Consider the following 59,118-nt stretch of genomic DNA (forward strand, 5'->3'; position numbering starts at 1 on the left):
TGGTTTTCTAAGTTTCATGTTTCCTAACAAATTTAGTTAAATTTAAAATAAAATATTAATCCACAATTGCTTTTATATATATATATATTTACAATGTGATATTTTTTTAATAATTTTTAAAGAAGAATTAAATTGAAATAAGATTAAAAATATAAAGTTATTATAAGATAAATTGAAGCGTAAAATGTATTTTATTATAAAATGTAAAGTTGAGAGGTTAATTTCGTTATTTAACTAAAAATAAATATATTAGCCAATAAGTAGATAGGTATGGGTAAAAATATATATCTAATCTATATTTAGTAGGGAGCGATAGTAAGCACTATGCTTGTAATCTAATTGATTGTTTAATAGAGTCCAAATAGTAATTAAATAAAGTAGAATTGAGATAATGAAGCTTATTTAGGAAGAAAATAGATGAATATGGTGTAGATGATGATGATTATGATTATGATGATAATTAATTATAAAAATAAGGAAAAGAAATCCTAAAGGGAGGAGAAGGAATAGGAAGCTTCGAAAACCTCTCTAAAAAGAGTGTAGAAATCATGGCTTTGGGTGGACATTTTTTAAAACCCAATTCCAGGCTTATGAGGAAGAGGCAAGAAACTTGCTTGCCATATATGGAAACGCAAATCGTCGTCGATATTTGATATTTCAAACTCTCTCTCTCTCTCTCTCTCTCTCTCTCTCTTCTTCTTCTTCTTCTTCTCCGTCTTTCCCGTACGAGCAACCACAGGAGCTGCAGCCGCCGCCGCCGCCTCTCCGCCGAACGTCGCACAATCCGGTAATGGTGGGCGTGATCATGGTGGAGAAAGGAGGAGGAGGAGGAGAGATGAAGCTCTTTTGATCCCACCCATCAACTTCTCCATGGTCGAAGAAGGCGTTTACAGATCTGGGTTCCCAGAATCTTCCAATTTCGGATTCATCGAGACCCTCAATCTGCGATCAGTCATGTTTGTCACCCTTTCAACCCTCAACTTTCTTTATCTCTGTATATGTATATATGATGAATATAGACTAAAATGTGTGTTTTGTTGATTCAATTATTGGCAGATGCTTGTGCCCGGAACCATATCCTCAGGAAAACTGGGAATTTCTTCAATCCAATAAAATTCAGCTCTTCCAATTTGGAATTGATGGCACCAAGGTATTTGTTTTGTCTCTGCAAATTGTGTTTTATGTGGTGTAAAGTGGGCATCGCAATTTGATTTTTATTTCCTTATCCGGAGAAGGATTTTTTGTTCCAAGAATTGAATTATCTATATTTCGGGTATTGCATTGTACTCCCGAATTTGGGGTTTTGTAAATTCAACATCGAATTGGGGGGATGTTCTGGGAAATTTTGTTGATGCTTCAAGATGAATTTAAGAGATAGTCTAACTAAAAGTTTAGTTTAATTAGTACGAGTCTTTGTTTTATTATTGTCTCGAATGATTTTGCAGGAAACAATTTTAGTAAACATTTGTAATATTCAATGGATTCAGAAAAAAAGATGAGAATTATTGAAATATGCCAGATTGATTTTGGAATTTGATCCTTTTCAAGACGTCAGATAAAATTGTTGCTATGTATCATGCTGTTTGTGTAACAATTTTGTGGTGGGTTTCTTCCGGTAGTTATTGTGATATATGTTATTTATATGATAGGAAATTGCTATAATATTCCACTTTTCACACAACAAAATATCAAGCCTTGATCAGTTAATCACCGACAGAGTTCCACTTTTCACAAAATGAATATATGATATTTGCCATTGCAATGTAAACCAAGCTTAACAGGAAAGAGCGAACTCCTTGATGGTGCATTATTCTTTCAGATGTGGCCAGAAGCCACCTCCTGTGATCGATTCGTATCTGAATCTTTGCTTTCTGAATGCTAAAAGTTGATATACTTGTTGATGGTAATTAGCTTAATAATTTGGAAATTCCACTGCAAGTAATTATTTTTCTGCCTCCAAATACTATGAATCCCAATAATAGTCATGTCATTTATTTTAATTATCCACCATTTATTGCTTTGCTGATCTTCTGTTCATAACCATCTACTCTGCAGGAATCCTCTGTGACTATTCCGAGGGATGTTATCACAAAGGCTTTAAAAATCCTACTTGGTATAGAATTATGACTGCTTTACTGATCACACTCTTTTGCTTTACTTCTTCACCTCGTTTCTTTTTAATTTCCTTGCTTTCGCCCTTTGACTTACATTAGTACTTTTCTCTTCTTCCCTTTTTGGAATTTCTAGATGTCAGAAACCATCCAGTTCTAATCCATTGTAGGCGCGGAAAGGTATGCCAATTTCTAGTCTTAACTCTACAAGATGTTAGAAATTGTTTTTCATATTGTTGCACTTCATTCTGTATCTATTTGGGGCTTGTCCTATGTATGTTCACCCATGGTGTCTGATCTTGTTCGATCAAGCGTTTTGTGAAGGACTATCCTACACCATTCTCATTGTCCATTGAATTATATAAGCTTGGGATAAGAATATTTGAGTTTTAGAAAAAATTAGACAAAATAACGTGTTTGTTTGATTCCTCGTCTTCATCAGTTGTAGAAATTTGTATCCATGTCCAGGTGTTATATTAACTAGTTGTCATCGATTGGCATCACCTTCCCAGACAAAACAATGTTCTATTCCAATGATTGATCCTTGCTTGAATCATGAACCCAATTATATATAGTTTGCCGGGGGAGCAAACCTCATTATGGATGTTGCATTAAGACTATGATTTCTGTTCTTTCATCAACTGATTTGGATGGCTTAGGTTCTGATATGATTTTAAGGCGGCTTGAACCTTAACATTGGCCGTCTCTACTGCAGCATCGGACAGGCTGTCTGGTTGGTTGCCTAAGAAAACTGCAAAACTGGCGGTTATGTTCAGTGGTGGAGGAGTACCAGCATTTTGCGGGCTCAAAATGGAGGGCAACAGATTTGAAGTTCCTGGAGGCCTACGATGTCTTGTGCCTGAGGCAATGTCTTCACAGCATCATCTACCAGTACCATGGATATGCTTCGAAGAAGCGGCGCTTGCTCTATGGCGGGCAGGAAACTGTACAGAAGCCCCGGATAACTTCGATTTGAGGGGATTAGTAGTAGTAGTAGGATAGAACAACAGAGGAGGAGGATCTTCCTTCCTTTGCAAAGGGGGGAGGGAGTGGGGTTTTTTTTTTTTTTTTTCTCTGTTTGAATTGAGATAGAATCCCAGTACTGGCCTTTTACAGAGCTTCAATTGCTTTGGCTATGGATGCCCTTTTACACACAGCATCATTTTTTGCTGTTCTTAACACAGGCCTTTTGTTCTCATCTCAAGGTCATGGATAAACCTTCTTGTGGGTTCTAACTTCTCTGTAACAATCCGATCCTTCGTGGGTTCTCTTCCTGCCTTTGTACAATATATGTCACCAACTTTCTCTGTCAAATGGCTGTCCCTATCCTATCCTGAGTTTTACTAAATTACAGAGTCTGCATCCACTACTTTTTATTAAATGTATATATATTAAGCAATTCATGCTCGTATATAAAACATCATGGTAATGTGATAAGATGCTTTTAGTTTTGTAATTTCCAAAGTTTGCTGGCATAATGAGAAGTCAAATCTGCCATTTTGACCTAGCCAAGAAAATGCCATTAACTCTGGAAATTATTTTCCATATTTCATTTTTGCATAAATCATGGTTTGGACTTAGGATAATGATAATTCGATAAAAATTGTCAGTGCTATTAAACTTAGAACAATGATAAATCATAGTCTTGGTTGAATTAAACTTAATTAATAACATATTAAAATTTATTCATTATATAAGGTTGATTACATAAATTATTTACAGTTATGTGCTTTTATCTTTTAGAGTACACTTCCCTTGAGTTTTATAATTGCAAATCATTCTGCCCACTGTTATCAACTTTTAGTTTTTATTTTTAAATTTTTAAAATGCCCCTTCCTCCTCCATTATGATTCCAAAAAAAAAAAAAAAAAAGTAAGTAAAAAAATTATAATTGGTGGGCCACAATTGTCGAGATTGGGTTGATCTAAGTTTTCCTTAGACATTCGAACAAACTCAAATTTTTAGGTTCTTTTAGAGAACTCAATTTTTATTTTCTCCAAAACTAGTTTTATCCTTCCAAAGAGAACTCAAACTGATTACCCCAAAGAAGGAGAAATAAGAAGAAGAAGAAGAAGAAGAAGAAGAAGAAGATAATAGTTACAATACTTGGAGTCTCAGGATCAAACAATTGAATAAAGAAACCCTAAATTATGCACAAATACTTTCAACATAGTAACTAATGAATACAAAAAATCCTAAGTTTTTATAAACAAATAAACATAAAATTAAATCAAAATCCAATCTCCAAATAACCTAAATAATGAATCAAATCAAAACCCAATTTTCAAAGAATCCAATTGAATCAAAATGAAGAACTCAAAAACTTAGTTAAACCCCAATCTCCAACAAACTTAAAAATTAAAAATTGATTTTGAACCCATATAGAAAGAGAAAAAGAATATGAAGAACTATATCTTACCTAAATTTGTCGTTTTGTCTCCTTTTCCACCGTCTCTCTTTGTCTTTGACATCATTTGTCATTGTCTTTCTCTCTTTCTTTTTAGTCGGCGTCGAGATAAGGTTGCTACCTTGTCACAAAAGCTTTGTCTAGTGGTGATGGTCAAAAATACCTTGTCACAAAGTCTTTGTCTACTAGTGATGGTTAAAAATAAGAAGAGAAAGGAGAAAAGAGAAAAGAAAAACAAAATAGTATATAAAGATAGGTAAAATGGTTAATTTCTTTCTAAAAAATAAAAAATATTTTTTTTAAATACACAAGAATATTCGATGCATTTTTATTAAAACCTCAAAAATAGTATGTGAATCCCTTGAGATAGTGCAAATGATTCGTTGCACGTATTCGGGAGCTTGAGATACTGCAAAGTCATGGATTTGATTTTGTCTCCGTACAGAATTGTGTAATTACATGTGTCTATTTGAAGGGCCAAATTTTCAGTTTCGACTTACGGTGAACTTGTCTATACACCTAAATCAAGTCTAGGTGAACTATGAGTTTTAGAGAGGGTGCTATGTACTAAGAACTCCTCGAATTTTTTACGTTACAAAAAAGAAATGATAATGTTAGAAAGTTACCCTATCTTTTATAATGTTCTTATACTCATTTTGATAGCTTTTTTTTTTTATTTCGTTCATTTTCCTCAAATAAGTTTTTACTTTTTCTCCTATAACTAAATTATTTTAATCATATTTTACACATCTTATATTTAATAAGAGTTACTTCATCTTTCATAACTATCCATTTATCTTTTTCTTTTTTGATAATAACCATCCATCTATGTTAATATCTTCATCTTTGTTAGACTTTGTACTAAATTTTTAATTCTATCACATCAAACACTAAATGCATTTTTCCAATTTAACCATGCTACCATAAATATTATAAAAATCAAACCTAAACTTACGATATCTATATTCTAAATTATTCCTCTATATCTTATATTAATTAAAATTATAATCCAAAAATAAAATTAATCACAACATCCAAATATCTAAAAATAAAATATATATATATATATATATCTTTTCCTCAAAGTAAAAAATATCTTGCATCTATAAGACTTATGTTCAAGTTATACTACAAAAGTCAGAAGTTCAAATCCCTTTTGTGTGCTATTTTCCCAATGCACAAACCTATAAGCAACCCCCTCTCTATTCTACTATCTATACATTTAGGGCCTCTTTATAGCTGAGAGTAGTCAACTACTTAATTAGGGAGGAAAAGAACTCTTCCCTATATTAATGGGGTAATTGGGTTTCTCCTATTCCTACATACCCTAATTAAAAGTTAAAAAGGTTATGAAAAAACACACACAATAAATGATTAAAATTTATGTTGCTTTGAGTACCAAGAGAGAAGGGTTTTTTTTTTTTTTTTTTGAAAAAAAAAAGAATACTTTTCAAATTCAATGTTAAACATCTATTAATTATGAAATAAAAACTCAAATCAAAATATAAATAATAGAGTAATGTTATTTATCTAAACTGGAGATGGATCTTGAATTTAGTTGGCATATTTTTATTATAAATTTGGGCATCTATACCTCTTCATTTTTTAATGATGAAAATATTATGGATATTTCTCGCACCACTTCTTATGGGTTAGACACAACTCAGTCGGCTGACCCAATCACCAAAAGCCCAATAGGCCCAAGCTCAAGGTCATTAGAACAAGGTCACATATCGCCGAGACCCGAGCTCAAATTGCAGAATCAAATGAGCTCCCAACAATGCTTCTAGCTCGCTGGCCAAATCAAGCGAGCTCTCAATGATGCTTCCAGTTTGCGGAGATAACTGTTTAGTTCGCATAACAACAAGACAGCGGAACAACTAGAGACAGGGACCCATCTATTTTATCTGAGGCAAACCAGATCCTTGGTAATACAGAACCCACTCCCGATTTTATGAAATTGATAAGGACACTTTGTCTCCCATGTCATTATTCTTCCATTTCACAAAGTTTATGTAAATTGTAAACTCCTCACACTATAAATAGAGGTCAAAAACACCATTGCAAAAGGACGACAATGATAAATGAGATACTGTTACTCTGTCGGAATAACCAAAAAATAGTCATGGAGTAGGTATTGTTTTAGCTGAACCACGTAAAAATTGTTTGTGTGTGTGACTTATTATCTGTTTTATTTCGTTTCTTCTCTTGGCCTTTGGGCTCATTATCTCATTGCGGGCCTATGAATCACGGTCAATTGATTCCAAACGTCGACAAAAAATATCAATTAAACTAGAGTTTCATCTCCAATTCAAATAAATAACATTATTCTAAACAATAAAAACACGACAACAACAAATAATTAGGTAAAAAGATTAAAACTCTCTATGCGTGTGTATGTGTTGACTTTTTGGCTACCCAAAACTTTTATAGTTTTCATCCAATATCTTAGATGGCTTATGGTTAATAAACGTTATGACAGAGTATTGTTGAAAATTGTTATGCTCTGAGATAGAGCTGGCAATTTTGGACATGATCCAATTACACGACGCGACATGACACGTAGTTAAGCGGGTTAGGGTTGGGGTTAATCGAGTTCTGGGTCAACTCGTTTATGACGCGATTATTTTCGTGTCTTAAGCAGGTCAACTTGTCTAACCCGTTTAGACACGAAATGACACGTTTAATTAAACGTGTTAACGGGTTAACCTGAACACGTTAACACGATTATATACGAAATGTCACATTTAATTAAAAGGGTTAGTGAGTTGATCTGAACATATTAACACGATTATACACGAAATAACACGTTTAACAGGTGACACAACACGACCCATTTAAATTAAACAGGTTAATAGGTGACACGACACGACACGTTTAATTAAACGAGTTAAATGGATCGTGTCGTGTTACACGTTTAATAAACGTGTCGTGTTTGGGTTTAAAGAATTTGACACGATTATTAAACGGGTCATGTTTGGGTTAGCCTGATACGTGTTATACGTGTCTCTCAACACGACACGATTACGACCCGCCAGCATGAATTGCCACCACTACTTTGAGATGCCTGATCCCAGCCCCAGCTACAGGAGCCCGTTGAGAATCCAAGCCTATTTAATAAATGAATAGGACCAGGCCCAGCCCAATATTACAATGGGTGACCTCGGGGCAGACAGGAATGATGGGCCTACGGATTGTTGAGCTAAAGCTTACCAAAATTAGATCAAGTTCAATCCCAAGTACTAAGTTGACAACACGTTTGATGAAAAGGTTATCAATTTTTAATTTTCCTTTTAAGATTTTGTTTTTAATTCTCTATGTTCAACTTTTACTTTTAATTAAAAATATGAAACTAATTATATTATTTGATAACATTATCAATCTTTTCTTTTAAGCCCGTGAGCTACAAATTTGAGTTGAGCTTGTGAAAATTAATAATTATATTATTTGTTTTTAGTGGGACTAAACTCATTCGTTTGAATATAAAAAATAAATAATTAGTGACCATTGTTAAACATCAATGTAACATTAAAAATATATATATTTTTTTAATAAAAAGAGTTATTAATTTTTATTTTTTATTTTCAACTTTCAAGCTACAGTTTTATTTTTATTAAAGGCTTAGGAGATTTTAGATTATTAAGAAATGTGATATTTAATTTCTTAACTAAAATTTTGATATATTTTTTCCTTTTAACCATTTCTTCGTTACCTAAGTCTCATTTGTATGCTTATAATGCGTGAGAAATTTATGTTTTAATGAAGACTACTGTCAAGAATCTAAGATGATAAAAAAAAAAAAAAATTAGTTGAAAGAGTAAATATGCTAAAAGTTTAGTTAGGTGGTTAAAAGTCTCATTTCATATTACTTTAGGAATTCCTTTATGTATTAAGTCGATTTAAGTGATACGAATTGAAAATTAAAAAAAAAAAAAATTAAACTCTCAAACGAATAATTTTACCCACCATTGCCTTTTCAATTGCTATCACCAAATTTTGTCCCACTTACCTCCACAAACTCCTCAATAGAGTTTACTATTTTAGCTCTTGCCATCACCACAATTGAAATTCTAAGTCTCACCAAGAAGTCTAACAACTTTTTTTTTTTTTCACTCTCAGACACCTCATTTATCTTTCTCTAATATTCAAACACTAAAATCACCATAATTTTCACAACTCATCATAGGTCGACCACGAATCGTTAACAAAATAAATAAAATAAAGAATTGTGACGTATAAAAGTTTAGCCTGATATATATAAATTAATCTAAAACTCTGAGAGGAATAAGAGAGGGAAAAATAAAAAAATTCCATTATATAACTTAAAAGGAAAAATAAACTGCAATATTAATTTCAAACTCCAGTACCTGTTTGGAATAAATAAATTGAATTGGAAAGTTCAAGAAAACATGACCTTGACAAGAAAGAAAACTTCTTTGGAATCCTAGAAGAATAGCTGTTGATCTTGTAAAATTAAGAAAACGTCTCACTGGTACACGATCATGTCAGCAATTGCCATTTTTGTTGAGGACTTGACACAAAAACCAGGTTGGAAGAGCACCTGAATCTAGGGGCTTGTCTCTGTATGCAGCATGCTCTATGAAGTGGAATCACCATACATGTTCCATCTTATTAGGCCCACAGACAGTCCCCCCATTTGATTACAAGGTGTTACCCTTCACTGAATAATACAAGTTATCTAAACAATACCAATTAAAGAAAGGATATTTTATGTGAGATCCCACAGCAGAGCACATTATATTACATGAAGAAAAAAACAAATAAACACTTTGAATACTTGTACTCACTGTACATCAAAAAGTTAATTCAGGAACTCAACTAAATTCAGAAATTGTTTTAGTTGGTCAACTTCAATGAAGATGCAACGACACAGAAGACAAAAATCTAGATTTCAATCTAAAATCCCGGTGTCCTCAAATTTGGTTTATCCCATGGGATGGATGGATTCACTCTTAACTTGGAAGCGTCTTTCCTCTTTCTCCTCCACTCTCCAACAAAGAACATCATCCAAGACATTACTATAAAACCAAATCATCCCCATAACAGAACAATTACAAACCTTAATCACACCTAACCATCTATATCTATGACCACATCATGTCAAGAGTTTATTACTAATGTTTTTAAAAAAAAAAAAAAAATTATCCCATCCATTCCACCTCAAAGGTGGATCTATTAATTTTCTTCACATACCTGCACCATTTTAATCACTGTTCATATCTTATCTTTAGTAAGCATCACCTTAATCTTCTCACATATAATCTCATTTCTAATTCCATCTGATGCGGACCTAAACTGCATGCCACAAAACATGTACGCAACACAAATACCTCAACAACCCAACGCGCCTCTTTCATGGAAGAGCCCACTTACACGCACATACACAATGACACATAGGCCAAACCACATGTCGGCTATGAGGATAAACTTAAAGTTGGTCAATGGATGCAGAACTAACTTACATGCGGATAGGATCCTGAATATTTTGATAATTGGTCCAAACATCGATCATCCCAGATAAGGCAAGTGCTGCCTCAATCCCTAACATCTTGATCTGAGTATATCAGCTCCAAAAATTCTATAGATACCAAAATATTGTAAATTTATAAAAATCAGAAGTTAAGAAAAAAGATTGATTTCTTCATTCCCTTGCACAATATCTTTTTGAACTGTACCTCCCTCTTGAAAAGCCTTTCTAGGGCAATCCCTAGGCAATTCCCTCCTGAGGATGCAAATTACGATCAGTCAACAATAATGTTCAACCTCCAATTGCTCAACTGTTGCTCCAAGTTAGACTAAACTATTATTGGCAATTTTACATCAAAGTTGCATGTAACTTATTGGACTGTGAGATTTGAAAGAAACTTGCATGAATGATTGAAACCACGCACATGAACTTGAACGTCCCAATGATTATCGGCACCATTCAGCCTGTTGTGAAATTTCATCCTACCAGCAAGATCTGAACTAATCAAACAGAAGAAAGAAAAGGCCACAATGTAGCCTATGTTCCTCGCTACTTTGATGTTGTGAAGCCTCTAGATTGATCCATGGGTTGCCATCATCTACAACTAGGTTTAGGTTCAGAAGAGCTTGCGCTGCTCCATCTAGCTCACCCATTTGACTGTTAAGAACTTCTACATCTTAGCTTTTTTGTTGCATGTCTCTCATTAGTTGCTCGAATCTAACATGCAAGTCAAAGTTCCTAGGCATATTGGGGTTATTATTGAGCATATTCATTGAGACGTTTGTCCCTTGAGATTGAACAAGCAGGTCTTGTTTTGACCATCAATGCAAGTTTTCTTTCATTTTTATAGAAAACACCAATTGATAACGCATGAAATTACTAGTGTAAATTTGATTTGACTTGAATTAACATTCAAGTGGTTAGAGATTGAAGATTACTGATAGCCAGTCATGACCCGCAACCATGGGGGAGCACAACCAGGGGAGTGCTCCAGATAGGCTCTATGATGCTTAAGTCAAATAGGAAGATATAGTTTAAAATATTAGTACAAAGGGAACGAAGGAATCAATCCTGTTTTCACACCTTTTAGTCGTTGATTTGATACATTTAGTGTCATGGCGTCTACAAAATTTTTGGGCTGAGATGCTCAAGCTATGATGTAAGGGATTGAGATAACATGTGTCTTATATGGCATTGTTGATATATTGGACTAATTATTATAACCTCAAGATATTCGGGATCCTATCCACATGTAACTTGATCCTCTATCCATTGACCAGTATACAGGTCTGGCCTGTGGGGATTTTCTAGATAAGAGATGTTGGGAGTGTTTTAAGTGTCCTCTTTGCTCACTTGATGACATGTTACTGACATGCAATCTAGGTTTGCATCAACCAATTTTCAGGAAAACCCAGATTTAGTAATCAGCCAGAGCCTTGTAACAACTTCACAGTTCAAAACATGTGAATTTAACTTTGTTCAGCACAGACCTCCTTTATGAGTGTTGGGGGGGGCGGACCTAGGCAGACCAACTTTCCAACATGTCAGACACCCTTATCACGATATTCTACAATTATCTGCATAACCAACCAAAGAACTTAATCGCACCAAAATTTGATGGAATTTTACCCCAATATTTAGAGCTAACCCAAGTATAATTTAATAGATCAAACTTAGCTAAGCAAAAACCCGGACCGTGAAAGAACTCTACATAAACCAAATATCATCCTGCACATCTTTCTCACTTTATTTAGTTGAGCCTGTACAAAGTCAGGTGTAGAGTCCGAAATTTCAAATCGAGTTAACTTATGTACAAAGGAAAGATTAACTGAACAAGCAGCAGAGAGCAGCGTGCAACAACAAACAAGAAATATGATATAAGAATTCGTGCAGCTGTTGGTTCAAATCTAGCCACACAGAGAAGGAAAGACAGAATAGTAGAAGCCTTCACAAATATAATTTCGATTATCAGAAAACCAGATGTAGAACCACCACCAAGTAGAAAGTAGATATCTCACATCATCATTACCAGGCAAGCTATAATGCTAAAAAAATTCACCAGTTCATCACACAGAAAAACTCCCACGTACGAAGAAATGTTTGAGAATGCTACAGATCTAGAGTAAATCATAACCAGCGCTTTGAAAACATTTCTTACTAATCCACGTCACATAAATTATCACCCATAAATTAAGCATGTCGTCCGAAATATGAGTCGGATATTATATATATTTATATTTATACATAAGCACCACGGTTATCAAAAGGAGAATATAGAACTGCCACCATTATCACAAAGCTAAGATGAAGAAGATAGTAACAGAAAATTCAACTCTCAGAACGTGCTTATCATAACCATAAACCACAGCCCAAGACAAGACAAGACAAGACAAGAAACACGGAGATCTAGAAAGAGGGGCCAGGGTTTATTGATGGATAGTACTCTGGTAATTACCCAAGCGGGATTAGGGGCCACAGTTTCACTTCTTGAAGCTGCCGCGGATGCCGGGGCGCGGCTTGGAGTTGGAGTTGGAGTTGGAGTTGGAGGTGGAGTTGGAGGTGGAGTTGGAGGTATCGCCGACAAGGGAGGCGTGGAGATTGACGAGCTTGGACTCGTCGAAGGGGATCTTGGGGTGCTTGGCATCGTGGTGAATCTGCATCGACTTCATGTCCGGCGCGGTCACCTTGCAGAGCGGGCACTCCAGCTTGGCGTGGCCGCCCTTCTCCTTCCCCGACCGATCGGCCAGCCCCGCCTTGCCGCCGCCTCTGTTGGTCGTCGCCGCGTCGACCTTGGCCGCGATTTCCTTGGCCGTGTGCTTCTTCGGCTTCGCCTTCCCCGTCATCTTTCCTTGTTGGTCTCCTTGAGATCGTAGATTTCGCGATCGCGTGAGATGAAACCGACAACAGTGGACGGAAGAATGAAATCTGGAAAACCCTAACCCTAGCTGTCGATTTGACGCGGTGAGAGCGCTTCGGGGATTGATTTCAGGGCAAGGGGACAGGAGCCTGAAATTTTTATGATCAAATAGAATCGCTAAAAAATTCTGTGGAGCCTTTTAGTTTGGAGTATTATCTCCTGGACCACCATTTTTTATGTATTCACACGTTAACCCCCACTCCCAAACTCTTTTCACAGGGGACCACAATTTATTCATACGATGTAATTTTTGTAATTAAATCCTACGTGGATAAATTCAACTAACTTCTACTTACAGTTAGTTGATTTTTTTTTTCCAAAAAAATAATTAAAATAGTTCAAAAGTATAAGATTTCAATTCTGAGGTTAGAGGATATCTATGTGGCAGTTTGATGGAAAAAATATTAAGGTAATTATTATTAATATGATATTATAATTTAATAACAATTAATCACCTATTTATTGAATGAATATATTACAGTGAAAATAAATTATATATTAATTTTTTATTTATAAAAAAATGTATTGATTAATTTGTATTTAAACCGTGGATATATAATAATAAGATATAATTAGTTCGTGATTTGTAATATTACGTTAGGAATACGATATAATAAATTTTTTATTATTATATTATTGTTAGTACGATGATGCAATATAATTATTTATTTTTATCATAATTTAGAACAAAAAGCGCTTCCTTTTTGGGTTTTAGCATTTCTCTTTCATGTTGAAAATGAAAAGCTGGGTATTAAAACAGTCTCTAGGCATAAAAAAACAGGTCCATAGGATTGGAGTGGAGGATCTTTATAAGAATTGCAGCAGGGTGAGTCGGAAGTACCTCAAATTTCTAATTAAGTTTAAAATATTTTTAAAAAATATTATTATAAAATTAAAATAATATTATTTATTTATTTAGATCCTTACAAACTTAATAACTTATTTATGAGTTAAAATATAGGCAATAACTTAAAATATTAATATTTAAATAAATATTATTTATATATATATATATACACATAGATAAATTTCATGTTTGGATTTTGTTATGAGTATTTTTTGGACCACTTCTTATGGTATGGACTCGACTAAGCAGGCCGACCCAATCTCCTGAAACCCAATGGATTCAAGGTCGAGCTCATCAGAACAAGATCATATGTCGTTGAGACCCGAGCTCAAACCGTAGAACTAAACGAGCTCCCAACGATAGTTCCAACTCACTGGCCAAACCAAACGAGATCTCAGCGAAACTTCTAACTCGCTGGCCTAACTATTTAGTTCACATAATAACAAAAATTGCGAACATTAGGAGGCCGAGACCTATCTACTTTATCTGAGACAAACCAGATCCCTAGTAACGCGGAGCCCACTCTCAATTTTATGGAGATGATAGGGACGCATTGTCCCCCTAATATCATCTTTTCACTTTTGTACTTTATTAAAATTGTAAATATTTCACACTATAAATGAGGGGTCAGAGAATCATTGTAAAAAATGGATAACAATAATATACTGTTACTCTGTCAGAATAACTAGAGAACAATCATAGAGTAGGCATCGTTCTGGTTGAATCATGTAAAAACTTCCTGCGTATGATTTATCATTGGTTCTATTTCATTTTTTCTCTTGACTTTTGAGCTCATTCTCTCATTGCGAACCTACAAATCACGGTCGATCAATTCCAAACGTCGACATATTTGAGTTTGGATTTAAGGCAGGTAATATTATCCTAACCCCTCTCCCCAACCCAATCTTTTTCAGGTTTTTCTCAGTTCGAACCTAAACTTGAATTGATAGAAAGATAAGTACAAATTGTCATCTTTATATATTTGTAATAACGACATTACCCAATCTTTTTCAGGTTTTTCTCAATTCGAACCTAAACTTGAATTGATAGAAAGATAAGTACAAATTGTCATCTTTATATATTTGTAATAACAACAATAATGTCGGAACAATGACAGATAAATACCAAAAAGACCTAAATTGCATATGAGTTTGAATCTGGTAAATAATCCTTTCCATATGCAAAGAAAAATGCCAGAAAACACAGCCAAATTGCTTCATACTATATTTGGAACTAGGATTTGTACGAGGAAAAGAAAACGCTATACAATGTTTGTAGCTAATATCTTTTTCTTGAAGTTATTGTTCTTGTGTGGTTCTCCATTGCTCGTGTCTCAGTCTCGACAAAAGAGATAAATTGTAAATAAAAACTTTACTTCACGATGTAAGATAAGAAATCGAACCTATGATTTATTGGTGCGAATCCCTATTTATCATGGTCCAACCACTTGAGCTGTGCCCTGGGAGCACTAATACCTTCTTCTTGGGATGCCCTCCCTTACGGAGCCCATGTGGCTCGATCTCATAATTTTCGGATATTTTCCTCTTTCTTCTATATGAAAAAGGATAACCTATAATTAGTGAAAAGGGAAACTTGTCGTGATCGGGCAGCAAACCGTCGAAGACGAGGACAAAGAGGTCCCGCGATTTATGATTGGCAGGCCAGAAGAACAAAGATTGTCATCCCCAGCAAGCTGCTGTCCTTCAAGTAATGGCTGAATGGGAGTAACTGGTTTTGTTTGAGTACTAAAGTTGAAGCCACTTGGTGGCACACTGACAGCTTGGGAGATTGTCATTTGTCGAAGGCAATGGCGCCACGGGACTATTTGGCATGACCGGAAGAACAGAACTGGCTGGCAGCAGCAGCATTCCAGCATGTAAAAAGGGCATCGGCTGTTGTAGAGGAAACATTGACGAACTCCAAGTTTCATGTCCGTGGCTAATTAAGTTCCCGAGCATAAAGTCACTGCCCCGATCAGGTGCACTTTGAAAACGAGGTGCAAGATCCTGAAGTTGTGGTTCGGGAAGTGGAGCAATGGTGTTTCTAGGTGAAGTCAGTTCAGCCCGAGTGCTCGAGGGAGTTGAAGATGAAGTTCGAGCATCCAGATTAATGAGACCGCTGTTTTTGGCAGCGGGTACTTCATGGTTGTGTTTTCCCTCGTACCTTGTAATTACAGATTTTGGATCGTGACATGCTCTTTCCACGTGCTTCCTCACCGGGCAACCAGTGCCGGTACATTTGTAGTAGCTCCTGCGGGAAAGAAGAAATTAGCAAAACCAAACATTAATAACTCGGATCATCTTAAGAATCCTCATTAAACAAATTGATATATCTGAATGTAATCAATGGGCTTAAAGTTAAAGATAGAAAGCTAGTAATACCTAGAGCATCTAGATTAGGGCCCAAGCTATACTGTGAACCATTTTAAACTGAGTTTACTTAAATTTCTTCCTTTCCCAAAAATTTAATACTGCTAACTTCCTGGGGAATAAGAAATTCAAAACCCAAATACCTAGGATTTGGATTTCCTTTGACAACTTTTTGCCCATATTTGCGCCAGCGATACCCATCATCAAGTATATCCACTTCACTCTCTATCTGGAGAACCACCCTTGGTTCTCGAGCAGCTCGAGATGCTAAACTTGTCTCCATCAAGGAGCTATCCATCTTCCTGAAATGAACAGATGATAAAAAATTATTTCTGTCAAGGGGCTATTTTCTTTGGGAAATTGAGTTAAAAAGAGAATGAACGTTTTGTTAGAATGGTCTGCAATCATGAAGTGGTTGTGTGTGTGTGTGTGTGTGTGTGTGTGTGTGAGAGAGAGAGAGAGAGAGAGAGAGAGAGTTTGCCTTCTTTTTGGCTCAGGTTCATTATCAGCAGCATCCTCAATAAGCGATTAACTTCCCCGGGTAGCCCGATCTTCGTCATCACCATTGCAAGTAGCGAGTCTAGATGCAAGCTCAGCAGTACCCACAGATTCAAATATACACTTTCCTTGGGTAGTTGACAACGGATCAGAATTATCAGCTAGGATGGATGTTGAAGACCTCTTCTCTTTACTGTCAGCCCTCCGGTCTGAATCAACTTTAATATCATTACACTGCAGTTGAATATTTCCACAGCCTGCCCCACCTACAACATTTACAAGAGATCCCTGGGTTTCACCTGTATCTGATGTATCATTATATGGAAATGACGAACAGAGCGTCGACTGCCCAGGATGAGGCTTTGGATGATTATGGGCTCCCTTATAGATAATTTCAGCTATCTGACCATCCTCGCAATGTTCTATTTTTTTCTTCACCTGGCAATTTGGATGGGTGCACTTGTAATAGCTCCTAGGATATTCACTGCCTTTAACCTGTTTCTGTCCATACTTTCTCCAATTGTATCCATCTTCGGAAGTCCTTACAAGTCCCATGGACCGGTATGCCCCTTTTTGGTCGGGTTCCAGAAAATGGCTATCCCCTCTATGAGTATGGTTACCTTGCTGAGACATTTGATCGCCAGCTCTATCAGTACGACATGGTTGTGAAGCAAGACAATCAGCATTCGGAGCCATGCTTCTGGAAACCTCAAAATGAAGTGATGGTTCTGTAGCGCAGTTCCTTGTGATGACTTTTGGAAACTCTACTCCAAATTCACGATTCATGGCTGGCTGCATCGAGGAGAGAGTTTGACAGCTAAAGACACCTTCCGGACCTGGTGCATCTTTGTATGGTGAAGAGACCTGTTCAAATAAAATGTACGACAAATTTCAATCTAGCTAGAGATGTGATAACACCAATTCTCATTAGTGTGAAAATAAGCAAATCCAAATTAATTGATGTGAACCATCTATAGCAGCAAAATAGATGGTCTTTACCTTACTCTCTAAACATGAGACAGGTGTCGAAGAAACAGGATGGCGGCCATGAGGCTGGATACTAGGATGGAAAGAATCATCAGTTGCGCTGTCTCCATCTGCAGCAGGGGTCACCGGGTCCAGCATTGAACTTTCATTATTGGAAGGGGATAATTGAAAGGTTCCACTAGGAGGAGATGGCTCTGCCTGTGACAACAAACGATTAAAGGAATATATAGATGGAATATATTGGAGGTATGTTATTCTAGAATTGAACACAGAATTAATTGGTACTAAGATCATGACCAAATGAAAAATCATGGTGACGGTACAAAACAAAGATACGGGCTGAGAATCAGAAAGCTTTCGTGATAAGCAAGGTTAAAAAATATATTAGAAGGAATATGGAATGAACCTGAGAATTATGGAGTACGATCTGAGAATCGAGCAATGCAGTAGGACTGATACCGGCTGGTATTGTAATGAACGGTGCTTGAGAAGCAGTTGCTAAAGGTGAAGACAGAGGACTTGTAATTGACCAAAGCTGAGCTGTGTTAATCTTCAGAGTATTGACTGCCCGAGGCTCAGACCTCCTCTCTGCAAAGCTGCCTCCCATTCCAGCGTTTTTATTAGATCGCTTGCTCAAAGCTTTTATTCAAACCCGAACTTCTTCATCAAAATTGTTGCCCCCATTCTTACGTTATCATGATTTACCAAAGGCAATAATAGATAAGGATCAACCTCCAGCCAGCCCTGCCTGTTCACAGGCATAATCCGTGAAGGAAATTCATCTTCTGTGGAGAAGAAGATACTGCTATTGTTCTAATTCCTTCTTAGACAACATCCAATTGAGCAGCCATTTTGTTACAGAGTTTTCTTCCCCCTGTTTGCATGAAAATACAGTAGATGAATATTCATTCTCTTTATTTGAATACCCGATTTCCTATCAGAATAAACATCTAATCATTAACAGGATTATTTACTAATAAGAGTGTGATGACAACAACATGTCAATCCCAAACCTAAATAAGATAAAAAGGCTATGCTTGCTAGCCAATAGCCAGACTCGCCAAATCAAACAGTATAATTTCTAGATGCATGGAAACTAATTAGTGTTAAATTATAATAACATATCAAGCCTTATTCCACCAGTGAATTCCTATTTATAGCCAATCCCAAATCCGAATGAAGGAAGAAAGTTGGGTTAGCTGGTCGATAGCCACACATCAAACTAAGCAACATAATTTCTACACACACCAAAATTAGTAAGAGTGCGATTACAACAACAGATCAAGCCTTGCCCTACTAATGAATTCCAATTTACAGTCGATCCCGAACTAGATCGAATGAAGGAAGAAAGTTGTGTTAGCTAACCAGTAGCCAAACTCATTGTATCAGACAACATAATTTCTAAACACGTGAAAACTAGTAGAAGTGCAATTACAATAACATATCAAATCTTACCCCCAACAAACAAAGAAGATTGAGTTAACTAGCAAATAGCCAGACCAATCGAACCTAACCCAACAACATAATTTCTAGGTACATGAAAACTAATAAGAGTGTAATTATAACTATATATCAAGTCTTATTCTCTCTGTCAATTCTAATTATATTCGGCCCCAAGCTGGAATAAAATAAGATTGAATTTGATAGCAGATAACCAAGCTTGGTGGAGCAAATAATATAATATTCTAGACGAATAAAATCTAATAGAGTGTGATTATTGAAGAAAAAAGTGTCTCAATTACCGTGATCGTCAATGGACGCCCTTTCTCTTCCATCTCCGGCGCCCGAAGAGGAACATCAACCACCCCCCCCCCCCCCCCCCCCCCCCGGGAAGAATTACTGGCGAAAGAGCGATCAAATTGTCGGCTCCAATAGGAATTGACAAAGTTTCCGAGTTTCAGCTCCAACGACGACGGTGGAGCTGAAACAAATTTCCAATTCCAATATCGCGCAACCGAACCGGCACGAGATAAATTTGCCGACGTCAGGCCATCCAAAATCAACTACATCGGAGACGGGGTTTCAATCGGAAAGTTCACTTGGCAAGGGACGAGAGGGAGACGAAGAGAAAATTATGACCGGAAGGTCACATTTTCCGATAATGGCGCGAAGAGAGAGAAAGTAGAAAGGCGGAGATGAGAGAGACGGAGTTTAGTTAGCGCGGATTTTGGGTGGCCGGTGGTTTGCCGGGAATTCATGATCGGGGGTTTAGAATATACCGAAGCTCCGAGTGCCACATTGTATATCCTAATACTATTGTTTTTGGTACTAAAATTGTTGTACATCTATTAATTTGCTAAAAGTGTTTGTTTTAACAAAATATTATATTTAAAATGATCATTTTGTTGAAACTTATCCAATTCAAGGAGGTGGGATTTGGTCTTTAGGCTCCAATGAAAGTTGATTGAATATCTATATTTTTTATTGTTAATTGGAGAATCATACTATTAAATTGGACCCCACTTCAGCCGCATGTCAACCAATTAACCAATCTCATTCAATCCACTATTCTTTTTTATTTTTTCTTATTTTAAGTGTTAGAAGTTAAAAATAATTTGATAATTTTGAATGAATATGTCAAATTCTTGAATTATATTTTTTATTTTCAAAATACAATAACAAGTTTATAGTTTTGAAAAAGTATTTGTCTTTAACCTTTAGTCTCTAAAAGACCTATAAAATAAAAAATAGTGACGGTCGCAATTGTCTTTCGCGTTCTTTAATGTTTAAATCAATCTTAATAAAAAAATATTTAAATAATTTATATAGAAGATTTTGTATATATCGATAAAAAAAGGGACTATTTATAAAAGTTAAAACTAACAATTAAAAAAACATCGACATCTTCTAAAATTGTTTATTCTTAATCTTTAAACAAATATTTTGAAAGTACATTCTTGACGCACTATAAGGGATCCCTTGAAAATGTATTTCGAAAACTTTGAGTAAAACTCCTAGTAAACTCTTCCAAAAATACCTAGGAGAAGCTCCCAAAAAGATCTCTCAAGATCTGCTGATAAAGTCTCTAAATCTCTCTTTTGAGTTTTTTTCTCTTCACTTTATTTCAGACTTAACCTATTTTTTTAGGTACATGAACATTAATAAATTTGGAGGTTTGAATTTTATTCAAGATAGATTAATGACAATAAGAAAAATATTTATAATGATATGTAATTTAAATTTATATGATATTTTTAAAAAAAATTAATTTAACATATAATTTTACTTAAATAATTGTTTAAATATATTATATTTTAATGTTTATATTTAATTCATTTTTACTTATTATATATTTATTTATTTAATAAAAATAATTTATATCCCAGAGCTCACCTCAATCTCAGTTCGATCACTTACCCACTTGATATTCTGAGTGTTTGGCTTACTATTTTTTAAGAGCTTTTAAATTGCTTAACTTTTAAGTTGTGTAAACTTTAAAAATTATGTAATGTTTAAACTAATAACCTATTTAGATAAATGTGTTTTTAAGTTATCAATTAACAATTATGTATTTAGTTTGAAATAATTGATAAACTATTAAAACTTGATAAAAAAAATAAAAATAGACATTAAATAATACAAAATTTTACTATTAGATATTCATAAATTATAAATAATTATTAAAAAATATATTAATACAATATATATATACACCTTTTATTTTTCTCTTTCAAATATAATATCATTAGATTAATATATATAATATATATATATATACTTACAGAAAGTTTTAGCAAACAAGCAATAGTCGATAGTGACGATGATGAATTATAGATGAACAGAAACGATGATAGCTATGGACAACGGTGATGATAGTAGTCGTAGATAAATCAAGCAACAAATGATCAATTAATGTAGAGGATAAATATGAGGATATAATTAAAAATAGCTTAAATCTATGAAGGTGAAATCTTCTATGCAAATAAACTGGGGCAACATTTTGAAAAAGCTGGGAGTGAGAAGTTTTTGAAAAAAAAAAAAAACTAATATGAGAATTTTTAAATTATTTAATTTTAAACTCTTTAAATAATCCAAATACTTAACAAAAATAAATTTGACAACTTATAAGTTAAATGAATAACTTATAAGCCGTCGAACGGGTAACCCAAACACCCTCATTGTATTGTATCAGTGTCGACTCGATCCGTAAGTCGGGTTTGGATCCTCTCCTCTTTTCGATTCGATACGCTATCCGAGTTTCAAAGCAACAGACAAACAGCTGCCAGGTGTAAACAGGCGGTCGGTTCCCCTGCTATGTGTCACCTCCTCGCTCTGCATGCCACCATGCCAGCGTTTGGTATACAGGTGGAGCTTCGGCGCCCAATTTGGCAGAGTTCTCTCGATTCCCAACCATGGCAACTCCCCCCAAGAGGCCGCGCCACCGGACATCAACAACCAGCACTGGAGCTCCGCCGCACTCCGTCATGCAGATGGAAGAGCCGGCGGACCTGGACTACAGCTTGCCCATCCCAAATCCACCATTCTGGTTCACAAACCTTCTGTCCTTTCAGGCGGACATCACCTACAATTTCTTGGCCTCTCTCTTGTCCCCCTTCTTTCCTCCCCTCACCCTCGTTTCCCCCGACGAAACGAAGGAAGGGGCCGAGACGGTGGCGCCTTCTGCCTTGACTGGCGGCGGTGGCATTCTGAGGAAGATCGGGATGGGGGTTCTGGGGTCAATGTATGTGTGCATGGTGCTGGTGGTGGTGATGGTCGTGGCGGCGGTGTTGGGTGTTGCGCTGGTGCAGTATTGGGTGGAAGAGCCGGTGTTTGTGAGAGAGGAGTTGTATTTCGATTACACCGAGGTTCATCCACAGGCTGTCTTCCGGTTTGGCGGCGCCGGTGGCAAGAAGAAGATGGTACCAGTTGGGCACACCTTCGATGTCTCTCTGAGTCTTGTGCTGCCTGAATCTGATTTCAACAGAGAAGTCGGTGTGTTTCAGGTAATAAATTTGCTCTTTCTTCGTTTGTATTGGAAAAATTAGGTGTGTCTTTTCTTAATTTTTTTAGATTGAAAAGAACTCAATTGTCCTGGGTTTTTTTTCTCAGAGAAATTGTATTGATTTTAAGTCTAAAATTATAGACTTGATCAAGTTAGATTTAAGTTTATTTAAAACCCGAACTCGAAATTTAATATGAAAGCAACTGAACCTTGATTTAAATTTAAAATTTTACATTCATCAAGAGTTGGATAATTACATTTATGCAACCTCTAATACTCGTGTTCTCAATTAATTTCTCATTTACGTTAAAAGAGGTAAATTATAAATTAGACATTTGATCTTTGCACATGACGATAATCGAATTTGTAACCCATCAAATTAATACCAACATATTACTCATTCGACCATTAATTTATGCCCTACGAGCAGTTGCACCTACTATTTATTAGATAGTCAAATGTAATCTAAATTAATCCTCTCAAAAATTATATATAGACCATATTAATTACTGTGTCTAGCCATGATCAGCTGAGTGCGGAGCTGATATCAAGCAACGGCGAGGTAATCCACAGATCGAGCCGGCCCTGCATGCTGCGCTTCCGGAGCCTCCCAATCCGGCTCAGTCGGACGTTTCTCATGGGCATGCCTCTGATACTCGGAATCACGTCCGAGACGCAGAAGCTAACAGTTCAAATACTCAACCACAAGGAAGGCTACCCCCGCACCGAAGCCGTCCGGATCTCGGTGATCCCCCGAGCGGGGACCTTCTCCGCACCGCAGGTCTACGAAGCCGAGATCGCCATGAACTCTCAGCTCCCATGGACCAAAGAGCTGGTTCGCAGATGGAAATGGACGTTCTGCGTCTGGGCGTCTCTGTACATATACATCACTCTTCTCATCGTTCTGTTCTGCGGCTTTAAGCCGATCGTCTTTCCGTTCTCCGCCGGTGAGCGGGAGCCGGATTGGAGAGAGTTGGAGCAGCGGAGGAAGAGGGGGAGAGAGGAGGCGAGGGAGTATTCGGAGGAGCTGAGAAAATGGCAGCGGAGCCGAAGCAAGAGGAAGGCGATGATATTGCGCAGGGCTTTGCCGCCAGATGATGATGCCGGCTCCTCGGCTTCGAGCTTTACCGTGAGCAAGGAAGAAACGATCGTCGGCGCGGGAGAAGATGCCGGCGATTCGGAATTGGTCAGGTTCGAAGGTGCACTGTAGATATTGGCAAAGGCTGGATTGTGCCTCACCTTCTTTTATCTTATCTTCTCCGAAAATAAAATAAAATTCGTGCTTTTCATTTAAAAATAAGGATAAACTTGATGTTTTCAAATTTAAGTTGAGATTTTGTCCTTTTAAATTATAATTATGATATAAAAATATTATTACGTGTTGTTCATTACAAAATTTACATAAATAAGTAATTAAATTAAATAAAACTTCATGGTTCTAGCCTTCTTGGAAGATGCATAATTCCCCCATCTCCGAAGAAAAGTACAAACGTGCTATTAAACAAACTAAGCAAGGAGAAGCAGGGGCGGAGCCACATGGGGCCCAGTGTCTGCCTCCACTGGGCCAGATTTTTTTTTTATTTTATACTATTAAAAAAGTTAAATATTAAATTTTATTGGGTCAGAAAAAATAAATTTTAAACCTAACTTTTAAACCTATTTTTTAGAAAGGTCCAACCCAAGGGGAGCCAAGTCCACTGTCCACCCCATTAGGCCTCCCACTCCTAGCTTTCTTCTCCTCCTTTTTCGTCCCCACTGACCGTAAATCCTGATTTCGCCTTTAAAGAGAAGGACGAAGGTACCACAAAATTAAGTGGAAAAGCCTCCACTTGATTCAAAATGGGGTGGAGTACACCCCACTGAGTCATGATCATCCATGTCATTGGCAACCCCAGCTCCCAGCAAGTTTAAATTTTAAAGAAAACTTCATCAAACCAACATAAAAGAGAAGGAAAAATAAAAAAAAAGTATCATATCACTTGAGATGACTGTCTTTGCCCAAATAAGGCCATATCACTTGAACCATGATCGAGTAGACCTTATTGGTCATTCTCTATCAAAGTTTGACAACACCATTTTTCAAGCTAGATGATGCAATTTGCCAACCCCCCTCCCGGAAAGCCTCTTTTATAGCCAAAAGACTCTTGGGACGTTCTTCAAACTAAGTCAGAGAACCTCTTGTCAAGATCCTCCTTGAGACCCACAATAATATTCTAAGATTTCACATAATATGTTAAGAATGTGTCAAGAATATGCTATTCAACAAATGTGGGTTGGTTGCTGCGTATCCCTTCTTCCTCCTCTATAAATAGGAGAGTCATATAAGTTTATTTTTGCTCTCAGATACTACTCCTTGCACTCAAGTACTCAAAAATTGACTTAAATATTGTAGAGTTTGCACGGAAACATCCACTCGCGCCCTAACAATTGTTTGTCTTGACAAGTCATCCAGTCATCAAGGAGTTATCCAGTCATCAAAGAAGCATCCCACCATCAATGAGGTATCAAGTCATCAGCTAGACACTTGATCACCAAGGAATTCAGTTAAGGTACCTGATCATCTACAAGACTCTTCAGATCATTTTCTTCTAGACCTCCAGGTCTCATGATCATCAGCACTTAGACTTCAAATATGATCATTCTTTGAGATCATTATTTCTCACACTATAAATTAATTATTATATTGAGACAATAGCACATATAAATATAATTTCACAAAAATAGAAAATTTGAAATAAAATTTGGTAGGTAAATAGAATAATTTATTAAGTTTTATTGATTTTTTTAGAAAATTAAAAAAATAACTTAAAAAAATTCAATCATTTTCCAAAAAGAAGAAAGAATCCGCTGATGGATTTTTCCATCATTGTGTCCATACTAGCAATTATGGCTCCAATTGCTGTTTTTGTGATTTTATATTTTATTTATTTTATACATTTTGTCACATAATTATTTTTTGTTAAATTTTTTAACAAAAAACTAAATTATAATAAAACTAAAAGCTTAACGTTAGACAAATTAAAGTGAAAATACTAATTTGTTAAAAATATAAAATTTAAAAATTAATAATATTATTTAAATCTTCAAAATTATATCAATTATTTTATATTTATATCACATATAATTAGTGAAAGAGTGTCCTTTTACTCTTGATTGTATTAATTTGTATTTTCATTTTTCGAATGAATGTTTTTTATGTAGGAAGATAGCGAAACGACATAGTCATATATTTTTTGATTGCTCTTTTTCTTATCAAATGCTATTATTTTTTCATTGTTTAGAGAAATTTAGATAATCTTGACGTAAATGAAAGACAAGCGTATTACGGATAGTGAAAAGATGGAAAGATAACAACTTTAGTAGATTGCTAACCAATTAGTTTTACAAGCTATGGTTTATTTTATTTAGAGAAAGTGCAACAATTGTTGTTTCTGGAAGCACGAATGCTTTGTGTCCCAACTGGCGCATGAAATTCAATGTGTTCTCTGAACATAATTGTCTACCATCTTTTTTTCACTAACACTTTAGCCGTGCTTTGTGACATTATTTGTTACTTTTGACTAGCCAAACTTCTATTACTCAACTAATTTACATTGTTTAGTAATTGAGGGTAGACATTACAAATGCTAACTCTCATCTAAATTGGTAGTTCGAATCATGAGTATACTTTTGCACTTCTAAGTAATTATTTTAGTAAGTAATTAGATATTGACAGCATGTTAAAAATTTAAATAATGCTCGAAAAAGTTTATGAATTGACAGTTGCCATATTGTGTTTATTGTCTACTCTTCTATTTTGCACCACTTAATAATTGGAGGTTGACATCACAAATGTCAACTTTCATATCAAACAATCATTTAAATTATAAGTATATTTTACATCCTAAGTGTTTATTTTAATAAATAATTTAGAGTTGACAACACAACTATTAACTAGAAAACTCAAATAATGCTTAAAGAAGTGGTATGATAGATGGATTCAAATAGTAAAAATAATGAAGATTTTATTTGACAATTGTATATATTTATTATTATTATTAAATGAATTATAAATATATATTAGTAGTTTAAATTTTCTCTTGTAATTTTTTTTTTATTGTGAAGCTTCCTAACTTTATGCTATAGAGATTTATTCATTTATTTTGAATGAAATTTATATTTATAAAAAAATATCTTTAAAATTTCATAAAATGACAGATTTTACAGTGTAATTATAGAATTTGAGTGCACCTACTGTAGTTTAGTGGAACTTCCAGGGTATCCAGTTGAATTGAATTAAAATAATAACCTATTAGAATTTAATAATTATGAAAATATCTTTAGATATATAAATTTTTATATGATTTTCCAAGAGTGAGGTGAGGGCGGGAATGTTGATAATATTGTCGTTTCTGAAGCGAGGGCGGTGAGGCACGTGACTTTGGGATGATGACAGTGACGTGTCATCCACAGTCAATTGGATAAGGACGACGACAGACTCGTGTCAGTTGAACCTTAAAGGGGGCCCCACTCTTAGCCGGCGCGGCTGTTAATTGTTCTCTCTCGGCTACTCACGGGCTCTTTTTTTGAAGCTGGCGTGGCTGAGCTGCAGTTCAAGAGTCAGCCAGCCGACCACAGAAGTACAAAGTATACCGGGTGCTCCAGGTGAACCAAGAGGTAGGTTCCCCTGCTTTGCTACTTCCGGATTCTAATTTTTTTTTTTTCAGCTTGCCATAAGTGAAAAAAAGTTGTCTTTTAAAAAATTAATTAATTATTTTAAGTTATTTTTTATATAAAAAAAATTCATTAATGCAAAATTCTTGGAAGGGAGAAGAAAAAGTAAAGTTAAGAGTGGCATTTCCGTAATAACATCCATGTAATGGTCCTTTACTGTATCTTGCCTCGTATATATCGACGGTGGTAGCTATCCACAGTTATCCCTTCCAGGCTCCAGCATCCTTCACAGTCTTCGTATTCAGGTCTCCCTCTCTCTCTCTCTCTGCCTCGTCTTCCCCCGTCTTTATATTAAGCACTCCGTTTGTTGTTTGGTTGCAGGGAACTACCAATGGAAGTAATGTCGAGGCAGATGCGTTCATCGAGCTTGAACCCTAACGCGCCGATGTTTGTTCCGGCGGCGTACAGGGCGGTGGATGACTTCTCCGATGAGTGGTGGTCTCTCGTCCACTCCTCTCCTTGGTTTCGCGACTACTGGCTGCAGGAGCGCTTCCAAGATCCACAATCCATCTATTTCGACACAACCGTCGACGTCGACTTCGAGGATGAAGACGACGACGACGACCTCCAACCTCTTTTCGATTCCAACATCACCGCCTTAAAACGTAGGTTCAGACTTCAGACCGCTAGATCTGTAATTGTTTTGCTTTTCTCTTTTGCTGATCTTATGGATTTGTGATTACAGACGGAAAAGAAGAAGAGAGAGAGAATTTGAAGGATTTGGTCACGCTGGCATCTTTGAAGTGGCGCAACAGCCAAGTTTCGGCGGAGCCTCCTCGGTACGCCGAGAAGGCCCCGAAGATCGTGAACAAGAAAGTGAGTCCGAGGCCGATTCAGCAGCCGAGGTAAACCAACTCTCACTGAGTTCGACAGAGAACCGGCAAAAAAAAAAAATGATCAGTCCGCGTAATTTCCTTCTTATTCTCGTTCTGAGTCTACTTTTTCATGTAAATACAGCGATCGCTTTTCAGAACTCAGTTGTAAATTTCCGGTTGTACTTAGAAATGAATAAAACTTTCAATCCAAAACTTAGCCTCTGAAATTCAAGACGGTCATAATACATTCGTACAGAAACGGTCATCAGGATCGAGTTCTAGCTTCCAAAATCATTAAAATTTAATATAGATATTCGCATAACAGAAGTATATATATCGACTGTTACGTATGGGTTTATTCTTGCTCCCAGCTACTCGCTGGCTTCCCGATCTTCTGAAGAACTTTGATGACTTCCTCTGTCGTCACATTTCCGGTCACCGTCACCTTGTTGAGCTGCTTGTCGACGTTATAGGTTTCGATATCTGCAAGCAGAGGAGGACGATGACTATCTTTGATTTGACTGAAATGGTGAGGGGCGCGTGTAGAGTTGAAGATGGAAGTAGTACCTTCGATCTTCTTGATGGCTTTAAGTATTTTCTTGATGCATCCCTCGCAGTCCAAATCCACCTTCAATTCCACCACCTGATTCCCAGATCCAGACTTCAATTGATCAACCAGGAAAACCAACAAAGAAGAGATTTAAAGACGAATGATGTTGGATCTGTCACTTACATTACCCATTCGGAGACTGCAAAGAAAGCCCTGCTGCTAAGATTGGAATGGCAAACGGCGGGCGAGTTTTTGCAGATGTTTTGGAGTTCGAGAAGAATTGGGGCCTCTGTTTAAATGAATTCCAGTGACTGACCCAGAAGGGGAACAGGAAGATGAAAGCAGCAGCACAAGAAGGTGTTGGATTCTTTTCTTTGGTGAGGATGATGATGATGCGAATATCACTTTGCCAAAAGATTGCACTCTTATCTCCCACTTTGTTGACTTCGAGGCGTAAAATGGCCATTGTCTTCATACAGCTGTGCGGACGGGACGGGACGGGACGGGAATTAATTTTGACACATTTGTTGATGTAAATATATTTGAACTCGTCTAACAAAAAAACAAATAATATATTTGTACTAAATCCTGGGGGAGGTAACAAAATCGCATTCGCAGCGCAGATGGGTCTGGTGGCTCTCACTCTCTCTCTCACTGTACCATGATTGAGTGAGTTCATAAGTTGATACAGGATTTGTTGGTGGCAGTAAGTAAATCCACGGTGGGGTTTAACTACTAGGGTGCTCGATGCCGTAGACTTTGGTCTTATCTCTTATTAACTGAGAAAATATATTCGTATCGATATTTTATTAAAATTAAATATGAAATATTTGGAGAAATTCCTATCTAAACTCTCTTTTGGGTTGTTTTACGCACTCACTCTTCACAGTTTCATGAATGCCTTTTCAGATCTCTATAATTTGTCTTTTTCAACAAGTTTCCTCACTTGGATGAGATTGTAAATGAGTTGTTTCTAATGTTTTATTTAAATTTAATGCATAATGCCTCAAAATACTAAAAATAAAATTACAAAGACTTGATTTCTACCTTAGTCCACTTGTAATTTGTGTATAATAATAATAATAAACTATAATATACTTGAGTGCCTCACAAGTCCATTTTACCTTTTCTAGTATCTCTTTTGATGAACGCTTATCTCACCCATTTCATTCTCTTCACATAAACCTTTATTATTAGTATTCTTTTTATGTGGTAAAATTATTTTTGAGACCAAAAAGTTGAAATCTCTCGTCTTAAGGGCTCTTGCAATTCAGCCTCAAGACCTTTATAGGAGAAGTAAATTATGAAATACAACAGCAAGATTCGAATATCTTAATAATATTTTAACAGTACTATTAACTATTAATTAAATGTGTATTAAATGTAACTTATTTTAGATTAAATACATTTATTATATCTTATTTTTAACATCTATAAATAATTAATGACAAATGTAATATCTTGAAATTTGAAAATAAATAATAATTATTTAAACCGGTGTTTGAGGACATTATTGAATATTTGGGAATGTAAGAGAAAGTATTTATTTATGTATTTTTGAGGAAAATAAGGAATTAAATGTAATTAATTTAATTATTTAGAAATAGTTAATAATTATTAATTATTGTATTTGTGGTGTTTATTAAATATTTGTGGGTTAAAAGGAAATGTCAATTTATTGGGTATTTGGAGATTTAGGGAGATTAATAATAATTTGTGTATTTTGACGAAATAGGAAATTTAAGTATTTAATTAATTTATTTGAGAATATTTATGGAAATAAAGAAAAATGAAAATAAATTAATTTAGTATGTTTTCTGGAATCTATGGGGTGAAAGTGTAATAAGAAGAATTGGAGATTGGGAGGGGTGTATGTGGTATTTTCGGAAGTTTTTGGGTGCTGAATGCGATTTGCGGAAGTGGTCGCAAATCACTATATATTTAATTGGGGCGCATATATAGTTGAAGGCGTGTGTGGCGCGGGCAGTCGCACGCAAGGGTTGCCATGCGAGGGACGCGGGATCGAATCCGCGTGGGCGCTTGAGGCTGGTTTTGCTGATTTAATTTGGCCAAGGGAGAGACCAAAACGACATCGTTTCGGCCCTAAGGCGGTGGCCTCCCAGCGCAGCCCATAGGCTGCCACGTGGTAGCGTTCTGGCCACCAATTTTTGCCCATTTTAAGGCCCATTTTGGGCTGATTTTGCGCACAGAACAAGAGAGAAAATGGGGGAAAGAAAATGGAGAAGAAAAAGGTGCACGCAGTGAAGAAATAGAAGAAATTGGGAGAAAAGGTAAGATTAAATTTGGTTTAATTACGTTTTAATTAGCCATGTGAGAAAAAATATGTATTAAACATTCTGAACGGTTAAAATTTCATTTTGGGCCTAATTTTATTAATTTTGGGAGTGTATTAATTTACAGCGTGTATTAATTTGATGGTGTTTAAGCGTGGAAACGCTGTAAACGGCTAGATACAGGCAAACTCTCATCTACCCTTACGATTTCTTTCCATTTTATGAACCCCTTGTCTTCCCTTAACTCGTTTCGGTATCGCGTATTAATTATATATATAAATTGAGGATGTTGTTGGCGTTATTTAATTTAAAATAAATATGCGACTTATTGGGATTTTATTTACGGTGTGCCTACGTGGGATTTTAGATGGTTAAATTATTTATATTACACAATTAGGTTTAATTAATGCGAGCCAGGGTTTTATTAATCGCTATTAAAAGTTTTACTTCGCAGCGGAAGTGCAAGAAATGCAAGAAACGGCCGTGTAAAGACAAGCTCCTAACTATCTCCTCGTGTTCTTTAATTCCTGTGAGAGACCCCATGATTTCTCGTATTTTATCATCTCCCTTACTCTAATTCGGCGCATAGCCTTATTTGTTGAATTATTATCCATTTGTTTTAATTTAAATTAAATCCGAGACTTCTAGAATTTTTATTCGTTGTGAGCCTATGGGGGTTTGTACCGCCCCTACTCCTTTTGAAAATGATGCTGAACCAGCCTGGGAATTAGGTTCCTAGACGTGCGGGTTTATTAACAGATTTTCTCGGATTTATTATGGTTCAGTTAAAGCTATCGAGCAGTAGGGCAGGGGTCAGTTGTTGGTGACGTTGGGGTAGACTATTATACGGCCCTGAAGTGGACCGTCAGGTGGACACTCCTAGTCACTGGCCGTTGACTGGTGCCGGGTGCTACTAACTAGCTCTGTCAGTATGTAATTTACTGCACGTCTAGATTCATTATATTGTTGTTCATGATTTGATATGCACATGAGTACGGGTTGCATGTTGGGATATTCATTTATTGAGTATGCTTGGACACGGACATTCTAGTTTGGTCAGGTTGCATCCAGCACGAACATATGCATCACGTGTGGTTTACTATGTGGGCGGAGCATGGCCTGATGCTTGGATGTATGGGCGCCGGTGCATCACGTTGATGTTCACTACGCCATTGCATTGTTATGTGCATTGCATGGTTGCTGGTAGTATTTAGTTCTCGGACGGGAGTACCGTTCTGAGGGAGCCTCTGACTCGGGTGTCGGGAGTACCGACAAGGACATACGGGTGGCGGGAGCACAGACCCTGGATGGCGCTCGCAGAATGCTGGAGGTATTTGTTATCGTCCAGGGCAGCGACATGTTGGTATGGGACTTGGGTGCCAGGTGTCTTATGTGGGCCCCAAGGACCGGTATGTGCTACGATTATGCTATACTATTGTGTTATAGCGTCTCATGACTTGTGTGTATTTGGGGGTTGGTGTTCTGGGAGAAGTTTATTGGTTTTGTGCAGCCTTCAGCCTTTATTTTCTTATGCTTGCTGAGTCTCTCAACTCACCTTGTTTTTCTATCATTTCAAGTAGTGGCAGCGTGGGCCATGGCAAGGGAGTTAGCTTTTGGTGGCAGAGTCGGTATGGTGTACAGACAGTCCTATCAATCCCTGTCAACTCTGATGGTTGAGTAGGGTTTACTCTACCATTTTTACTGTGCCAGGTCGTTTCTCGAGTCTCGTGTATATTGGCACAGGAGTCTGTGTTTATTTATTTCTCATGTGACCGCTATGTTAGCGGGGTACTCGTAGTGCATGCATGTGTTTTGCTTTGCTTCCGTTGTCCTTATTTTCGTATATGCATGCTATGGAGGTTTCTGTTTTGTGTTCATTATTTTTCTCCTCCTGTAGGTGCTCCCGTTCGGGTAGTCCGGGTGGTTGGGGATATCCGGGTGGGGGTGCTTACATCAGCCGTTTCTTGCATTTCTTGTACTTCCGCTACGAAGTAAAACGTTTAATAGCGATTAATAAAACCCCGACTCGCATTAATTAAATCTAACCGTGTAAATTCAAGCTCCTAACTCTCTCTTCCTGTTCTTTAATTCTTGTGAGAGACCCCGTGATTTCTCCTATTTTATCATCTCCCTTACTCTAATTCGGCGCATAGCCTTATTTGTTGAATTATTATCCATTTGTTTTAATTTAAACTAAATCCGAGACTTCTAGAATTTTATTCGTTGTGAGCCTATGGGGGTTTGTACCGCCCCCACTCCTTTTGGGAATGATGTTGAACCAGCCTGGGAATTAGGTTCCTAGACGTGCGGGTTTATTTATGATTTTATCGGGTTTATTTACGAATTTTCTTGGATTTATTATGGTTCAGTTAGAGCTATCGAGCAGTAGGGCAGGGGTCGGTTGTTGGCGACGTTGGGGTAGACTATTGTACGGCTCTGAAGTGGACCGTCGGGTGGACACTCCTAGTCACTGGCCGTTGACTGGTGCCGAGCACTACTGACTATCTCTGCTAGTATGTAATTTACTACACGTCTAGATTTATTATATTGCTATTCATGATTTGATATGCACATGGGTACGGGTTGTATGTTGGGATATTCATTTATTGAGTATGCTTGGACACGGACATTCTAGTTTGGTTAGGTTGCATCCAGCACGGGCATATGCATCGCGTGTGGTTTACTATGTGGGCGGAGCATGGCCTGATGTCTGGATGTATGGGCGCCGGTGCATCACGTTGATGCTCACTACGCCAATGCATTGTTATGTGCATTGCATGGTTACTGGTAGTATTTAGTTCTAGGACGGGAGTACCGTTCCAAGGGAGCCTCTGGCTCGGGTGTCAGGAGTACCAATATGGACGGGTGTCGAGAGTACCGACACGGACATACGGGTGGCGGGAGCACAAACCCGGGATGGCGTGCGCAGAATGCTGGAGGTATTTGTTACCATCCAGGGCAGCGACAGGTTGGTATGGGATTTGGGTGCCAAGTGTCTTATGTGGACCCCAAGGACTGGTATGTGCTACGATTATGCTATACTATTGTATTGTAGCGTCTCATGACTTGTGTGTATTTGGGGGTTGGTGTTCTGGGAGAAGTTTATTGGTTTTGTGCAGCATTCAGCCTTTCTTTTCTTATGCTTGTTGAGTCTCTCGACTCACCTTGTTTTTCCATCATTCCAAGTAGTGGCAGCGTGGGCCATGGCAAGGGAGTTAGCTTTTGGTAGCAGAGTCGGTATGGTGTACAGGCAGTCCCGTCAATCCCTGTCAACTCTGATGGTTGAGTAAGGTTTACTCTACCATTTTTATTGTGCCAGGTCGTTTCTCGAGTCTCGTGTATATTGGCACAGGAGTCTGTGTTTATTTATTTCTCATGTGACCGCTGTGTTAGCGGAGTACTCGTAGTACATGCATGTGTTTTGCTTTGCTTTCGCTGTCCTTATTTTTGTATATGCATGCTAGGGTGGTTTCTGTTTTGTGTTCATTCTTTTTCTCCTCCCGTAGGCGCACTCGTTCGAGTAGTCTGGGTGGTTGGGAATATCCAGACAAGAGTGCTTACAATATTGTTCGTATCACATTTTAAAATATTTATTCAGTTAATCAAATTGTTTGAATGATAAAAGTAAAATGCAATAGATATACTTGGCAAATTTATATGTTTATGTTTTTTTTCCTTGTAATTATTAGATTTTTTTATTATTTTAATTACGATTTTTAAGTCAATTTAATCTCTTATATTTTGATTTTTTTTTATCAATTCAAAATTTTTATTATTTTAATTATACCACTGAACTTGTATTTTAAGTCAATTTAATTTTTATATTGTATAAAAAAAATAAAGTGATAAAAATACATGTTATACGTCAAAGTATAAGAATTAAATTGACTTAAAAATATAAATTTAAATATATAATCAAAATAATAAAAATTTAAACTGACACAAAAAAATATTTAAGTACAAGATTAAATTAACTTAAAAATACAATCTAGAGATATAATCAAAATAATAAAAAATTTAAATAATCATGATAAAAAAACATAAAACTACATAAAGAATATAGATTTGATTGATATACTTTATTTAAAACTAATTGCACTCATTCTATTTTAACCATTAGCAGAAACACGTTTATAATTACAATAAAATTGAAAAATAAATTTAAATGACAATTACATTAAATTACAGCCATAATTCAATTATTGTAATATTAAATATTATAATTACATTAAATATTTTTTCATAGTCTCAAAAGTCAGGTGTCACCAACTTTTTCAAATCCTACGGTTTACATACCGTTACGTCTCACGTGTTTAGACCATATATACCTCCAACACCACATAGCTTCTTAAATTATTCCCCTTTCTACTTGTTCCGTTAAATTACTAACGTTGACCCCCATAAATCCACAATTTTATCGTAATCTTACTACATTGCGTTATATTTATTTAAAATAAAAAAAGAATTGGTATGGATTTAAATAGTTTAAGAAACCCAACGTAGAAAAGGGAATTCTTAACATACGCAAACGGAACGTTGACTTTTAATGTTCCCCGGCCCCACCAGGCCCCAGCTCAGACACAAATCTTGATCGCTAATAAATGCAATTTTTCCTCCTACCAATGATAAACCGCCACCTGGCATCGTTCTTTCCCCAAGAAGATTCCTTGCCAAAAGCAATGGCGATTACGCCCAAATTGGCTATTATGCTTTGGGTTTAAGCTTTCCTCCTCCTCCTCCTCCTCCTCCTCCTCACCCACCTGCCTGATCTTCAGACCAATCCATAAATGGGAAACGCCCTTCGGTTTCTGAACAGCCATTGCTGCGGTGCGGCGGCGGCGGATGCGGCGGCTGCGGCGGATTCCGACGCCCACGGCCACCACGGCGTCTCCTCCCTCGCCCATGATCTTTACCACTTCGAAATCACCTCTCAGGTAATTATCCTGTTTTCTGATTCAGTATCAAAGTCCTTTTTTGAAATTGAACTGTAATAAGGTTGCTGGAACTGTGCAATGTTCGGTTTCCGAGCGAATTGGGGATTTGGGTTGTTTTTTTTAATCTCAGAAGCACTTGATCGAAAAGCCATTTTTGTTTTTTGGTTTTCTCAAGCTTCCTGAAGGGATCAGTAAGCATGTGGTTTCGTCCAAGGCGGCTCAGGCAAAATGGTAATTCTTTCAGACTTCGTTTTTGTGCATTTGGCTCCTCGATCTGTCTGTCCTTTATTCTGACGGGTTTGAACTGTTGCTGTGACAAATCCAGGTATAAGAAGATCGCAGAGGCATGGAGAGAAGCAAAGCCTCCGCCAAGAACACCTGAAGAAGCTTCAAGGCTTGTCATCCAGACCTTGAAGCGACACAAGAAGGCAGATGTTGAGGTAAAAACAGGGAATCTTGACCACTTACTGAAGTGGTATGAGAGTTGAAATGAGGGAGAAAAGGTCTTGAGGTCTGGTTCCTTATGAACACTTTAAGAGGTAGTCTCTTTCTGCCCTTGAGACATAGTTAGTTGTCTAATAGGAGATTATTTCGAGTTTAAAAGTGAATACTACCCCTCAAATCTAGCAGGATACTGTCAATTTTGTAAACAATACGTGGTTGAAGCACGAGAAGATTACTCGCTAAAAAAGGGGTTTGGGGATCTTAGACCACTAAATTCAGTTTTTTTTTTTGACTAGGTAAAGTCATCTGCTTTTGAAATGATTAACTTGATGGGTTTTTGGGTTCTTGATCAGGGCCTGTTGGCTTTCTATGGCCTGCCGCTTCCCGATTCTCTGGTCGAACTTTCTGCCGGGGCACCTAGCTCATTGCCAGAAGGACTCAAGTTTGAGTTGCAGACCCTGCCAGTTGAGAACTTCTTCAAACCCAGAAGCATTGCAGTACACCCAGTTGTTAATTTTGATGTATTAATGGTGGATTTGAAAATAACCAGGTGGATGCAAAAGCTGTGGCAGATGGTGATACCATCACGGTGTACGTTAGCACCATGGATCCAAGAGAGTCTTCATCTGTTCCTAGTGAAGTACAAATTGCTGCTGCCGAAAGAGCGAAGGCACGCTCTCAGAGGAACTACGCCAAGGCAGACGCATTGCACAAGCAAATCATCGATTCAGGATATAGGTTGCTGGACTCAACAGACAATCGATTCTTATTATTTTGCTTTTTAAAACGATGAAAACCCACAATCAATCACTGCCATCCAATGGATTCTTATTCAGTTTGTGCTGCACCTCAGGGTCCTAAGCATTCAGAATGAGGAGATTCTTGCTCGCAAGTATAGAATACGACTAAGGCATGTCAAATTTCTTTCTTTTTTTTTGCTGAGTAAATTGGGGTTAGTCCTAAAGTCCAAGGGCCACTGTAATGCATAATGAGCATGCAGAGCGCCCCCCCAGCCAGTCGCATTTCAACTGCTAACCTTCTCTTACTGCTTTTGGGGGTTATTCATGAGAGTGACAGCAGGCCCTACCATGCTTTAGGTAAAGCATTATTAATTGCTCGACTCTTTAACTCAAAATAACTACATGACAAGTGACCAATCAGACCTAAGGGGCTGCCACAAAAAGTCCCAAATTTGAGATGTCTCTCGGGGACGCACTCTCATCCCCCTTGGGGCGCTCCCCCTAGTTGTGCAAATGGGTATTATTAGGTAAATGTTCTTGTTTGTAACACTAATGGTTTAAAATATCCACAAAACAGGGGAATCGATGCGCCAGAGAGCGCGATGCCATATGGGAAAGAGGCCAAGGAAGAGCTAGTCAAGCTCGTGCAAGGTAAGTGCCTGACAGTTCTTGTTTTTTATGAAGATCGCTACGGGCGTTCCGTAGGGGATGTGTATTGCAACGGCATTTTTGTACAGGTACTATTGTCCACGAAGCCTCCTCTCATTGTGTAATTTGTCTACACACTTGGTGGGTTTGATCTTCCAACTAGTTAATTGTGTAGGAATTACTGCTGAAGAAAGGATTTGCATGGCACTACAAAGCCTATGACCAGCGTCCAGAATTTGAGAAGGTAACACAGCCTTCCTCTTTATTTTTGTTCATAAATAACTATACCTAGAGCCCGCGAGCTAAAAATAATGCATGTAGTCCATCTCATATACAGTAGATTGGATATGTTGTTCTATCATCTACCGTTACAAGTGCAGTGGGAGAAAGAGGCTCGACATAAGAGGATTGGGTTGTGGGCTTCATCGAACCCTGAAATGCCATGGGAATGGAGAAAGGATCGTCGATAAGGAAGATACCATCGTCCAAAGTGAAAACAACCATTTAATCAGGCAGCTCTGCTCAAAAGTGATATTACAGAATAGCAGAAACCAAACAGCAGACCGGGGATGGTGCTCTCTTAGTGGCAGCAAAAATTAGGATTGCCTGTCTCTGTTGTATCAACTGTATTCAAACTAGCAAATGATATTGAAGCATTTTTTTTCTTGGGTGAAGCATATCATCAATGTTACCATGTTACAGATTCTAGGTTACACCAAGGACGAAGCTGTTCGTTCAAACGCAGCAGTTTACTGCCTGATAGAAGATTCTATCAGTGACCCAAAAATCTCAGTTGGCAGCAAAGACACAACAGAATTTAAACAATGAAATGATTCTAGTAAACATACCAAGGACCTTTTGAAGGGGTAAGGAGATAAACACGCTGGAAGGAGACAACAAAAACAGGAGAAAATTCAGCTGGGCCTGAGACACCATGGATGACCATTCTTTCGATTGGCAAAGCCCAAGGTGACCTGCATAAAAGGAGAACTGTAATGAATTAGTGTGGAATTTTTAGTTCTGTAACTTAAAAGGATTCGGCAATTTTGACAACCAATCATGACAATGGGAACACATAAAATGGACAGAGGGAGAAAGGATAGAGGTTGGTCCAGAAAAGCATGGGAGGGTTTGAAAGTGGAGAAGATAAGAGAAGGACAAGAGAAAGGCCAGCCATAGTGCTTATAAATAACATTGCCATTACTAACAATCCTTGCTTGGGATAGCCAAAGAACCATTGAGGCAGCACTGTAATTCTTTCTAAGGCAAGAAAATTTGATGTCTGCAACACATCCCCACTCTGTAACATCATCCTCCCCTTCTTTTAGTGCTACAAAAGGTTGTAAAAAAAGCAGGGATCTAGTAAGATGGTAAAACCATTGGGGGGATTTACAGGATTAAGTGAAGGATCTAAGATCAACGATGATTAAAAGAAAGAATATGTAGTAATTATACCATCTATAAGAAGCAAACGTTAAAGAACCCTAAATTATGGAAAAGAAAAAAATAAAAAATAGTACAAATACAACAAACCTAGTAAATGTAAAAATTATAAAATAAACCCTTTAAAAGTTTTGCTTTCCATAAAAAAGAAAATAAGAAACCAGAATGAGAGAAAATAGCTTTGTAATGAAGCCATGTCAACCTTGCAGTAGTGATTAAATTACATCCTAAAAGAAGGAAGATGAATTTAGAAAGGAAAAAAGTGAGTGATGTAAGAGAGAAATAAAAGAAAAGACAGAGAGATTAATAACTGTGCAGAAAAATTACAGGAATACTTTAAAAGAATAAAAATGGCTATATATTGAATAAATGTCAGTAAAAAGGGCAAGTTTTGGACAACGCTGGCAAATATGTGCCACCTAGATAAATGATTTTTTTTTTTTTTAAGTTTCTCTAGAACTTGACACTTCCTAAACATTTCCAGAACACATCTAGCCATGTAAACATGGGTAACGACACAACTAGAAAAGGAAAAGATTTATCAAAATGGGTTATTAAATACCATAGCAACATTATTATAATGATATTTTTTGTACAAAAATTCTGTAAGGAGATCCATTTCTAAGAATTGTTTATGGCTCACTTAATTAGACCAACATCAGATGTATAAAAGAACAAGTTGGAAAAAACAACAAAAGATTTAGATATACAAGTCATTCCTTCTCCAGAATTTTAATGTCCAGAACTTGATAAACAAAAACTATGAACTTATTATGGATCGAGGTTCTAATATATATTTGCTAATCTAGAAAACAAAAAAGTATTTTCACGTATACATATGAAATTATTGTTGTGTCCCCGTCGTCCTCTTACTTTATTGAGAATTGTTGTGTTGTCCATGTCATTTCATGTTGGTATCCCATATCCATATTTGTGATTCTGGTTAAAAAGAAAGGAGTAACAATTTATCATACATGTGAAGCCTTAATCCCACTAGGAAAGGCCAGCAACATAAATTATAACTAGCTAATAATCATTTCTTTCTATAACCATATTTTTTTATGAAGTCCTTACAATTCATATCATATCTAAGACTCTCCCACTAAGTTCTTCCTGATTTTTCTCTACCTCTTCTATACAACTTGTTCCATTCCATCCTCTCTCCACATAGGAGTTTCTATTGATCTACTTATCACATGACAAAACTATCTTAATTATATCTCATGCATCTTATCTTCAATAGGAGCTATTGTAACCATATTACTAATAGCCTTATTTTTAATTTTATCTTTTTCTTATATTTTACACATATTCATGCTTTACTACCCAATATTTTGTGTCATACAACAAAATCAGTATAATCCTCTCATAAAATTTTCCTTTTACCTTTAATAGAATCTTACAATCACAAAAAATACCAAGTGCGCCTTTTCACAACTCTCCATATTTTTTGATGATTGATTTAAGATATCTAAATTGATCTTCTTGGCTCTTCCTTTTATTTATTTATTTATTTAGCTAATGACATTCTACTTGATCTTCAAATTTCGAGACACCATCCACATATTTTTACTAAACTAACATTCTATATATTCAGTTTTCAGTCTTGCACAACTTAAAATCTCTAGATTCTAAAGTGTTCTTCCATTTCTTAAGCTTAGTTCCACGCCTTCCTTTGTAAGAACAAAGACTACAAGATTGATATAGAGACTCTAATAACTACATCAAAAGTAACTTGACATTAACAACCCACTCTCCACGCATTGTACTATCTAGGGAATTAGGGTTTTTCTCTTTCCTTTCGTTTCAATAATTACACTTATACCCCAAAGTTTCCAAAATTCCCTTTTTACCCCCTTAACATTACATTCTCATAAAATCAAGGTTAAGACAAGTAATTAAAGACATATGGAACGTAGTATAGCTCGCAACCTTAAAAACATACACAAAGTAGATAATGAACCCATACTAGTTTACACACATCCAGATTTGCAAAAGAAATGTAATTCAAGTCTAGGCCTCATGAAACATGAATACAATTAATGACATTATGTTACAAAATAACAAAACTGTTCAAAATAATAGAATCCATCACTGAAATCTAATCGACCAGATTTTCCTTTCCCTTACTAGGGCCTAAGTTACCTGGCATGTTTGAATATGCCATATTAAATGTTAGATCATTTAGTGCGGGTTCAAAAATGTTCTCGTGCATGATGCATGAGCATGATATAGCTCAACCTAGTCATAGAAGTTCAACATCTAATGCATTAACCTTGGGTCAAGATGCGATTATGGCAGTCATCCCATTAAACATCACTTTGGTGATATTGCAAATAATCCTCTATACTAACTTCCCATTCCTGTCATGGTTAAACAATGGCACACATGCAATTAAGTCAAATGGTCAGATGCTCAATGCAAATAACATACACTTTAATGCATTACGATCAACAATAAATACAACATTTAACAATGTACACGAAATAAACTGAGCTTTTTGGGGGGGAGAATAACTTGATTTGCTAATTGGTGACTTAAACCTGCTTTCTCAATTTGTGTGTCAACCTCAAATGATGTGCCCAAAATGTTTCTTGAACCTCAGACTTGCCCAAATGTGCCCCTTGCTTCAAAATAATTTGTTTGGAATTTTCCATAATTTCTCTATTTTTCTGATTTTTCTTTTATTTTTTCCTTTTTCTTCTTTCTTTTTTCTCTCGGGTGCATGTAAATCACATGCTCGCACCATGCACTTCCACACGCTTGGCCTACTGCACACATGAAGCTCACAAGATCAACTATTGGGCTTTCTTCTTTTTTGATTTTTCTTAAAAACCCTAGTAGTAAGAAAACCTTGATTATGACATCCAATCCCCCTTGAAGAAATTTCATCTTTGAAATTTTCTCGAGTTAGGCTTTGGATAAATGCTCCAAATTTCCTCAAATTATGGTAATTATGCCATTTTCTTCAATTCCTTTGTCTTAAATTCAGGGGTATTACATTGACCTTATCCAACCTTATCACATGTTCATTTTTTGGTCTTCTTCTTGCAATGTCTAGACCATTTTAATCATAATCTTGCACATTTTATTTTCAATAGGCACCACCCCAACCCTATTATGAAAATCTTATTTCTAATTCTATCTTTTCTAGAATAATTGCTCATCTATAGTCACATTCTTGTTTCAATTACTCATATTTTACACCTTTTGGGTCTCATTTGGTTCGCTAGAATGGGATCGGAGGCAATGGGAATAGAATGACTATTCTATTCTATTGTCATGTTTGATACAATCAGTGATGGAATGACCATTTCATTCCATTGTCATGTTTGGTATGCAAAAACTTTGATGGAATGGAAAAAGTAACCAAATTACAAAAATGATCATATACAAAAAAATTAATAAAATCTTATTTTATTTAGTTGGGTGTGAATAGAATTTCTAATAATATTCAATTTAAAATTTTCACTTTAATTATTGAATATAGCTTATAAAAAATTTGTTTACATTTGGAAGGGCTTAAAAAACACATATAATTTAATATAATTGAATAAAATTCATTGAATGGGAACAAAAAAAATATGATAAAATTTAAATTAATTCAAATGAAATAGTTTAAGTCAATTACATTAAACAACAAATATATGATAAAATTTACACCAACAAGGGTTGCTATGAATATCCTTTCCAACTAATTGCTCCTTTAAACAACAAAGGTCCATCACATGAAAGGGCAATGTGGGTTCGACAAGTTATTGGTTGAATATGGTTTTTTGAAGATAGTTGTTTTAGGAGTGAGTAGTGTCTCATTTTGATTGATTGAAGACGTGTATTTTGAACAATATTTAATTCTGATTATTGGGTGTGTGATAGTAGTAGTATGGATATTTGTTTGGTTATTGATTGTTTGAACAATGTGTTTTAGAGTTGTTTTTTGAATAATTTCAGGTACTCCATTTGGATTAATTGCAATTATGCTAGTTAATTGTGTTTGGATTATTTGTATTTTGCAGACTTGTGTCTTGAACAATGTTTGGCACTCTCTAATATAATACATAATATTGACTTCGTATTTAAGGTTGAGATGGCCCTTTGTTGTTTAAATTAGCTTCCAGTTGGAAAGAAGGATGTTCACAACCCTCGTTGGTGTAAATTTTAATATATATTTGTTGTTCACTATAATTGACTTCAACTACTTCATTTGAATTAATTTAAATTTTATCATATGTTTTTTGTTCAATGAATTTTATTTAATTATAAATTATATTAAATTACATGTGTTTTATTTAGCCCTTCAAAACATAAATAATTTTCTTAAAGCTATATTCAATAATTAAGTGAAGTTTTCGAATTAAATAACATCAAAATATTATTTTATTCACTAAACAAAATAAAAATAGGATTTTATTTTATTTTTTAATGTAAGGGCATTTTCCCTGTAAAATTATTTTTTCCATTCCATTCCATTGAAGTTATTGCATACCAAACATAACAATGAAATGGAAAGATTGCTGACTGTACCAAACATGATAATGAAATGGAATAGTCATTCCATTCTTGTTCCCATTCCTTCCGATCCCATTCCAACAAACCAAACATAACCTGAGGGAATGGGCATTACCAAAGGAATTGAGATTTCCACTCCCTATTACAAAGTACCAACCAAAAGCATTTTTTATGGATTCCCATTCCAACCAAGCGTGACCTTAGTACTTAACCATACTTTTTTCCATAGCATCGGCCTTTGCCACTCACATTGCCTTGGACATTGTATCTCTTTCCCCTATGGCTCCAAAACAACTTTTAGCAGTCATATGAGACAGTCCAACCTAATTACACTCTACATTTTGCACATCATATTAGCCACTTGTGCAACCTATTTTACCTTCCTGGCATTGCTTTAAATTGGAAACTCTAGTAAACATTTTGATAAAATTGTTTTTTAAAAAAATAGAAATAGATGCCAATACTGATCACCATCCAAATGGTAACTCAAAAGTTTGCACTCACAAAGTGTCAATGTTTACAGGGTAATATAATAATCAACATGAACAATAAACAATGCGCACAAAATAGAAATTACCCATCAATTCACATTTGCCTTACCACTCTATTCAATTTGATTAACTATCTACATTCTACAGTCAATGTACAACTCTTAAGCTGGCTTACAAGGTTAAATAATGTGTTTTTACATAGAAAAGAGACTGCAGCATGACAACAGAAGGAATCAACTATGCAACTAAAATTCAAACCCTCTTGAATAGTTAAAGATAATGCACATTTAAAGATAATTTTTTAAGTCTAATGGATATAAAAATTGTTGAACCAAGCATAGGGTTGCAATTAGTAAAGAAAATAAAGCAACTAAAACTGCTGCTTCAGATGACCAATCTTCTCGCTGGACCCTTATTTCACTTTGGACCTGGTAAAACAGGAATAACTCTTGTGCGAAATTACTATCAAGATTCCTAATTATTTTTGTCCTCTGGAGTAATGGGATAATCTTTGCAGCATTGTTTATTCAGAAAAACTTGAAAGTAGCTGTAAGTTCACCTAATAATTTGACTGGTAGCACGCCCGTGTTCCATGAATATATTTGCAGCATTGTTTATTTAGAACAACTTGAAAGTAGCTGTAAGTTCACCTAATAATTTGACTGGTAGCACGCCCGTGTTCCATGAATATATTTTCAAAAAAAAGGATGACAAGAAGAGGCCAAAATAGAGAAGGAAACAAAGAACCTTTATGTAACTTGGGCAATTGGACACCATCTGATCCCCTAATGATTATTCTGGACATAAGGATCACAAATGACCAAGTGTTAAAAAATGATTTCCGCTCACAAAGCAAACAACAATTATCTTTTTCCATCACCATTTACTAGATTTTAATATTTGAATTCAGTGCTAGTCTAATTACAGTGCTATCACATAACTGGGTGGAAACTAGGCTTCCAGCCCAACCATGGCAGATGAAATATTTATGAACATGAAAAGAAATGTCATAAATTCAACGCTGGACTTTAATCACTAGGTGAAACTCGCATTCTTGTCACATTACAGCATTTCAACCTAAATCACATGTAGATATTCTTGCTTACGTGCTTTAACTATCCATGAAAGCAAACTACATATAATGGTGTTGTGCAAGACCAACACACGTATAGATTTTTATATTCAATCAAATGAAAGCAAGCTTCTCCACTTTGCATCATAATGAGACTGATTGGATCAGCCAGACACCTGAGAGACCTGCACGAGGCAGACTGCAAACTACTTATTGCAGTGCAAGATCAAAAGCCAAAGTCTTCCCAATTCATTCAAATAAAAGGAAAGCTTCACTAGTTGAGGACGTACTAACAGAAATGAAAAAACTCTGAAGCCATATTAAGACACCAGCACAACCAGTGTTATCTCACATTCCTTTGCATATGGGCTCTTCATTTAGGATGTATCAAATAGCTTAATGAGGAACTGTGGCAGGGCCGGATAAGCATGGGATGGGTCACAGAGAAAAAGACAGTGAGAAGGAGAGACAGTAAGTGAGGGTATCAGTCGCAAAGACATTCAAAGGTTTTAAGAATAATAAATAGGCAAAATATAATGGTGCTGATTGGCCTGGCATAATGCACCCAGATATAATGAGGATAACTGGACAGTAGGGCCCACATTTAACAATGTAGTTGTATGATTGCCAGCCTAAAGGGGTTCCATCATTCCACCAGAGACTTATGCAAAGTGTGATTGATGAGCAATGTGTCACCACAATGCACTATTTTCATATTGTACTGTACTACTTTTGAGGCCAGTCAAAATGCACATCAACAACTTTTGGGCAACTTGATGGTGGAGACCAACTCAACAAGCCCTAGCTCCAGCACCAAGTCAAATACCTTTAAGCATCCAACAAGAAGTACCATAATCTTGAGAAACGGTATCAATGAATAGCTGATCAGAACTGATTCCCAGACAATGTCTTCCTCTTCAAGAATGGGTGAGGGACTTAGATCACAAGGCACTTAAGTATACTCCAGGAGATCAGCTGGAGCCATGGGGACTTTTAGAGTCATACTGAGAAGGGAATAATTTTGAATGAGATTAAGGAAAGAAAGAGAAAAAAGAAACAAAAACAGAGAATGAAAAAAAAAGATGAAAGTGTTCTGGACTACTGAAATCACAGACAAGATGATTAGACACCATTTAGTGTAACTCTACCATGTCTAAGTGTCAATAAAGCATAGGAAAATTGATGTTTCAACACCATCAAGAACACCTATTGTAAGGTCCTTGAACACGTTGTTTGCAGAAACCAAGGAAACATTAAATTCTTACACATCCTACTAATAATTACCAAAATGGGATAACCTTTGATAGCGAGAGCCTAAAATAAAATTGAAATTGTAGAGAAAATCAAGGCAGTTCCCTTCTTGCTTAATCCAAATATCTTGTTTATTAGGAAGGGTAACTGCACCAACTGAATTGATACACATCAGGCAAAGAGCTTTACAGGGATAGAAGAACTAGGAGAACTATCACCGATACAAACAACCACAATCAAAAACTTAAAAGAGCAATAGGAACAAGATCTATTCTTGGAAACTTTGGAAGCTTGCAAGATACTTCCACCCTAGGAAAATTGGAACATCAAAAAGATGGTGCGTGTACTTAGTTATACAAAATTGAAGTTTTCTGGAGAACCGAGTGTTGCGAGATGGTTTGAAGGTAGTTAAACAGATTACCCAGAAAGAGTTGTTCTAGAATTAACTAGTTATAGCACACGATCAGAAGGTGAAAAGGTTGCATAAACTCTAGAAACATTGGATTTATTCAATGAACAAAACACCCAGTGAATGACAAAGTTGCATTTTATGTATGAGGTTTCACCATACATTCAACATACAACTTATAATGTTCAACTACACAGTAGAAAAATGGAGCAACACAATTGAATGACAACTTGTCTCCAAAAGTTCAAGTAATTCCAAATTATACAAAAAGAAAATAATATTAACGGGAAATACAACTCACTTTTGGCATTTTCAATGTTGACCAAAAACAGCATCTACAATTATTTAGCGTCCCCCTTCATATCATCTGAATCTGAATCACTTGCGTTGTAACCTAATGAAAATAAAAAACAATGAACAAAACACCCACTAGTACACAGCCCGTACACATGAGAGAGAGAGAGAGAGAGAGAGCGCACCTGGAGGCTTGTCACCGACTTCCCATGCTGAGGATCGACTCCTTGAAGCCCTGTTAATCCAAGCACGCCCCTGAATTTTCAGCAGATTAAACTTTCCCCAGTTATCAAATTTCACAGACAGCGTAGAAAAACCTGACTGTGAACGAACTTGAGTTGATTTAACACAATTTCAAGCTTTAGATACCAAGAATTTGGAAGATGAAAATACTATAAAACAAAAACGTACTATTCCAGGCCTATTGAACAAATTCTCCGTGTTATTAGTTATCTCTTCTTGAAGTCTTCCAGAAAATAAAAAAGGTCAACTAAATCAGGCAAGCTAGTAGCATTAAGTGGAGCGCAGCCAAGTTTACGAATCTATTCCCTAATATTGGATGGATATCCATTTGATTCAAGTTCTGATGTCTTTCCTTTCGTACCATTTCTCCGCAATCGAATAGAGAAGCACAATGTTGAGGCTGAAACAACACTATTCAATTCAAAAACCCTTAACACAATAGAATGAAATGAATGCTACTAAAACCATTGAAAGTGAATAAATAATTATTTCAAAGAAAAAGAAATTCGAAGAGAAAGGCAGTATGCTTTGGCGCACCTTCTGGGGATCTCTGGCGACGCCATAGCCACTACAGTACATCTGACCGATCAAGACCTGCATGGCGGCGTCGCCGGCTTTGGCCTCCTTGAGCGTGTCCTGGAACCACCGCTTCACGCAGTCGGAAACCACCTCCGCCAGCGGTAGACGGCGCTGGCCCGACGGGCGGCTGCCCCCTTCCTCCGAGCGCTCCATCTTGGCCCTCGGTTGATCCGACTCCACTCGGACCCGGGTTCTCAAAAGGGGTTTGGCGTGCTTGGGGCGAGGCTGGAGCTTGTCCAAGCCGACGATCCTGCCCAAGTCTTGGAGCCTGCCCGTAAATAGAAGTGATTTTCCCGCAAACATACGAGCCAAATAGGACAACACCCTATACGAACATTTATATAGCTTGAAGGGGCTCTGATTTCAGGGGCACCAACTGTTTGTGTTTTTGTCCCTTGGAAATTCTAATTCTAGACGGCAATGGGAAGTTGCCAGGGCCAAAAAGAATACCGCCCTGCCGTGGCAGTGTCACACCAGCGCCGGGCAAATAATTGTTACTCAACGTCGGTGGGTAAGAGATTAAATTTGTTGGGCTAAATAGACCACCTTAAATCCGCTCGTGGTTGGATCAAATCTTAAATTTTATATAATGGTGTGAAATGTTATCAATAATAATTAATTATTATTAATTTGGATGAATGGTTAAAATTTGAGTGATATGAATGCTTCATATATGGCATCATTTGTTTTGAGTAATCATTTTAATTAGAATTTGTATGTGTCTTCTTAATTAAGTGAAGCTTCTATCATGTGTTTAAATGATGGATTAGATTTGTTTCTCTTTTTTTGCAATAAAGTGTCACACCACGTTACAAGATGAAAGATACACATTATTTTAATATTATTATTATGCGTTTTAGTTTCATATCACATATATAAAATAAATCTCCTATTTTACTTTCAAAACTAAATTTCATAAATTACTCATATTTGAACCCTACTTCTATACAAAGATGATAAGTGATCATTCAAATTTTATGTAAGAGGCAACACTCAAACTTCAAATCTTTAATCTCTATTTAAATTTGACTTCATATTAAGATTAGTAATTTTAAAAATAACTAGAAGTTATTTCTAAAAATACGAAAATATATATACATCTGTGATTCAGTGTTATAATTTTTTTAAGAATACCACTCGAACTAAAATTTAATATGGTAGATTCCAATTTAATATTTAGTAATTACCTACCATAAGATTCATTTGTTATAAGACCAAAAAGCTAATGATGCTAACTTTAATTGCTTTTAACAAAATTTTCCCATGTTCTTAACAGGCAAATATTTTAACCTCTACCAAATCAGAACACAACACACCGTTCCTAGTCACCAAACCTTACTCCTTGCCAAGAAAAATAACATATATAAGCATTGTACACCAAGTGCACCAAAGGTTAATATAAGTATATATATGTTAATTGTTTATTAATCTAGACTTGAAATGCAATATGGCACATGAAATTTGGTTCATTTGATATAATTTCAGGATATAAATTAAATGGTAGTAAAACAATGTGTGGATCTGTTAAAAGGTAAAAGATCAAAAACTCATTAAATTTAGAATGGAATACAAAAATCTAATTTTTATTACATTTTTGGGTTGAATTGTTCAAATTTAAAATCAAGTCAATCACATACTTTAACAAATATTTTCTCTTGCAAAGTTTCAATATAAATATATATATATATAATCAAGGAAATAATAAAATAAAGGACCCAACCAAAAGAGTGGAAGAAATCGTGAGATGATTAAAGGATAAAGTTGGGGGCATAATGTGTATAATTATACAACTTTCAAGTTTTAAAACAAAAAAAAAGTTATTAAGATAATGACAACAAAATCATAAGCAAATTTCTGATACATGAGATAATCAAAAAAGTTAAAAAAAAAAAAAAGAAGAAGAAATGAAAACAAAAATAGAAAACTGAAAATGACAAGAAAATCATATGCAAATTTCTGACGAAGGTAATGAAGTTATTAAGATACAATATGATGAGTGTGACAACAAGAACAGTGATGCAGTACTGACCACAGAGGGAGGAAAAGAACTGAAGAAAAGGGAAAGAGTTTGAGAGAATTGAGAGCCTGAAAACTAGTAGGAAATCAGCGAGCAGATGGAAGGAAAAATAAGACAAGATGCACAAGAATGATCTGCAGTAGTAGCAACAGTAGAAGGAAGAACAGAGCAGAGGGATGGAAGAAGAAGTTGTGATGTGGTAACCTAATTATACTTGAATTCTACCACATAATCTGTTAAAATTCCCCACCCCTAAAATAATAATAATAATAATAAAACATTTATCTTGACAAAAGCAAAGACTCTTAATCCTTTAAAGTTCCTAAATAAATAAAATCCTAACACAAGTATTATAAAATTCTAAACTAAATTCCACAAAATCCCACGGTAAATCAAGAGAATATGCATTGACAGTTGCCATCTCAACAACAAGAAGCCTTTTGAACTGGGGAAATTTTGCTTCTGATAGAAACACCTAGCCCTCTTTAGAACAAATCATCTGCAATTATTGATATAGATATAGCATGTTTTCAGATATGGGAACCAAGACTAAAGTGAAAACATATATCTGAGAGACACACAACAGTAAGAAAGAGCATTTACACATAAAACGAAGTTCTATACACTCAAAAGTACATTCAGATGAAATGAACTAGTTTGCAGCATTTAGTAATTCAAAACAGAATGCTATCACAGAAATATTTCAAGCTAATTGGCTTCTTTCTGAATAAGTGGCGGAGTAGGTGGTGTCATAGTTTCATCCTTACCCTCCTCCACCAGAGGAAGATGCCGATCCGGAGTATAGTATTCCTTGGAGAATCTGCCAGGACTTGGAGAGTTAGTTTTCGTAATCTGGGATGCAGCAGCAATGTTCCCAAATGGAGAACTTGGGCCAGACCTCAACTGGAAGTCTCCATCTTCACGAGGCAATGGTGAAATTGGAGACTGGCCATAATCATCCGCTTGCTTTCTGAAAAATTTTTCTTCTATGATATCATAGGAATTCCCTGTCCGTACTTCCTGAGCAAGAGAACACCAACAGCAAAAAAGCCACAATGCACAATCAGCAGCAACTGGATTGTCACAACAGAAATTGTACACTGGCAAATTGAATCTCTTTCTCATCTGAATTCTCCAAAAACCACCATAAAGTAAACCAAACACGCAAAGAAAGATCCCCGTAACCCCTAAAGCCTCCCTGACTGCCTCATTATTGATATTAATGGCAGCCAAATTGAAAACCCAGAAAGGGGCCATGCAAAACAGAAGAAAAGTTGCAATATGAACATACATGTTCCCGAATCCAAGTCTCTCCATATTCCATCCAAAAACACAAAAACTACAAAACAGCGAGAGATATGCCAAAGAAATATCATCCCAAAAATCAAACACCCCACCACTCCATTTCGGTCTGCTCTCAACAATCCTCCTGTCATCTCTTGATACAAATGAAAATTTCTTCTCTAATGATTTCAGTCTTAGCTGACTAGGCTGGCAAGCATCAGTAGCAGCAGTTTGATCTTGTGCTTCCTCATCCACATCACACTCATAGTCCTTCCCAAGGGGACTAACAATGGAGTAAACACCAGCAACTGCAGGTGCACCAATTGCAACGGAGAGGCATATTGCAACTCCTATGGCTGGTCGTTCTGATCTCTTGTATCCCAAGTTAAGACCACAAAGTGCATATTGTGCAAAACAGTTAATGTTTAACAGAGCAATAACCACCATCATGTGTGCCCATTCGTGAGGCTTATAAGTCCCATTCTTGCAATAAATCTTTCTGAGTTTAGTGATGTCCTCTGGTCTCCATCTCAATAGAAGTACAAGGTGGTAGATACGCTTTGGATGTTGGTATAGACACATCAGAGTAAATAGCGCATTGAGGATCTGATTATTCACTTCAAACCAAGCATCCCTCTGGGACTTCCTTGGCAGGACGCTGTTCAACATTCCAGTCATGACAAGGAACAGAATAGCACCAGACACACCCACCGCGACAATCCAAACAAGAAGGGCCATATTCACGGGGTCCCTAATCCATTCTTTGCTGATGTTCCAAAGAGAGGTCCAATCAATTTTTCGGGAAAACATCCTAGAAAATCGTTCTCGAATAGCATGACTACTTGATGAAGGCACAATCCGTGAAATCTGATCCTTCTGGTTAGCAATCCGCTGGAATTTCACAGATGGGGAAGCCAAGGAACCAAACTTGAGGAACCTCAATCTTTTAGGCAGACCAGAAAAATTATCATAGGGCAGATTTTGAGGGTTTCCATCACCTACAAGTCCCCTCTGAGACGTAGAAACAAATAAAGGAATTCGACTCTTGACCCCACCAGAGCCATTAGATTCCTCAATTTCCTCCTCCTTTCCACCATTACCACTCGATGCCATTCTCGATTTCTCGGATTTTCGACTTCTTTTCACAAGGCGATCTAGTTCTCAATCTCTATCACTCATAGGCAGCTCATGAGCTATACCGTCAGTCTACAAACCAATAGCCAGAGAAGAAATTTCTAGTGATTGCGAGAGAGAGAATCGTTGGCAGATAAACAGAACAAAACATCGAATCCACAAACATAGCAAAATTGAAGGAGATCTACGGTGAAAAATCAATTGAGAAACTAAAAATCATCGCTCTACAGATAACAAGAATCTGAAATCGGGGACGAGAACACAAATACATACATACATACATACCTCTAGCCGGGATTGGAAACGGATGAGCAGACTAGTCAGAACAAAAAGTTCGAGCACCCAAAAAGCCGTGTCTTGAAGACGAGCAAAGCGTCAATTCAATGGCCATCTTTAACTCCAATTTGCTCGTAATAATTCAAACTCAACTCACTCCACGGTCGACGTCGTTTTCCGATCTAATGTAATATTCCACAGCCAGGAGGACGGCTGGTAAGTTTCCCGGCTAAATAAATCCTCTGCTTAATTACAGTTTGTCGTCGTAACCCTAACCCTACCGCTTCAATTAATATTTTTAAATTTGATTATATCTAACAAAATCTTAATCATATTAATTAACTCACCCAATATACCTAACTATCGTTCCTTTTAAAGTAAGAGTAGTGCTTTTTGGAAAGGTATTAATCAAATTTAAAACGTGCAAAATATAGGGTGGGTGGGTCTTTGACATAATAATAATATTAAAATGTTATCTTTATTTATATAATAATAATAATAATATAAATTTACATAATTATTTTATATGTTATATGTAATCTGTAAAATTATTATTATGGTAGAATATGAATGGTTGTGATGAAAATGGGCTTCCGAGGAATCCAATTAGACGTGTGAACGTTGGCAATTGGCATCCTGTCTGTCACATGGGATCTCTCCCCCGAGGATTGCATCTTTGATAAAATTAATGATTGAATAATGAAAAGTTTAGGCATTAATTAGTTGTAACTTGTGATTGAAACTTAACTTTTGTTGAATAATACTCTGTTATAAAGTAAGGCCCGTTTTAGCTTTAAATTAAAAGTGGAATTCAATAATAAATCTGCTTAGTCATGGTTTAAATTCTAAACTCAACTCAATTTGAACAGGTTTAAATATATGTCATTTTTTTGGTGCAATGGTCCCCCATGGGCCCAAGAAAAGTGAATGTTTCAATATCACAATTTGGCTTATAAAATAAAGTTACCCCCTCCCATGTTTCGGTCTCTGTTGAAGGATTAAAATCCAAGCAGTGTTGCTTTGATTTCCGGCGACCTTCAAGGTTGCTCGGCGTGATTTCGTGATTCAAGATGATTCTCATAGTTGCATCCTTGAGATTGTCGTATTTGCATGATCTTCTATCGCTCGTATCCTTGATTTCAATAGATGAGATAAATCATAAATGGAGCCTTTGTCTCACTGTGCAGAACAAGGAATCAAACCAACGACTTACTTATACGAATTCTAACTTATCATAACTCAATCACTTGATTTGTACTCTAAGAACCTCGTAATTGACTCCTTGGTGGATGTCACAGTTGATAATTATATTTATCTAATAAATATTTTTTAATAATTAAAGATTAATCTCTTAATATTTTTCCACTAACTAAGAAATTATAACTGCTTTTTAAATTAAATTTAGGCCTATTAGCACAAAAAATTCAAACATTTTCACATTTTTACGATTTTATCAAAAAGTTTTAATTTTGACAATAAGGTCCGATTTGACAATTGATTGTAATTTTATCCACAATTTTGATCCGATTCAAGAGATGTCCACGACCCACTGATGTGGCATGCCACTGGGCATTTTAAAATATTTTAAGTGAGGCCCCACATACACGCGTATAAAAAAATAAAAAACAAAATGATGTTAAATATATATATGTGCATAGTGAGAATAAAGCAGGCGAGCGAAGGATGGTGATGAAGAATGACGGTGATGGCGACGACTATGACAACGGTGACGATCGATCTGAAAGTTGGAGGCGATGATCGATCTTCAGATAGATCCAGGCTTCCTTCTGCTCACGGTGACAACGACTGATCTAGAAGATAGACCGACCACCAATTTGGACTTCTTCCTGCTCAAGGTCACCTCACAGAAAACAACCGACAACCCTATGTTCTTACAAATGATGACATCCTTTGTCGGTTGCCTCGTCGTCAATCGCTTAAGTCGGTCCCATCGACGTCAACAATTGGCCATCAAGCTTCTAGATTCAGCTTTCTTCCAGATAAACCTTCATCACCACCTCCAGCTTCTAGATCGGCCGCCACCTCTAGCACAACATCGTCACTTGTCGCTATCGCCATCCTCTGTCATCGTTGTTCTCGTCCTCCACTTGCCTATCTTTGTAAATATATCTATAACACACACATATATAATATATATTTAACATTATTTTATTTTTTTACACATTTACATGTGGGGTTCACTTAAAATGTTTTAAAATATTAGGTGGCATGTCATATCAGCAGATCTTGAATGCCTCTAGAATCAGATCCAAGTCGTAAATAAAATTGCAACCAATTGATCAAATTATGACCTTATTGTCAAAATTGAAACTTTTGGATAAAATTGCAAAAACTCGAAAAATTTTGATTTTTTTCGTACTAATAGCCCTTAAATTTAAACTGTCTTGATAGCCCTTAAATTTAAACTGACTTGATAGTGTTAGTTTTGAAAAATGATAAACAATGTTTAGTCTATAAATAAAAGGGCTTGTCTATTAAAAAATATATATATATAAAATAATTTGAATTCCCAATCAAAAGTAAATATGAGAGCATACATCATCAGTGTGTAGTTGGCTCATTGATCGAAATTATCCATTCAATTACAATGATTCTTTGGTATATAAATAATAACTGAAGGTTAGTATATGTATATTTTTGTAAATTTTTTATTGTTGATATAAGAGTTGTGTTGTATCTCTATCTTTATCTGTTACCATTTTTACGTCGTGTATCCCATTGTATAATGATTTTGAATGGGGAAAATATTAAGTTTTTTTTCTGTAAAATTGATGTTGGAGTCGGTCGCTTTTCGCCATCATCGGACATGAGTGTTGCCAATTGATGGCTGACTGACCCGCCATGGCTTTAAGTTTTGCCATGGCCATCGGTTTAAGTTCTACAATGGCTGGGTTTTTTCACCCATCGTCGGCGGCTACCATGGGCGGCCCTTGCTTTCTGCTCCATAGCTGTGTTGCGATCTGTCTTTGTTTTCGCCGTATCGTCTCTGGCGTGAATGAGTCGCCATACATGTTGCGGCTAGTGGGCAGTTCATTGACGTCGACGATGAGTGTGTGTAGAGTGGCATGGCTCCGGTGACGCGATCGCGACATAGATAAACATCCACACAACCCTCTGTTTTTGGTTTGACCAGTCACCTTTTTCGTCGTGGGTCTTCTGTGCAATCGACGGCTTTCGTGGGCGTAGTGGCGTAAGTATGGGGCGACGCCAATTTCCATTGTATTCCATCGATTGTGTCCATTGCGTCATCATGATTGTGACCATTACATTGTCGGTCGTGGCGTCATTTTCCATGGCCGATGACCTCTAGTATTCTCCCATCTATTCCTTTCGATCTATTTCCTCTATGGTAGTCGTTAATAAAAGTAAACCAAAGGCTAGAGCCAACGGTGATGATGGGTGAGGAAGATGAAGTGGCCGACGGTGACGGAGAAGAGGAAGAAGGCGGCAGCGACAATGCAAGGAGGAATCAGAAAACCCTAACTTAATGGGCTGACCCACTGAATCAAATCCAAAGCGAATCTGCATAAGCATATCTGGGCAGTGACGCGCCATGGGAGGCGCGAATGATCCACACGCTGCCTTAAGCAGACACCCAGCGTCAGTATTCGGTCCCGCTTATGGTTTTTGGGATCCCCATTCCGTTCATAAGAGTCGTTTCTTCTAAAGATGCCTCAAACTTCATGTTTGGATTAACCCAATATAAATGCGAGATTGATATTCATTTTACAGCTCGTAAAAATTTAAATTTTATGCAATTAATTATGTTATTTATTTTAATTCACATATTTAATTATTAATGCATGCTTAAGTAAATTATTTGTTGTTAGTCGATTGATTTGCATGCTAACATTTATGCATAATTAATAATGTTATGTATGCATAAATTTTTATTGCTTATTTATTATATATGCATAATTTATTGAATATTATTATGCATAAAATTGACTATATGAGACTACTAAACTCAATTCCATGCTTTACCAATATCAAACATGCAACAAATTATGAATCATAACATATAACAACTGTTTGTGAGCTAATTTCTTATATTTAAATATATTCATAATATAAACTTCATGATATGAGTAGTAAATTATATCCATTTCCTTAATTCTTGTGAGTAAATTAAGAAAAATAATTTATTATCACATCTTAATTAATCACACAAATACAACAAAAAATCATTTGGAATAAAATTGATTGTATTAAATATAATTAATCACAATTAATGTCATTTAATTTTATGTGACCTTTGTAACTCAATATATAATTTTAATTAATTAAAGATGTCTCTGGTTAATCAAAACTATATCACCTGACATTTAGCTGATTTTATAACCAATATATCATGCATATATAGTAAATAAGCAATTAATTGTGCATAATTGTTAGCATGCGAACCAATCAACCAAAAAAATAAATAAATAATTTACTTAAGCATGCAAACATGTGAATTAAAATAAATAATATAATTAATTGCATGAAATTTAAATATTTACAAGCTGTAAAACAAATCTCAGTCTGGCCTTTATGTTGGGTTAATCCAAACACGGAGTTTGAAGCATTTTTAGGAGAAATAGACATTTTCTATGGAATTTGGGACCTTAAAAACTTTAAGTGAGACTAGATATCGAGGCTGGGTGGTCGCCTAAGGCAGCGCGTGGATCACACACGCCTCCCACAGTGCATCGCTAACCCAAATCTACTGATCCAGATCCGCTCATGGATCTCTTAATAGACCAGGATAACCCGATCTAAATCCAACCCAATGGCACAACATCTAACCCTTCTTCTTCTTCATGCCACTAGGGTTTCTTCTTACCAAACAGCTGCTAATGTTGTTTTGCCTTCTTATTCTTTGTCTTTTCATTGCTAGTGGCTTGCATCCTTTAATGACGACCCACAAGACCTTCGAATGTCGGCAAACAATAGGATATAGATGGGAGCCATCTCTTTAAGCCACAATTAGAGAAGCAATAGTGGCAAAAGATTCCCAAAGCTGACGCTCGTTTAGTCATGAAGATAGTGGCGAAGCTCGCCGTTGGTCGGTGACGATATGTGATCATGGCTATTCTTAAATTGACGACCATGGCGAAAGTTAAAGCTATGGTCACTCAATGATGGCGAAGAAGATGCGGTAAAAGGAGCTTTAACCATGATGAACAACAGTGGTCATGAAAAACCACGACCAATCGTTCCATCCCACTGGCTACTGGAGATGTAAACGGCCTCTATTGTCCACTGTTATGGAGAGAATCGACCCATAATGGTGAAAACCATGATAGAAAATGTTGGTCCTTATGATATGTACACTCAAGAAGCAGTGAATTGAGTGATTTTTTTTTTTAATTTTAATAAATATTATTGATTAATGATTTTATTGAAAAATATATATTTGATAAATATAATAAATTATATTTAAGATTAATAATAAATATAAACCACAAGATATAATAAAAATAAATACAATGAGGCACAACATAATTTATAGTGGTTCGGTGTTTTTACACACATAGCTAGTCCACTCTCCCAATGTCTAACCACCATTAGGGTTCCACTAAAATAATGTCATCAAGGTTTTCATACTAGCTCACATTGAAAACTAGATACACACCTAGATTACAACGGGTTCCAAGCAATCACTACACCAAGATTTTCTTCCTAGCTTACCTTGAAAACTGGACTCACCTAGATTTTAATGGTTCTAGTAAACCTATACAATTCACAATAGTAATTTAAATGTTACAAATAATTTGTTCACACTTGGACACAAATAAACAATTAAGAACAAATTATACAAGACAATAATATTTAAATAAATAAATAAATTTGTAACCTCAAATGGAGAAGTTCGAATTTGTGGTAGAAAACTTGAAGAACTTTTCTCCTCTTGACTTGTGGCTCTTCGGTAGATATGCAATAATATTTCGAGAGTCTCAGATTGCTTGGATGCTTTGCTTGAGAGTGTTTGAGAGCTTTCGGGTGTTTTGGATATGCAATGAAAGTATTTTAATACTCAAAAAATGAGTTTGTGGAGGTATTTATAAGCATTTTAGTCACTAAAGAAAGGGTTATGAAATTTGAAATTCAAAAAATGTTTATGACTTCTCGAACAATAAAAAAACATGTCTCACCTTTAATTCAAAATAAATTTACTTTTTGCACGAGAAATCAAGATTTGAAAATTCAAATATAAGCTTTTGAGACATAAATGATTAAAACAAAAAAACATGTATAAAAACAATCTCCTTTAATTCAAAATAAATTTATTTTTTTATGAGTAAGAGAAATATGTCTAAAAACAATTCTTATTTAATTCAAAATTTGAAAATTCAAATATAAACTTTTGAGACATAAATGATTAAAACAAAAAAACATGTCTAAAAAC

At 36.2% G+C, this 59,118-nt stretch overlaps 8 protein-coding genes and 1 pseudogene across 21 annotated transcripts; 4 read left to right on the forward strand and 5 right to left on the reverse strand.

Moving 5' to 3' along the window:
* Nucleotides 1-270: 270 nt before the first annotated feature.
* LOC127794220 (tyrosine-protein phosphatase DSP5-like) lies at nucleotides 271-3,538 on the forward strand. Its single transcript, XM_052325167.1, has 6 exons — nucleotides 271-274; nucleotides 596-956; nucleotides 1,057-1,150; nucleotides 2,056-2,113; nucleotides 2,248-2,291; nucleotides 2,827-3,538. The coding sequence occupies exons 1-6, from the start codon at nucleotides 271-273 to the stop codon at nucleotides 3,085-3,087; spliced, it is 822 nt and encodes a 273-aa protein (XP_052181127.1). The 3' UTR covers nucleotides 3,088-3,538.
* An 8,667-nt stretch (nucleotides 3,539-12,205) lies between these two features.
* LOC127793204 (protein METHYLENE BLUE SENSITIVITY 1-like) lies at nucleotides 12,206-13,015 on the reverse strand. Its single transcript, XM_052324008.1, has one exon. The coding sequence runs from the start codon at nucleotides 12,847-12,849 to the stop codon at nucleotides 12,487-12,489; it is 363 nt and encodes a 120-aa protein (XP_052179968.1). The 5' UTR covers nucleotides 12,850-13,015; the 3' UTR covers nucleotides 12,206-12,486.
* A 1,816-nt stretch (nucleotides 13,016-14,831) lies between these two features.
* On the reverse strand, nucleotides 14,832-19,178 carry LOC127796132 (WRKY transcription factor SUSIBA2-like; annotated as a pseudogene).
* A 2,781-nt stretch (nucleotides 19,179-21,959) lies between these two features.
* On the forward strand, nucleotides 21,960-23,841 carry LOC127786531 (seipin-1). The gene is made up of 2 exons (XM_052314001.1): nucleotides 21,960-22,567; nucleotides 23,096-23,841. The coding sequence occupies exons 1-2, from the start codon at nucleotides 21,977-21,979 to the stop codon at nucleotides 23,774-23,776; spliced, it is 1,272 nt and encodes a 423-aa protein (XP_052169961.1). The 5' UTR covers nucleotides 21,960-21,976; the 3' UTR covers nucleotides 23,777-23,841.
* A 3,519-nt stretch (nucleotides 23,842-27,360) lies between these two features.
* LOC127791793 (protein EARLY RESPONSIVE TO DEHYDRATION 15-like) lies at nucleotides 27,361-28,307 on the forward strand. Its single transcript, XM_052321867.1, has 3 exons — nucleotides 27,361-27,524; nucleotides 27,601-27,884; nucleotides 27,965-28,307. Exons 2-3 carry the CDS (start codon nucleotides 27,611-27,613, stop codon nucleotides 28,126-28,128), a joined length of 438 nt encoding a protein of 145 aa, XP_052177827.1. The 5' UTR covers nucleotides 27,361-27,524; nucleotides 27,601-27,610; the 3' UTR covers nucleotides 28,129-28,307.
* Nucleotides 28,295-29,138, reverse strand: LOC127791802 (heavy metal-associated isoprenylated plant protein 45). Of its 2 annotated transcripts, XM_052321890.1 has the most exons (3): nucleotides 28,828-29,131; nucleotides 28,662-28,737; nucleotides 28,295-28,577 (listed from the first exon to the last, which is right to left on the reverse strand). In XM_052321890.1, the coding sequence occupies exons 1-3, from the start codon at nucleotides 28,834-28,836 to the stop codon at nucleotides 28,450-28,452; spliced, it is 213 nt and encodes a 70-aa protein (XP_052177850.1). In that variant the 5' UTR covers nucleotides 28,837-29,131; the 3' UTR covers nucleotides 28,295-28,449. The 2 variants fall into 2 exon arrangements, with proteins under 2 accessions (XP_052177850.1, XP_052177840.1); XM_052321880.1 differs by having other exon boundaries at nucleotides 28,295-28,737; nucleotides 28,828-29,138.
* A 6,465-nt stretch (nucleotides 29,139-35,603) lies between these two features.
* Nucleotides 35,604-38,381, forward strand: LOC127807324 (staphylococcal-like nuclease CAN2). 4 transcript variants are annotated; one of them, XR_008024638.1, is made up of 9 exons: nucleotides 35,604-35,872; nucleotides 36,048-36,103; nucleotides 36,198-36,312; nucleotides 36,670-36,780; nucleotides 36,867-37,054; nucleotides 37,170-37,226; nucleotides 37,634-37,793; nucleotides 37,868-37,948; nucleotides 38,085-38,151. XR_008024638.1 is itself a non-coding variant. In XM_052345058.1 (9 exons), the coding sequence occupies exons 1-9, from the start codon at nucleotides 35,726-35,728 to the stop codon at nucleotides 38,105-38,107; spliced, it is 966 nt and encodes a 321-aa protein (XP_052201018.1). In that variant the 5' UTR covers nucleotides 35,604-35,725; the 3' UTR covers nucleotides 38,108-38,381. The 4 variants fall into 4 exon arrangements, 3 of the variants coding, with proteins under 3 accessions (XP_052201018.1, XP_052201029.1, XP_052201011.1); XM_052345058.1 differs by having other exon boundaries at nucleotides 37,880-37,948; nucleotides 38,045-38,381; XM_052345069.1 differs by having other exon boundaries at nucleotides 35,605-35,872; nucleotides 37,880-37,948; nucleotides 38,042-38,185.
* On the reverse strand, nucleotides 38,348-48,471 carry LOC127807339 (uncharacterized). Of its 9 annotated transcripts, XR_008024652.1 has the most exons (7): nucleotides 47,954-48,471; nucleotides 47,359-47,428; nucleotides 47,181-47,273; nucleotides 44,895-44,944; nucleotides 38,913-39,034; nucleotides 38,553-38,678; nucleotides 38,348-38,460 (listed from the first exon to the last, which is right to left on the reverse strand). XR_008024652.1 is itself a non-coding variant. In XM_052345093.1 (4 exons), exons 1-3 carry the CDS (start codon nucleotides 48,296-48,298, stop codon nucleotides 47,221-47,223), a joined length of 468 nt encoding a protein of 155 aa, XP_052201053.1. In that variant the 5' UTR covers nucleotides 48,299-48,470; the 3' UTR covers nucleotides 38,348-38,694; nucleotides 47,181-47,220. The 9 variants fall into 9 exon arrangements, 2 of the variants coding, with proteins under 2 accessions (XP_052201053.1, XP_052201042.1); XR_008024651.1 differs by lacking the exon at nucleotides 38,913-39,034; XR_008024647.1 differs by having other exon boundaries at nucleotides 38,348-38,678.
* Nucleotides 48,472-50,567: 2,096 nt separating this feature from the next.
* On the reverse strand, nucleotides 50,568-52,936 carry LOC127793557 (uncharacterized). 2 transcript variants are annotated; one of them, XM_052324313.1, is made up of 2 exons: nucleotides 52,716-52,936; nucleotides 50,568-52,502 (listed from the first exon to the last, which is right to left on the reverse strand). In XM_052324313.1, exon 2 carries the CDS (start codon nucleotides 52,407-52,409, stop codon nucleotides 50,721-50,723), a length of 1,689 nt encoding a protein of 562 aa, XP_052180273.1. In that variant the 5' UTR covers nucleotides 52,410-52,502; nucleotides 52,716-52,936; the 3' UTR covers nucleotides 50,568-50,720. The 2 variants fall into 2 exon arrangements, with proteins under 2 accessions (XP_052180273.1, XP_052180274.1); XM_052324314.1 differs by having other exon boundaries at nucleotides 50,568-52,614.
* Between the last annotated feature and the right edge of the window lie 6,182 nt (nucleotides 52,937-59,118).

This window comes from Diospyros lotus, chromosome 1, assembly GCF_014633365.1.
Source record: "Diospyros lotus cultivar Yz01 chromosome 1, ASM1463336v1, whole genome shotgun sequence".
Taxonomy (NCBI): domain Eukaryota; kingdom Viridiplantae; phylum Streptophyta; class Magnoliopsida; order Ericales; family Ebenaceae; genus Diospyros; species Diospyros lotus.

Excerpts from the sequence above, each read along its gene's own strand:
- LOC127807324 (XM_052345051.1), top strand. The coding sequence starts at position 35,726 with ATGGGAAACGCCCTTCGGTTTCTGAACAGCCATTGCTGCGGTGCGGCG. Across the intron at positions 37,227-37,633 it reads AAGTATAGAATACGACTAAG|GGGAATCGATGCGCCAGAGA; the intron begins GCATGTCAAATT and ends TCCACAAAACAG. Across the intron at positions 37,949-38,084 it reads AGCGTCCAGAATTTGAGAAG|TGGGAGAAAGAGGCTCGACA; the intron begins GTAACACAGCCT and ends TTACAAGTGCAG.
- LOC127794220 (XM_052325167.1), top strand. Across the intron at positions 2,114-2,247 it reads GGCTTTAAAAATCCTACTTG|ATGTCAGAAACCATCCAGTT; the intron begins GTATAGAATTAT and ends TGGAATTTCTAG. Across the intron at positions 2,292-2,826 it reads TCCATTGTAGGCGCGGAAAG|CATCGGACAGGCTGTCTGGT; the intron begins GTATGCCAATTT and ends TCTCTACTGCAG.
- LOC127791793 (XM_052321867.1), top strand. The coding sequence starts at position 27,611 with ATGGAAGTAATGTCGAGGCAGATGCGTTCATCGAGCTTGAACCCTAAC. Across the intron at positions 27,885-27,964 it reads CAACATCACCGCCTTAAAAC|ACGGAAAAGAAGAAGAGAGA; the intron begins GTAGGTTCAGAC and ends TTGTGATTACAG.
- LOC127807339 (XM_052345093.1), bottom strand. The coding sequence starts at position 48,298 with ATGTTTGCGGGAAAATCACTTCTATTTACGGGCAGGCTCCAAGACTTG. Across the intron at positions 47,429-47,953 it reads TCGCCAGAGATCCCCAGAAG|GGGCGTGCTTGGATTAACAG; the intron begins GTGCGCCAAAGC and ends CTGAAAATTCAG. Across the intron at positions 47,274-47,358 it reads AGTCGGTGACAAGCCTCCAG|GTTACAACGCAAGTGATTCA; the intron begins GTGCGCTCTCTC and ends TATTTTCATTAG.
- LOC127793204 (XM_052324008.1), bottom strand. The coding sequence starts at position 12,849 with ATGACGGGGAAGGCGAAGCCGAAGAAGCACACGGCCAAGGAAATCGCG.
- LOC127786531 (XM_052314001.1), top strand. The coding sequence starts at position 21,977 with ATGGCAACTCCCCCCAAGAGGCCGCGCCACCGGACATCAACAACCAGC. Across the intron at positions 22,568-23,095 it reads GAGAAGTCGGTGTGTTTCAG|CTGAGTGCGGAGCTGATATC; the intron begins GTAATAAATTTG and ends AGCCATGATCAG.
- LOC127793557 (XM_052324313.1), bottom strand. The coding sequence starts at position 52,409 with ATGGCATCGAGTGGTAATGGTGGAAAGGAGGAGGAAATTGAGGAATCT.